The sequence below is a fragment of the Amblyraja radiata genome, chromosome 5 (assembly GCF_010909765.2).
Source record: "Amblyraja radiata isolate CabotCenter1 chromosome 5, sAmbRad1.1.pri, whole genome shotgun sequence".
In the NCBI taxonomy this organism is placed as follows: domain Eukaryota; kingdom Metazoa; phylum Chordata; class Chondrichthyes; order Rajiformes; family Rajidae; genus Amblyraja; species Amblyraja radiata.
In genome coordinates, this window is record NC_045960.1 from 85,541,079 (window position 1) to 85,599,568 (window position 58,490).

A 58,490-nucleotide genomic window follows, 5' to 3' on the forward strand; every position below is an offset into this window, starting at 1 on the left:
AGTTCTTGATCCAGCAAATGTTGGTATATTGTACCAGGCAGATGCAACTCAATAAAAAAAGTACACACTGACCCAGTTGGCTTAAATAGTAAATGGGACATATTGAAAGCTAAAATATTTAAAGATTTTCCCTGAGTTCATCCAAGAGAATTTGTATACCACATATAGTAATTGAGTTGAACATAAAAAAAGTGAGTTGGGGCAGGTTCAACAGAACTATCCCCAGTTTTTTAAGAACTGCCATCTCAGTGGAAAAAAGATAAATAAACAAAAGTCAATATCATAAAGATTTATGACCAAACTCTTGTTTTATTTAAATCATTCTGCAGAATTTACAGCTGGAACTCTGGGAATTCATATACAACATCTTTGCCTGTTAGCTTCTTGTATACAGCAGAAAATGTATCCACCTGTGGGAAGAGTAAAAGAGGGGTGGCAATAAAATCAAATAGGACATTAATTCAAAATCGGTAGAAAATTATTTCAGAACAATACAACACTTGAATACAGCAACAGTAATGCTGTACAAAGTTGCAAATTTTAGTGTCAGATTGCAGATATAAAAAAGATTAAAACTCACAATTATCACCACAGGGTTTAAATATCTTGGCTTGGGTGGAAGGAGTTTAAGAGGTTGGGCAAATAACTTTAGAATATGTTTTAGGACTAAGTAATCCAGAACTATGCCAACGCTTTATAATGGACAGAGACAAATTCCAAGATATTTCATAATGTTTTGCAAATAAGTTTGAACTAAACGACCCTGACAAACCCACATAAAGATTTTTTTTGCAATTGGCAGACCCTAATAGGTTTCAGTTGGAGTGTTGGAGGATTATTTGCTGTTTAAGAGATGTTAGACAGGTGGCAGGGGATAAAGGACGACAGACCATTTGCAAACATGGTGGGGCGATTGGGGCATTTTGGTGAAGAACTCTTCAATGCAACATTAAAAGTAAATCAGTGATTCAGTGTCAGAAAGCTGTATGTCCATTTAGAAACATAGAAAATAGGTGGAGTAGGCCATTCGGCCCTTCACCGCCATTCAATATGATCATGGCTGATCATCCAACTCAGTATCCTGTACGTGCCTTCTCTCCATACCCCTTGAACCCTTTAGCCAAAAGGGCCACATCTAACTCCCTCTTAAATATAGCCAATGAACTGGCCTCAACTACCTTCTGTGGCAGAGAATTCCACAGATTCACCACTCTCTGTGTGACAAATGTTTTTCTCATCTCGGTCCTAAAAGACTTCCCCCTTATCCTTAAACTGTGACCCCTTGTTCTGGACTTCCCCAACATCGGGAACAATCTTCCTGCATCTAGCCTGTCCAACTCCCTAAGAATTTTGTAAGTTTCTATAAGTCCCCCCCCTCAATCGCCTAAATTCTAGCGAGTACAAGCCGAGTCTATCCAGTCTTTCTTCATATGAAAGTCCTGCCATTCCAGGAATCGGTCTGGTGAACCTTCTCTGTACTCTCTCTGAGAATGGCAAGAATGCCTTTCCTCAGATTAGGAGACCAAAACCGTACGCAATACTCCAGGTGTGGTCTCACCAAGACCCTGTACAACTGCAGTAGAACCTCCCTGCTCCTATACTAAAATCCTTTTGCTATGAATGCTAACATACCATTCGCTTTCTTCACTGCCTGCTGCACCTGCATGCCTACTTTCAATGACTGGTGTACCACGACACCCAGGTCTCATTGCAACTCCCCTTTTCCTAATTGGCCACCATTCAGATAATAGTCTACTTTCCTGTTTTTGCCACCAAAGTGGATCTCACATTTATCCACATTATACTGCATCTGCCATGCATTTGTCCACTCATCCAGCCTATCCAAGTCACCTTGCAGCCTCCTCACAGCTAACACTGCCCCCCAGCTTCGTGTCATCCGCAAACTTGGAGATGTTGCATTCAATTCCCTCGTCCAAATCATTAATATATATTGTAAATAACTGGGGTCCCAGCACTGAGCCTTGCGGTACCCCACTAGTCACTGCCTGCCATTGTGAAAAGGACCCGTTTACTCCTACTCTTTACTTCCAGTCTGCCATCCAGTTCTCTATCCACATAAATACTGAACCCCCAATACCGTGTGCTTTAAGTTTGTATACTAATCTCTTATGTGGGACCTTGTCGAAAGCCTTCTGATATAACACATTATATGGGACCTTGTCGAAAGTCCAGATATAACACATCCACTGGTTTTCCCTTATTCACTCTACTAGTTACATCCTCAAAAGATTCTATAAGTTTCGTCAGACATGATTTACCTTTCATAAATCCATGCTGACTTTGTTCAATGATTTCACCACTTTCCAAATGTGCTGCTATCTCATCTTTAATAACTGACTCTAACAGTTTCCCCGCTACCGTTGTTTGACTAACTGGTCTGTAATTCCCCTTCTCTCTCCCTCCCTTTTTAAAAAGTGGGGTTACATTAGCTACCCTCCAATCCTCAGGAACTACTCCAGAATATAAAGAGTTTTGAAAAATGATCACTAATGCATCCACTATTTCTGGGGCTACTTCCTTAAGTACTCTGGGATGCAGCCTATCTGGCCCTGGGGATTTATCGGCCTTTAATCCATTCAATTTACCTAACACCACTTCCCGACTAACCTGAATTTCACTCAGTTCCTCCATCTCATTTGACCCTCGGTCCCCTGCTATTTCCGGCAGATTATTTATGTCTTCCTTAGTGAAGACAGAACCAAAGTAGTTATTCAATTGGTCTGCCATGTCCTTGTTCCCCATGATCAATTCACCTGTTTCTGACTGCAAGGGACCTACATTTGTTTTAACTAATCTTTTTCTCTTCACATATCTATAAAAACCTTTGCAGTCAGTTTTTATGTTCCCTGCCAGTTTTCTTTCATAATCTATTTTCCCTTTCCTAATTAAGCCCTTTGTCCTCCTCTGCTGGACTCTGAATTTCTCCCAGTCCCCTGGTAGGCTGCTTTTTCTGGCTAATTTGTATGCTTTTGTTTTGATACTATCCTTGATTTCCCTTGTTATCCACGGATGCATTACCTTCCCTGATTTATTCTTTTGCCAAACTGGGATGAACAATTGTTGTAGTTCATCCATGCGGTCTATAAATGCATTCCATTGCATATCCACCGTCAACCCTTTAAGAATCAATTGCCAGTCTATCTTGGCCAACTCATACCGTCAAAGTTACCTTTGTTTAAGTTCAGAACCCTTGTTTCTGAATTAACTATATCACTCTCCATCCTAATGAAGAATTATGGTCACTCTTGCCCAAGGGGCCACGCACAAGACTGCTAACTAACCCTTCCTCATTACTCAATACCCAGTCTAGAATAGCCTGCTCTCTCGTTGGTTCCTCTACATGTTGGTTTAGAAAACTATCCCGCATACATTCCAAGAAATCCTCTTCCGCATCACCCTTGCCAATTTGATTCACCCAATCTATATGTAGATTGAAGTCACCCATTATAACTGTTTTACCTTTGTTGCACGCATTTCTAATTACCTATTTGATGCCATCCCCAACTCCACTAATTGTTAGGTGGCCTGTACACAACTCCCACTAGCGTTTTCTGCCCCTTAGTGTTTCGCAGCTCTACCCATACCGATTCCACATCCTCCAAGCTAATGTCCTTCCTTTCTATTGTGTTAATCTCCTCTCTAACCAGCAACGCTACCCCACCTCCTTTTCCTTTCTGTCTATCCCTTCTGAAAATTGAATATCCCTGGATGTTCAGCTCCCAGCCATGGTCACCCTGGAGCCATTTCTCCGTGATCCCAACTATATCATAGTCATTAATAGCTATCTGCACATTCAACTCATCCACCTTATTACGAATGCTCCTTGCATTGAGACACAAAGCCTTCAGGCTTGTTTTTACAACACTCTTACCCCTTATACAATTATGTTGAAAAGTGGCCCTTTTTGATTTTTGCACTGGCTGCCACTTTTAATTTTCACCTTGCTACCTATTGCTTCTACCCTCATTTTACACCCCTCTGTCTCTCCGCTCACATTTAAGAAACCCTTTCCCTTTAACTCCATCCTCGAATATTCCATTTGACACCCCACCCCCCTTATTCAGTTTAAAACCACCCGTGTAGCAGTGGCAAACCTGCCTGCCAGAATGCTGGTCCCCCACCTGTTAAGATGCAATCCGCCCCTTTTATACAGTCCCCCCTTACTCCAAAACAAATCCCAGTGATCTAAGAATCTAAATCCCTGCCCCGTGCACCAGTTCCTCAGCCACACATTCAGGTCCCGTATTGCCCTGTTCCTGCTCTCACCAGCACGAGGAACTGGGAGCAAACCAGAGATAACAACCCTGAAGGTCCTGCTTTTCAGCATTTTTCCAAGCTGTCTAAAGTCACTCTGCAGAATACTCATCCCCTTCTTTTCGACATCGCTTGTGCCGACATGCACTACCACTTCCGGCTGTTCACCTTCGCCCTTGAGGATTTTCTGCACTCTGTCCATGACATCCTGGATCCAGGAAGGCAGCACACCATCCTCGAATCCCGTCTGTTGCCGCAGAAACTCCTGTCCGTGCCTCTCACAATGGAGTCTCCCACTACAATAGCGTTGGCCTATTTGGTTTTGGCTCAACAGCCCTATTTGCTTCGCAAGCCAGTCCGCTGCTCAGTGTAATAACGTCTTCTGTCCCGACAGCTTCTAAGTGGGTGAACCTGTTCACAAGAGGTACAACACCCGGGGACGTTTGCATTCCATGCTTCACTCCCTTTCTCATTGTCATCCACCTTCTCTCTTCCAGTACCTTAGGTGTAGCAATCTTACTATAGGACTTGTCGAGGAACGACTCAGTTTCTCGGACGAACCTGAGTTCATCCACTTGCTTCTCCAGTTTCCCAACACGGTCCTTCATGAGCTGTACCTGGATGTACTTCTCACATTTGTAGCAGCCAGAGGCACCAGCAGTGTCCTTGACCTCCCACATACTGCAAGCATCACACTGAATCAGCTTGCCTGACATCTCCTTCTTTCGTCTCTCCCTCTCCAGCGTTTTGTGTAGCCTCCTCTCCTCAGCGTCTAGAGCCAACCAAAGACTCACAATTTTCTCACAGGGCACTTCCCTCACAAGGCCGCTCCCTCACTGCTGCTCCCTAAGAGCCGTCTTGCTTATATTGACTGATAAATTGCCTAATTTACCAATTTACAAACCAAATTCCTCAGTTTTCAACTGTTTCCCCCTCTCTGACTCACTTCTAACTAATTTGCTTACGACTTTCAAAATACACAAAAAATACTTCTTAGAAAAAAATTTTAAGCAAAAATGTATCTAGTTTATGTCGCCTTCTTGGTAATCGTTCAAAGATTCAATTCCAAAAACAAGCAATAAAGTGAATTCCCATTATTGTGGAAAAGAACTCCGAACCATTACATCTAAGTTACAACACAAATACTACACTGATACCTCAGAAGAAATCCATTCCAGTTTCCAAATTAACGTTCAAGCATCAAGTACAATGAGATCGGGGGTCCTTGTTCATATCACTGAAAGTAAGCATGCAGGTACAGCAGGCAGTGAAGAAAATTAATGGCATGTTGGCCTTCATAACAAGAGGAGTTGAGTATAAGAGCAGAGAAGTCCTTCTCCAGTTGTAAAGGGCCCTAGAGAGACCAGACCTGGTGTATTGTGTGCAGTTTTGGTCTCCAAATTTGAGGAAGGACATTCTTGCTATTAAGGGAGTGCAGCGTAGGTGCACAAGCTTAATTGCCGGGATGGCAGGACTGTCATGTTGATGGAGCGACTGGGCTTGTATACACGGGAATTTAGAAGGAAAGGGGATCTTATTGAAACATAAGATTATTAAGGGATTGGACACGCTAGGGGCAGGAAATATGTTCCCAATTTTGGGGGAGTCCAGAACCAGGGTCCACAGTTTAAGAATAAGGGGTAGGTCATTTAGAACAGAGATGAGGAAAAACATTTTCGCCCAGAGTTGTGAATCTGTGGAATTCTCTGCCTCAGAGTTAGATAGAGCTCTTAAAGATAGCTGAGTCAAGGGATATGGGGAGAAGGCAGGAACAGGGTACTGATTGTGGATGTTCAGCCATGATCACAGTGAATGGCGATGCTGGCTCATAGGGCCGAATGGCCTACTCCTGCACCTATTGTCTATTAGTATGGGTTTTATATATACAGGAACAGAAATAATGAATCTTAAATAGATCAAGGGATACTTGGTACTTCTGAGACGTAAACCAATTTCCTCTAGTTATGCATATTAAACTCACTTTATGTTCTACATTGTTCTGTTGCGCCTTGTCCAAATGGACTTTGATGAGCCTTGTTCCATCCAGTTTCACACGAATTCTCTTGCCCACAATTTCACTAGGGAATACCAGGTCTTCAAGAATTGCATCATGCACTGCAGTCAATGTACGACTGAAAAATAAAATTTAAAAATGTGTTTCAAAACAAAAATCAAAACCCATACCTGTGAAAAACCTTAAAATGATACTGATTACACCAATTATATCTTCAGTACATTTTTCTTGTTAATGCTCATAACATTGAATGTCCGTCAGTTGGCCTTGAGTGCAGGCAATGCCAAAGTGCAATGAAGAAGCTGGAGCTTTAAAAAGTGCAGTGTACAACTTCAAATTCCTGGATCCAAATTGTACACAAATTCAGATTGTAGTCTCATATTTGTGAATTCTACTTCACTTATGCAGTGTGGAATCAAGCCTTCAATCCAACGGCCACCCTAACCAAAAAAGTTGCTCCTCAGGTTCCTATTAATTCCCTTCCTCACCCCGCCCACATTCTTATAGCTATGCTGTCTGGTTCTTCATTCTCTTGCTCTGGGTAAAAGACTCATTTACGCATTTACCTTATCTGTTCCCCTCATAATCTTATCTATAAAATCACCCCTCATCCTCCTGCGCTCCAAAGAATAACATCATTGCTTACTCAACCTCTCCCTGTAGCTCAGGCCAAGTCCTAGCGACATCCTCATAAATCTTTTCTGCACCTTTTCCAACTTAACAACATATTTTCTATACCTTAATATAATAGTCTGAATGTGGCCTCACCAATATCTTGTACAACTATAACATGACCTCCCAACTTCTATATTCAATAATCTGACTGATGAAGGGCAATGTGCCCAAAGCATTCTTGACCATCCTATCTACCCGTGACAGGATTTTCAAGGAACTATGTATCTGCATTCCTAGATCTCTCTGCTCCGCAACAATCCAGAGCCCTTCCATTCACTGTATAAGCCCTGCCCTGGTTAGACCTACCAAAATGCAACACCTTGTACTTCTCAGCTTTAAACCCTCTATGCCCAGTACTGCAACAAGAGAAACAGATTTCAAACATTTTCACTTTTTGCTATTTGACAGAATTTATAATTTCCAAATTCATCAATTGTGTCTATTAACTGCACCCAAAACTTGAAAAATAATTTCTTCAGCTACAATATTTATGATTCTAAAGCCAAAGGATAAATACATCACTTCTAGCTGAAAATGCCATCACATCTAATTCTCAATTCAGCTGTGTAAACAAACCATTTTAAATACATTTTGCACGACTTTCAAAGTTAATTTGGTCAATCATTCCTGTTCACACTATCCAAATCAAAGATCCTATAGCGGAGCAAGATAGGCTACTCCTGCGAAATGCAATGGACTGACGTGTAGTACGCTATGGAGGGGATCATGGGCATTTTTCCACGCCTATTTTAGTAACCTGAGCCTACCTGACCCGACCCGACTCGCAGTGTAATCAATGTTGCGGGGCAACAGTTTGTGTGGGTTAGATTCATAATTCTGTCAGTTCATACTTCTTGTCAACAATAAAATTTGATTCTGGTAATTGTCTTTTTTAATGTTTTTTAAATCATTTCTTTTTAAATGGTTCACAAGCAGTGTTTGAGTTGATTTTGTAGTAACCGGAACCGACCCGACTCGCAGGGTGATTGACATTGCGGGGGAAGTTTTTGTGCGTGATATAGGGTTAGATTCATAATTCTGTTAATTCTTGTTAAGGAATAAAATGTTTATAAACACACATACATGAAAATTATATAAATGTATATAATCATATAACACACACAATTATATTTCTTCTGATCCAATAATGAACTTTATTTCAGACTAGACAAGGGACATTAAATAAGAAACATTGTAAATAAGAAACATTGTAAACCTCCCCGCAACTTCACACACACTAGGCCTTATCCCCCCCGGCACTCCCTCGCCTGCCCCCTCACTACAATGTCTCCCCCCCCTCCTATGCCCCTCTCCCCGCTGCCCCGGGCCGCGCACTCCTTCTCCCCGCTGCCCCGGGCCCCGCACTCTCTCTCCCCGCTGCCCCGGGCCGCGCACTCCTTCTCCCCGCTGCCCCACACTCTCTCTCCCCGCTGCCCCGGGCCGCGCACTCCTTCTCCCCGCTGCCCCGGGCCCCGCACTCTCTCTCCCCGCTGCCCCGGACCCCGCACTCTCTCTCCCCGCTGCGGATCCAATCTTTGGCTGGAAGCAAGAGGGCGGAGCAAAATGGCGGAACAAGATGGCGGGGGCAGGTTGCTAAAATGGGTCATAAAATCACCCATGAATCCGCCCATGAGCATACTACACGTTTGCGTGAGAGTAATCCATCTTGCTCGGCTATAGGATCTTTGATCCAAATGATGCCACTCTTCTTGTCTTTCCTTCATCCTCCAAATTAGCAAAGCTGTTATTACCAATAAACTAAAATTTCTACAAAAATGTTACTAGAAATTTCCAAAACAACTTACTAGAAAATAATTTAGTGACCTAAACCAAAATTAATGCCAACCGAATCCGTGCCTGTACCTGTTCTGAAGCCCACATCTAATTATAACACCCCTCCCCCCCAATACCATAGATTTTCTAACATTCCCAATTTAACCATAAGTATTTAACAACTACACAAAAAAAGAATTTCACTGTATGTACGAAAAGGCCATTTACCTTCTGGGACGCTTCTGCTTATTCTTGTTTCTGCTTTTTCTGGTTGGCTTTGGTAGGATTCTCCTCTGAACAAAAATGTTCAAATTTGAGTTTTTAAATTGATCGGTTAATACATGAAATAGAAAGAATCATAATCAAACAATTTCAGATTTTACCTGTGCAATGAAGACAACGTGTTTACCACTGAATTTCTTTTCAAGTTCACGCACAAGTCGCACTTGAATTTTCTGGAAGGACTTCAGTTGGGGTACTGGCACAAAAATGATGATTGCTTTTCTGCCACTGCCAACTTCAATTTCCTAAATTGAAAGCCAGTTAATACTTAAATGTTTGATTCTGCTTTCTTTAAAAAAAAAGTTTTACAGAGATTTTAAATCAAAATGCATCTCATAGAACTTAATTGGTTACAAACACTTCGTCCAAACACAGTAAAAGATATTGCCAGAATATCCAATGTCTTTCAAGTAAATGTATCCAGAGCCATTTCATATCGGCAACAACATATCTATTCTGCAATTTTCAAAGACTCGGTAGATGTATCTCAGCCTGTTCCATTGATATCAGGGGTGCATGATAGGCAAATAAGAATTTAATCCATCACACCTTGCAATTCAAACAAGGGGACATGACTTGAGAATTAAGGGACTGAAGTTTAGGGGTAACATGAGGGGGAACTTCTTTACTCAGAGAGTGGTAGCTGTGTGGAATGAGCTTCCAGTGAAGGTGGTGGAGGCAGGTTCGTTTTTATCATTTAAAAATAAATTGGATAGTTATATGGATGGGAAAGGAATGGAGGGTTATGGTCTGAGCACAGGTATATGGGACCAGGGGAGATTATGTGTTCGGCACGGACTAGAAGGGTCGAGATGGCCTGTTTCCGTGCTGTAATTGTTATATGGTTATATGGTTAATAAGCGAGTTCGGTATTCCGAAAAACACAAAGAATCATGGGATTTTTCAAAGGTCACTCGCTATAAAGAAAAAGCGAATGAAGCACTAGCTGCATGAACTCAGAGCTGCCAAGTTTTGTCAGAGCATTTCAGTATTCTAGTACCTGAAAATCAGTATCTTGCTGAGGAAATAAGTATTTTTACGCGGTGCCATTTTGCTGAATTGTACAGCCATACCCATGTAAAGGGCCTGTCCGACTGTAAGAGGCAATTCAAGAATTCTCCCGAGTTTCCCCTGATTCGAACTCGGAGAATTACGGTATTAGCCACTCGTGGGTACTTGGGGCTCTCGTGGACATTTTCCAAGTTTGAAAAATCTTCACGAGCTTACCGTGTACCTGTCGTTAGCTTTACGAGCCGCTAAGAGACGTCCCGAGCTCCGATGTACCTGCTACGTACATTCTACATACTTACCACGATTTTGATTTCTTTTTTTTTTATAAACTCGGGAGAGCTCTTGAATCACCTCGTACAGTGGGACAGGCCCTTTAGAGTACAAGAATACATAACTTTGCTACCAATTGACATGTCTTCCACGCACCTTACTTGACAGTGCATTCATTGCCATCTCTTTGTATACTGCTGTTTGAACGGCTGCTTCATGCTTTTAGCACCAGAAGATGATGTAGAAGCCATTATGGAAGCCTCCCTCTCTCTCTTCCTCCCTCTCTCCCCCTTTCCCTCCCACCCTCTTTCTCCCTCCCTCCTTCCTTCCTTTTTTTCTCCCTCCGTCCCTCTCTCCTTCTCCCTCCCCACCCCTCCCTCTCTCCCCATGGAGCCCACCCACTGTTCTGTAAAATCAAGGCCAATCCAAATGTAACTGCAATCCCATTGGTAACCTTTCATCACCAGGCTTATCCAGAATTCTACCACTACCTGAAACATAATCAAAGGCTCAACTACCACTGAGAAAGAGAATTCCAAAGACACATTGCTATACGAGAATTTTCCTGAACAGTCTGTGACCCATAGCGCTGTGGCCATAGTGCTATGTGTAAAGCCCATAGCACTCCAGATGATAGCACTATTTTTAGAACCCATAGCGCTGTAGCCGACAGCTCTTTGTTTAAATTCCCACGCAGAACTGACAGCGCTCTGTTTAAACCTGGAGCAGGACAGGCAGCGACACTGGAGAGAAGGAATGGGTGACGTTTCTGGTCGAGACCCTTCTTCAGACTGTACTGAGCTCCATATTTAAAATCTGTATTTAACAACACAAAATCGCACATCCTAATTCTAATCACATTTCCATACAAAATACGGAAAATCCTGTGAACAGTTCTGTAAACTGTATGTAAATTTGTATCTTTATTCATGATCTAGGGGTAAAAATATATTTAATCTGAGGAACAGGGGTGCCAGGTAGCAGGAGAGCGGGTGTAACAGTGAGAGAGAGAGGGCAGATGCGAGTGGGAGACGGAAGAGCGCGCACAGACCCGCACCTCATGCGCAGCCGGGGCCGAGCCCGTGTCCCCGGCGCCACAAGCACTGCCGAGCCGCCACTGGCCCCCCCCCCCCCCCCCCCGCGGCCACTCAGCTGGATGGGTAGCAGCGCCAGGGAAAAGGAATGGGTGACGTTTCGGGTCGATAACCTTCTCCGGAGACGTTGCATGGCCTGCCGCTCAGCCCCCGCCACCACCAAACCTACCCGTCTGAGTCGCAACACCCTCCACCAGCAGGGCCTTTGATGCCGGATCCTGAATAGGCAATCAGCTCCAGTGGAACTGATTGCCTATTCCAGGTCCGACTGACTCACTGTTTGTAATGACATGCCCTCCACCGTAGGGGGCAAACCGGCGGCCACTGGACAGGGAGAGAGGCGTGGCTGGCCGTCCCCGCCCCCAGGCCGGAGCCCCCCCACCGCGAGCCTGGCACCTCCGGATGGGGACGGGTAACACAAGGGGGAGGGAGGCCCAGCGGCATCCCCACGGAGCTGCACGAAGCATAAAATACTCACTGAAAAGAAGGTCTGATAACCAAAGATAACACACAGCACATCCAGCAATGTTTATAGCGAGTGACCTATGACTTGGGCATGCGCTGTCGGAATACCAAACTCGTTTATTACCATCCTATCTACTGGGAAGTACACTATATTATAGAGACCTATATTATAAAGACCTAAGCAGACTGCAAAGAGAAAACAATGTAACGGAAATGCCAGTCAAGCATTTGAGGGTCACCAACACACTTAAGGGAAGGTGGTCTTTGACATAATACAGCAATTGGAACTCAAAACAGATGACTTTGAGAAACCAGCAGCTGAATTCCAATCTAAACATGGAACTATTTGAATAAACTATTACCAGAAAACCTTGGTTATATTGTACACAGAAATCTAACAAGCTACAATTCAAATCCAACCATAGAACACTAGAACAAAGTATTGACCCACCATGCGATATGGTAAAGTCAGAATGCACATTTATCAGAAAGAAAAAGAAAGGATGCACAAACATTTTACGCAAATGCTCAACTGTTTTATAAAAGCCTTTGAGAGACCAAGTCAAGTCACAGTGAATCATCGACATAACTGGATGGGACACATTTTAAACAGATGCACAAGAGTTTGGTTGGAGAGTCCTAGCTGGCAAGGATACTGCACTGAAAGATGCCAAATGATGAAAGACGAGTCGCCTCAATTCTTATATTAGGAATCACCAGAACTTGCACGATACTGAAGCATGCTATTTTCCCCCATCAAGAGTAAAATGACATTGATTGTAAAATTATCAAAACCCCACCTTTGCAGCAGTAATGTTCAATTCCCTTAACTGTGCCTTCAGGTCAGAGTTCATTTCGAGCTCCAAAAGAGCCTGTAAAATAGAAGATGAGGCAGTATTACGCAACGTTTAATGTTGTGGTAAAAGCTACAATCTACCCGATATAAAACCATGCCATGAATTATACAACTTTCATTCATTAATAATCCAGAATATAAACAAAAAATAATGAAAGGCACAATGTGCTCACCTCCAAAAGCTTGGTCAAGGAGGTAGGATTTGAGAATCAAGAGGAAAGTGAGATTTTGAAAGCCTAGATTAATTTATTGTCAGTTGCTTGTGTGGCCTTACTTTGGCAATGGAGGCAGCCCAGAACAGAAAGGTCAAATGGATATTGGAGTTATATGGGAGTTAAAATGGTTAACAACCGGGATATCCTGTATGCCTTGGTATATTAAGCATATGCGCTCAGTGATAACAGTGCAGACGTGCAAAAGAAGCCCTAGAAATAGAAGAATCCAGAAGCTGGAGTCTAGAGCTAGAGCACAAAAATGAACTACTGGAAGAAATCACCGGGTCAAGAAGCATCTATAACAGCAACAGGATGCACGTGCTGATACACCATTTTGATCCAAAGTGTCAACAATCCCTTTGCCTGCAGTTGTTGCTTGACCCGTTGCGTTCTTTAAGTTTATATTTTGCTACATAAGCCCTGGCAATTCTCTGCAACCGGGTTGCAGGACACATGCACTGCACCAAACAATGTAGTCAATCTTATCAAAGGCTCACACCCTGACCTCAGTCTGCAAAGACTAGGCCCTTCTACACCCACTCCTCCCCATTCACCATTTCACACATACTTAAAACAAGACTCTAGTCTGAAAAGACTGAACCCTTTCCCACTCACCCTTCCCCAATCACCACTTCACACCCAATTACCTACACCCTGTGCTGCACAACACCTTTCCATCATCAACAATAGAAATGGAGGTTGAGAGGCTTTTCAGAAGACAGAAAAGCCATAAATCTCCAATGTTTCCCCCTCTACTCTCAAGCTCTGTGCCAAACAGACATTTTCAACCAGTCCCTGCAAACCTGTACTGTCCCTCCCTGCTTCAAAGTCTCCACTATTGTTCCTGTACCCCAAAAGGCAAACTGGTCTTGATGACTACAGGCCTGTCGCACTGACCTCTGTAGTCATGAAGACCCTTGAAAGGCTTGTACTGGCCAAGCTGAAAAATACTTTCAGAATTTCAGAAAGCTCCAAACTTTCCAAGTTGACTGTGCCTGAATCGCTCTGTCAGTGGATCACCAGCTTCCTGAGACAGGAAGCAGCATGCGAGGCTGGGAAAGCAAATCCCAGACCTGCAAACCCTTAGAATAGGAGCTCTACTCTCTCTACACCAATGACTGCACCTCCACTGACTCCTCTGTCAAGCTTCTCAAGTTTGTGAACGACACAACCCTGATTGGACTGATCCAGGATGGGGAGGAATCTGCCTAGACAGGAAGTGTCACAGCTGGCATCCTGGTGCCATTGCAACAACCTGGAGCTCAATGCTCTTAAGACAGTGGAATTGATTGTAGACTTTAGGAGAGCTTCTCCTCCCCTCCCCATCAACAACACCACAGTCACATCTGTGGAGTATTTAAAGTTCCTGGGAACAATCATCTCCAAGGACCTTAAATAGGGGGTGACCATCGACTCCACAGTCAAAAAGGTACAACAGAGGATGTACTTCCTGCGGCAGCTGAGGAAGCACAATCTGCCACAGGCAATGATGGTCCAATTCCATACGGCCATCGTAGTCTGTCCTCACCTTCTCCATCATGGCCTGGTTTGGCTCAGCCACCAAGCACGACACCTGGAGGCTGCAGCGAATCGTCCGATCAGCAGAGGTTACTGGCTGCAACCTTCCCTCTATTGACGGACTGTACACTGCAAGGGCCAGGAAGCGAGTGGGTAAGATCATCTCTGACCCCTCTCACCCTGGCCGCAAATTCTTTGAATCACTTCCCTCTGGAAGGTGACTCTGTACTGTAAAAGCTGCCACAGCCAGACAAAAAAACTTTTTTTCCGCGAGTAGTAGTTCTACTCAATAACCAAAAATCTGTAGCCTCCTTTTGCTCTGGTATTTTATTTAATTCACATGTTTAATCAATAATGCTTAATGTTTTATGTATCATTCTTAACTGTCACTGTATATCATTTGTCACTTGTGGGCGGAAAACCAAGGCAAATTCCTTGTATGTGAATACTTGGCCAATAAACTTATTAATTCGTTCATTCAACTGTGTCTGGAGGCACGCACATCTTTGTCACAATCACAGTAAGTATCAGCAGTAACCATCGGAGTCTCATTACAGTAGCAGGGAGGCAAAGGCCTAATGGAGGGCGTCTAGTAAGGTGGGCAAATATGTCAATGCGGAGGGTATAAAATATATTTTTACCCCTAGATCATGAGAAAGGAGGGGAATGGTAAATCATAAAGACTGTTCAACTTGGCATTTCAGCAGACAGCTAATGATGGTAACCAAAAGCAATCTGGGAAATGAATCAGAAACATAGAAAATAGAAACATAGAAAATAGGTGCAGGAGTAGGCCATTCAGCCCTTAGAGCTTGCACCGCCATTCAATATGATCATGGCTGATCATCCAACTCAGTATCCTGTACCTGCCTTCTCTCCATACCCCCTGATCCCTTTACCCACATGGACCACATCTAACTCCCTCTTAAATATAGCCAATGAACTGGCCTCAACTACCTTCTGCGGCAGAGAATTCCAGAGATTCACCCCTCTCTGTGTGAAAAATGTTTTCCTCATCTCGGTCCTAAAAGATTTCCCCCTTATCCTTAAACTGTGACCCCTTGTTCTGGACTTCCCCACTCACCCAGCCTATCCAAGTCACCTTGCAGCCTCCTAGCATCCTCCTCACAGCTAATACTGCCCCCCAGCTTCGTGTCATTCGCAAACTTGGAGATGTTGCATTCAATTCCCTCGTCCAAATCCATTAATATATATCGTAAATAGCTGGGGTCCCAGAACTGAGCCTTGCGGTACCCCACTAGTCACTGCCTGCCATTCTGAAAAGGACCTGTTTACTCCTACTCTTTGCTTCCTGTCTGCCAGCCAGTTCTCTATCCACATCAATACTGAACCCCCAATACCGTGTGCTTTAAGTTTGTATACTAATCTCTTATGTGGGACCTTGTCGAAAGCCTTCTGAAAGTCCAGATATACCACATCCACTGGTTCTCCCTTATCCACACTACTAGTTACATCCTCGAAAAATTCTATAAGATTTGTCAGACATGATTTACCCTTCATAAATCCATGCTGACTTTGTCCAATGATTTCACCACTTTCCAAATGTGCTGCTATCCCATCTTTAATAACTGATTCTAGCAGTTTCCCCACTACCGACGTTAGACTAACTGGTCTGTAATTACCCCTTTTCTCTCTCCCTCCCTTTGTAAAAAGTGGTGTTACATTAGCTACCCTCCAATCCTCAGGAACTACTCCCGAATCTAAAGAGTTTTGAAAAACTATCACTAATAGGTGTAGGAGTAGGCCATTCGAGCCAGCACCACCATTCAATATGATAATAGCTGATCATCCAAAATCAACCCCATTCCTGCTATCTCCCCATATCCCCAAGAGCTATATCTCTTGAATACATCCAGTGAATTGGCCTCCACTGCCTTCTGTGGCAGATAATTCTACAGATTCACAACTCTCTGGGTGAAAATGTTGTTCCTCATCTCAGTCATGAATAGCCTACCCCTTATTCTTAAACTATGACCCCTGGTTCTGGACTCCCCCAACATCGGGAACATTTTTCCGGCATCCCTTTAGAATTTTACATTTTTCTACAAGATACCCTCTCATCCTTTTAAATTCCAGTTAATAAGCCCAGTTAATCCATCCTTTCATCATGTTAGTCCCACCTTCCGGGAATTAACCCGGTGAACGCACGCTGCACTCCCTCATTGCCAAGAATGTCCTTCCTCAAATTAGACCAAAACTGCACACAATATTCCAGGTGTGGTCTCACCAGGATTTGCCCTGTACAACTGCAGAAGGACCTCCTTGCTCCTATACTCAAAACTTCTCGCTAGGAAGGCCAACATGCCATTTGCTTTCTTCACTGCCTGCAATTTGGAGATAAGTAGGTCAGGGGAGCAGAAAGCATGCATCATTTGAATTTCAACAAATTCAAAAATGAATTTGTAATAGGTGAGACGAGTTGGACTAAAGACTGCAATGGCATACAACTTTGGTATTCAGGGATCATGAGGTGTTGCTATTGGACGTTACATTTAGTTGGTTACAGGGGAAGATAAAGACCATGTGGTCTCAATTCTAGGGACAAGTATGACTTCCTTGTTAAGTCATACTTGTAGGGTTAAGATGTCTTATAGAAGATAAATGTTGTTGGCATCGCCCATGAGGATTCCCCATTAATGAGCAATAAGGCAATCCTTCATGACCATTGCAAATCCTAGACAGTTCTAACATCCTGGACCTCACAAGTCCTGATCCAATTTACTGAACACTCAACACCAAGGCAATTACACATCCGATTTTGCAGTATCAAAGGTCATCCATGCTGAAACGTCGCACATGATACCGACGTACCTGAGAAATGCCAGATTCGAATTCATCCGGCTTTTCGCCATTAGGCTTCACAATTTTGGCGCTGCTGCTAAACATGGCCTATCACTGGAAAGGAAGGAAAACGACTTCAGATCAGCCTGAAAATATGTTCCAACCCTTAACGCCGCCTGGCTATTCGAATTCATATGCTGCCCGACCCGCTGAGACAGTCAGGCAGAGATCCCAACTCCACATGCGCCGGACGCCGGCCGTGGTGGATAATTTGTACACGGTCGCCAAACATTAAAAAACATAAATCTTTCACTCGAACCTGCGAGTGGTGAAGTCTAAGAGAAGAAGGGCACCAGTTCGTGGTTGTACGTTGGCGCTGTTGAGCTTGGGGTTACCCCACACCACGTTGGCGGCCTACCCGGATGAGGAAAGAGTGCGCCCCGGGACGGGTTGTGCTGACAGGGGGTGCAAGCCTGGCGGCTGCAAACAGGGCAGGAGCCGCCGAGCGCGCGCGGTGGAACGCGGCCCGGATTCCCGGGCCCAGCCGGACGCGCAGCCGCACACAGCTCCCTCCTGGCGTCAAACGGCAAGACATCAAATAACCCTTCTCCCCCGCGGTCACATCCGCCATCCGGCCGCCCGGCCACGCGAATCTGAACCATCTCGCCCCCACCGACCGAGCGCCGCTGCCGCACCGCGGATATTGAGCGGATTTGCGCGGTAATTTGCGGGAACACGAAGCCACCGCCGAAGCGGCACCGACCTGGGTGAAGAGCGGCCGAGGAAGAGGGCCAGCTATCGCGAGACTTGCCTTTAATAGCCCGCCCCTGCTTTCGCGTAGCACGGCCGGGGTTGCCGTGGCAACGACGCACCGCCTGCTGCCGCCGTCGTCGTCCTCCCTCCCTCCCACCAGGTGGCCAGATGCAATCAGCCGGGCATCATCAGTGCACAGTATTCAATGTTGCAAAAAGGTAACGCGTTCATCGCAGCGTTCATCATTTAGGATTAACCTTGGTTAATCTTGTCGGATGTGGCTCCAGTGGCAGCCAGTCCAACTTGAATCTGCAGATCGTGGAACGAATTGCAAGCGTACAGATTGATAATGTCAAGCCTCTCTACTCGTTGAGGAGACACCTCATTGAAACTTACAGTAGCAATGTTACATAATTTTGAGATTTTAAAAATCAAGTCTGCAATTTATCCCACCAGATAAGGCATAAAAAGAAGTTTGATTTGACACCTAATTCACTTTCATAACTTCAGTATTAAAAAAAAAGTAATGGCAATTTTCATACTCGGAAATTAGCATCTTGGTTGCACGGCAGTCGGGTCACGACCCATGACCCGTACTGTTGCTACGCTGCAGCAATTGGAGTACATGCGATGAGCTGCAGGTAAGCGCTGACCATTGCTTCCAGCGTAGCGGGCCCGTTAAAATCCGCCGAAATGGTCGATTTTTGCGCTGTAAATAATTATGGAAATCGGGATAAGCATGAGAGACATTTAGCCTACTTCAGAATTCCAAAAGTGAGGAGACGGTAGAAAGAAGCGAGAGCTGAAGGGACAACAAAGTGCTTGGCGAACATTGGCCGTTTGCTCACTGCATAACAGTAAATCATTATTTGTGTTTTTTCTTGATTCCTTTGGCATCTAAAAAGTTTCAGAAGTGATAAATCTGTCTGTAAAATTTTTAAATCGCCCATGAAATTAGAGAAGTCAATGTTCATACCGCTGGGGTGTAAACTGCCCAAGCGAAATATGAGGTGCTGCTCCTCCAATTTACGGTGGGCATCACTCTGGCCATGGAGGAGACCCAGGACAGATTCGGAATGGGAGGGGGAGTTGAAGTGCTGAGCCACCAGGAGATCAGGTTGGTTATTGCGAACCAAGCGGAGATGTTGGGCGAAGCGATCGCCAAGCCTATGCTTGGTCTCATCAATGTAGAGCAGCTGACACCCAGAGCAGCAAATGCAATAGATGAGGTTGGAGGAGGTGCAGGTGAACCTCTGCCGCACCTGGAAAGACTGCTTCGGTCCTTAAATGGAGTCAAGGGGGAAGGTAAAGCGACAAGTGTAGCGTTTCCTGTGGTTGCAAAGGCTCCCACAGGCTCCATAGATGCTGCCTCACCCGCTGAGTTTCTCCGGCATTTTTGTCTACCTTCGATTTTCCAGCATCTGCAGTTCCCTCTTAAACATCTTGTGGATTAATATATTTATAAATATATTATCAAGACTGGTCACTTTGTTCCAATATAGTCTTAATTTCCTGGTAGTTTCCACCCCATCATGTGATCTGTGATTTAAGCAAAAGATGCATTAACCCCTGATATTGAAATCAAAATTATTTTTACTTTGGTCAAATGCACTGAAATGTAGCAGAAAGCTTTGTTTGTGTGTTATCCTGGCAAATCATACCATACATAAGTATATCAAGGTAATGATATGCATATCCCAAATTACCTTTGAGAAGGTTGTAGTGAGCTGCCTTCTTGAACTGTTGGTGTTGGTTTATTAGTGTCACGTGTACTGAAGTGCAGTGAAACACTTTGTCTGCATGCTATCCAGTCGAATCATATCACACGGGAGTACACAATAGTGCAAACAGAAAAAAACTCAAAATACCAAAATATAGTGTTACAGCAATGTAGCATAGATTTTAAAGATGGAACGATTGCAGAATATGATAGTATATTTCCTCTGGGACTAGCACCCAAAGATTTGCCATTTTAGGGTACATACTTAGAAGTGCGTGCATACCCACAGTGCTGTGAAGGCTGAGGTTTAAGAATTTTGACTCCATTAGTGAGGAAATGGCAATATATTTCCTAGTTAGAATGATTAGTGGCGTCCCTTGGTGAGTTGCGGCAGTGCTTTGTGCAGATGGTAAAAACTGCTACTACTCTCACTGAGAGTAGTGGTTGAGTGAGTGAATAGATATAGATGGCATGTCAATTTAGAGGTCTGCTATGTCATATAGGGTATTGAGCCTCTTGAGTGTGTTGCAGCTGTACTCATGCATGCAAGCGGAGTGTTTTGCATCACACTCCTAACTTGAGCCTTGTTGATGGTTGACATGAGTTTGGGGTGTTAGTCGATGCTGGATTCTTCGCCTCTGACATGCTCTTGTAACCACTTGAGCACATGGCTATTCCAGTTCAGCTTCTGGTCAATGATAACTCTCAGAATATTAATACTGTGGGAATTCAGAGATGCGGTGCTGGCTCGAAGGGCCGAATGGCCTCCTCCTGCACCTATTTTCTATGTTTCTATGTAATCCTATCACTAACTCTGATTCTGCCTCAGGTATAGTCATTGCAAGCATCCTTCTCCCATATATAAGCTCCACTCGGATTCACAACACCAATCTCATCCATCTAGAGGTAGAATGGACGCAATCTTCACTGCACAACAAATCCTGAAAACATGTCGTCAACCATTGTATATAGCATTTCTCAACATTAGAAGAAGTATTGACTTCATCAGCCAAGGTGAATTCTCTTTGACTGACTGAGAAAAAGAGCCTCTTGAAGAACAAGATTTGAAATCTGGCAGAGCTGTGCTTTATCTTCTGCAGCAATCTCCACCCATTCACATGTTTTGGAGACGTGTGCTATCTATAGTGGCCACTTCAAATCACCAAAACCATCTCTGCAAAATCCTCCACATCTATTGGCAGGACATGTGAAGCAACGCCTACAACCTTTCCTTGGCCAATGTTGAGGGCTTTGACTATGAGGATGGGCCATATCGTCTGCAAGCCTGACACCTAACTCTGGAAACAAGCCCTTTACTCTGTCGCAGCGTGAGATTTTTAGAACAGTTCCAAGGATATACTCAAAGGCTCCTTAAGAAATTACCACATCCTTACCAATCTGTGAGCATTCTTAGCCACTCAAGATGGGGAAGGAGCTTTCCAAAAGGAAGCGAGCATTGTTCATCTCCGCGATACTCCAGCATTTTGTGTCCATCTTTGGTATATTGATTTCTCTAACTTCAAGGTGTTCAGTCTTCTCTCCTGCCTGGCATATGTAGTCCATGTCTCACTGCCGTACAGCAGCGTGGTGTTGACACAGGCGTTGTAGACGGCTAACTTTGTCTACACTTTGTCTACACTGTCAGCTTTGGGTTGGTCCACACTCGAGTTGTGAGACGAGCGAGTGTTGTACCTTCCCGATCCTCTTATCAATCTCTGTGCCCAAGGAGAGGTTGTCGGTGATGGTGGAGCCGAGGTACATGGACTGATGGACGGCATCAAGTTCGTAGTCGTCGATGGTGATGACAGGCCTCACCTCTGTATCCTGCCCCAAGACATTTGTCTTTCTTCAGGCGGATGGTCAGCCCAAAGTCCTTGCATGCCCGATAAAAGCGGTCCATCAGTGACTGTAGTTCCTGCTGGGTGTGGGACACAACTGCAGCGTCGTCGACAAACAACATGTCTCTGATGAGAGCTGCATGTACTTTTGTCTTTGCTCTGAGGCGGGTGAGGTTGAAGAGCCTGCCATCTGATCTAGTACGCAGGTAGATCCCCTCTGTTGCAGTGCCAATGTTGACTGCTCGGACTATGAGGATGGGCCATATCGTCTGCAAGCCTGACACCTAACTCAGGAAACAAGCCCTTTACTCTGTCACAGCATGAGATTTTGAGACCTGTTCATAGATATACTCAAAGGCTCCTTAAGAAATCACCACATCCTTACCAATCTGTGAGCATTCTTGGCCACTCAAGAACGGTATGGAGTTTTCCAAATAACCCTTGCATTCCCTCCCCCACCCTAGTAGTCGTACTAGTGTCACAGTCATCCTGAGAGAGTTAGATTTAGCTCTTAGGGCTAATGGAATCAAGGGATACAGGGAAAAAGCCAGCACAGGGTACTGAATTTGGATGATCAGCCAAGATCATATTGAATGCCGGTCCTGGCTCGAAGTGCCCAATGGCCTACTCCTGCGCCTATTTTCTATGTTACTATGTTGAGTTCCTCTGTCCGCATACTCGTTATCACCTATCCCATAGCCAACAATGCACCATGGTGGACTCCACCTTTCCTTGGTCATCGTTACTTTTTGCATATCTTTCATTTATTTGTTCTATATCTCTCTCTACATCACTGTCTATATCTCTCGTTCCCCTCTCAGTCTGAAGGGTCTCGACCCGAAACGTCACCCATTCCTTCTCTCCAGAGCTGCTGCCTGTCCCGCTGAGTTACTCCAGCATTCTGTGTCTATCTTCAGTGTGAACCAGCATCTGCAGCTCCTCCTTGCACATGTTGTGTGCGCGCAGCAGCAGCAGCTGCAGGGTGGAGGATTGGGAAGGATAATGACTTGAATCTGTCGAACTCCGTCAACCCACCGCCGGCCGGGATTCCCTGTCACGCGGGATGGTGACGGAGGCGTGGGCGGGACCAACGGCGTGACGTCATATAAGGACGTGAACGCTGATCAGCAAAGATCTTAGAGCAGAGCCTGCTGATCAGTAGCCAACAATGGCTCCCTCTCCCATCGTAGGGCTTCATTGGACGAAGGAACGGGGGAGGGTGTTGTCCTCGCCTCCGTCCTCCCGACAGCCAATCAGGAAGAGGCCCTTGACAGGGGCGGGGCTTGCACGGCCCTGTGATGTGGCGTTGAGGGTGGGGGGGATGTGCGAGCGCGCGCGACAGATAGGGCGTTAGGGTGGGGGAGGCTGCGTGCGTACGTGCGCGCGACAGATGGGGCGTTAGGGTGGGGGAGGCTGCGTGCGCGCGCGACAGATGGGGCGTTAGAGTGGGGGAGGCTGCGTGCGTGCGTGCGCGCGCGCGGCCGATGTGGCGGTTGGGCGGCGTGGCTGCGGCGGCGCTGGTCCAGGTGCAGGCCCAAGCCGTGGGGCTGGCGTGTTGGATGAAAGGCCGCTTTTACTACGCTGTGCGGGCGGGGAGGAGCCCCGGGGTGTACCCCACCTGGTGAGTGGGAAGGGGGCGAGTCTGCACTTCCCCCTCCGCTGTGCGGCCTTAGCGCTGGGTCACAGAGTGGTCGGGTCGGGTCGGGTCAGGTCAGTGAGTGCTTGGATCCCCACTCTGCTGGTCTTTGCTCCCATCACCACACCTGACAGTACTTTCCAGGTACCCACCTCCCTTTGTGTAAAACAAACTTACCCCGCACATCTCCATTAAACTTTGCCCCTTTCACCTTAAACTATGCACTCTAGTCTTTGACATTTCCACCCTGGAAGAAGAAGAGTCTGAATGCCTACCCTATCTATGTCAGAGGATAAACATCTAATCCTATCTGTGTAAAACTGGTTCATATCAGTGTCAGGGAACTAAATATAAAATTCTTGAATGTGAATACCAGCCTCGTTGGAAAAATGTTATTATTTTCGAAACATGAAAATTTGTGTTAAAATTTCTGTCACTTTAATGATGGTGTGCCAAAAACATAGGCAGCTCTCTCTGTTCAAAGTTGTAAAGGAGTGATACCTGACACACTGTAACCTTTACTAGGAGTTTATTATAGCACATGGCACACACGTCCCAGCACTGACTGCATCCAGCCTTCAGATGTACTGGGACCTAGTGGGAGGAACAAAGGGAGGATACCACAGTTATACTAATATGATGGGGCGTGGTTAGTGGTGATGAGGTAGCTACATTATAGGTTGCATGCATAAACCATCTACAAAAGTTAAATGTCGACACAAAACGTAATATCTCCTAATCTGGCATTAGATGCAGCTGTTAGTTCTTCATTGATAGGAAACTTGTTTGTGACTTTTTAACATTTACTATTAATGTATCCTCTTTGATGTAGAATGCATAAGTACTTTCATTTCACAACAATACATGAGCTGCACACGATTTGGTATTGAAAAGATGACAACAAGTTTAGTTTATTGTGAACAGTAAAAACATTCAGTGCAAGGTTAGTCCGAGGGTCACCAAAGAGGTAGATAGGAGTTCAGTTGTTTAATAAGGAACTGCAGATGATGGAAAATCGAAGGTAGACAAAAATGCTGGAGAAACTCAGCGGGTGAGGCAGCATCTAGGAAGCGAAGGAAATAGGCAATGTTTCGGGCCAAAACCCTTCTTCCGACTGATATGAGGGGGGAGGGGGGGGGGGGGGAGCGGGAAGAAGAAAGGAAGAGGAGGCTTATAGGGAGAGCTGAGAAGTGGAGGAGACAGTAAGGACTACCTGAAATTAGAGAAGTCAATGTTCATACCAATGGGGTACAAACTGACCAAGCGAAATATGAGGTGCTGCTCCTCCAATTTCCAGTGGTCCTCACTCTGACCATGGGGGAAGGCCCAGGACAGAAAGGTTGGATTCGGAATGGGAGGGGGTGTTGAAGTGCTGAGCCACTGGGAGATCAGGTTGGTTATTGCAAACAAAAGTAGAGGTGTTTGGCGAAGCGATCGCCAAGCCTACGCTTGGTCTCACCGATGTAGATCAGCTGACATCTAGAGCAGCGGATGCAATAAATGAGATTGGAGGAGGCTTGGGTCCTTGAATGGAGTCAAGGGGGGAGGTAAAGCGACAAGTGTAGCATTTCTTGCGGTTGCAAGGGAAAGTGCCCGGAGAGGGGGTGGTTCGGGTGGGAAGGGACGAATGGTCCAGGGAGTTACAAAGGGAGCGGTCTCTGTGGAAAGCGGACAGGGGAGGAGATGGGAAGATGTGGCAAGTGGTGGGGTCACGTTGGATGTGGCGAAAATGATGGAGGATTATTTGTTGTACGTGATGGTTGGTAGGGTGGAAGGTGAGGACTAGGGGGACTTTGCCCTTGTTCCGAGTGGGGGGGATGGGGAGAGAGAGCAGTGTCACGGGGTATTGAAGAAACTCTGGTGAGAGCCTCGTCTATGGTAGAGAACATTTTTCCTGCATTTAGCCTGTCCAATTCCTTAAGAATTTTATGTTTCTATAAGATCCCCTCTTGTTGGAAGGAAACTGTTGTTCTGTACATGTTGAACCTGAGGCCCCAGCCTTTTGTACAATTCATTGAATGAATCAACAGTGAATCGGAGCTTGGCGTCCAACCACACACATGCACAAGTGTTATGTGTAAACTAGATTAGTTCCACTTGTTGGTGAGTTGCAGCAGAGTAGTGAGGGAAAAATTGAAGTTAAAATAGTGACTATCAAGGACTGAGGCAGTTGTATGGTTTTATCAAGTGGAAGAATTTCTCAGCCACAACTCCCTCCTTCATGTGACCACTCTTGTCTGTAGCCTGCAGCCTTGCTGCTACCCTTCATGAATCATAAGTTGAAAACGCTGCATGCCAGTTAAAAGCCACCATAGAACCACCCCTTCAGATGTATTTCTACTGAAATTCTAAAACTTATCAGTGGGGCTGCAGTCAGCTCACAACTTCCTTTTCATAGATATGGGAAATGAGGATATTCCAGAGGACCTCGAAGCACTCTACACCTGACCACATGCAGCAAATAAATTAGATCCAATCATTGCAAGTAGAGAGGATCGTTTGCTGTCTGCCACATGGAGCATCATCACAGTGATGCTATTCAAGCTGAGAGTGACCGAAGTGCTGCCGTGCAAATGCATTCCCATTTGTCTGCAGCAAATGGGCACGGTCTCCATACTGTGACAACTCTGAGAGAAATGCTGGGATTAACCGCAATACCTGGAATTTGTCTTATAAGGACAGGCTGGGTTTGTTTTCAGTTGAAAAGTGTGAGAGGGTACGAGAATCTTGTCAGGGAGGCTGTGTACGGGCTGCTTACATCTTGCGTGAGAATCCACGATTAGTGAAGAGAGAGTCAAGAGTGTTTTATTGTCGTATGTCCCAGATAGAACAATGAAATTCTTACTTGCTGCAGCACAACAGAATATGTAAACATATTATGATATGATAAACGAGAGAGAGAAAAGGTCGTGTCTTTGTAACTATATCTAAAGGCAGGCAAGTCTCTGAATATTCATAAAATGGTGATAGATGTATGTCAATCACACTACACCTCCATCCCTTACCAGGAAGGCCTTAAAGCCCTCCCTTTCTTCCTCGACCGCAGACCATCCAATTTCCCTCTACTAACACTCTGCTGGTCCTCACCCTCAACAACTTCTCCTTTGACTCCTCCCACTTCCTCCAAGTCCAAGGGATAGCTATGGCCCCAGCTGTGTTTGCCTCTTTCTAGGATACGTTGAACAATCTCTGTTCCAGGCGTACACTGGCCCTATTCCCAAACTATATCTTCATTACATTGATGACTGCATCGGTTCTACCTCCTGCATCCATGCAGAACTCATGGACTTCTTCAACTTCACCACCAATTTTCATCCTGCACTCAAATTTACTTGGACCATCTCCTACACCTCCCTCCCCTTTCTTGATCTCACAGTCTCCATCACAAGAAATAGACTATTGACTGACGCCTATTGCAAACCCACTGACTTCCACAACCATCGTGACCACACTTCTTCCCACCCTGCTTCTTGCAAAGACTCTATCCCGAACTCCCAATTCCTCCAAGATGAGGTGTTCCATACTAGAACATCTGAGATTTCCTTGTCCTTTTGAGATGGGGATTCCCCTCTCCCATCATAGATGAGGCCCTCACTCGTGTCTCCTCGGTACCCCACAGCTTCGCCCTTGCTCCCCCTCCCTAGTTGCAAGAAAGATCCCATAGTCCTTACCTTCCACCCCATCAGCCGTTGCATACAACACATAATCCTCTAAGACATCCGCCACCTCCAACGGGATCCCACCACTAGCCACATTTATTTTCCCATCTCCGCCCCTTTCCGCCTTCCGCAGAGACCGTTCCCTCCGCAGCTCCCTGATTAACTTGTCCCTTCCCACCCAAACCACCTCTTCCCCAGGTACCTTCCCCTGCAACAGATGATGCAATACCTGTCACTTTATCTCCTCCCTCTACTCTGTCCAGGGCCCCGACAATCCTTTCAGGTTAGGCAGAGGTTCACTTGCACCTCCTCCAGCCTCATATACTGTATCCGTTGTTCAAGATGTGGACTCTTATACATCGGCGAGATCAAACGCAGACTGGGCGATCGTTTCGCAGAACACCTTCGCTCAGCCCGCGTGAACCAACCTGATCTCCCGGTTGCTGAACATTACTCCTTCCCATTCCTACAAAGACCTTTGTGTTCTCGGTCTCCTCCATTGTCAGAGTGAGGCTAAACGCAAATTGGAGGGACAGCATCTCATATTTTGCTTGGGCAGCTTACAGCCCAGTGGGATGAATATTGATTTCTCTCACTTCAGGTAGCTCTGGCATTACCTCTCTCTCTATCCCTCCCCCACTCAAGTCGCACTAGCTTCTAATTTTCACCCGAGAAACAGCTTACAATGGCTAGTTTCCTGTATCATCATTACTTTTTTGCATATCTTTCATTCATTGTTCTTTATCTCTCCACATCACCGTCTATATCTCTTGTTTCCCTTATCCCTAACCAGAAGGGTCTCGACCCGAAACGTCACCCATTCCTTCTCTCCAGAGATCCTGCCTGTCCCGCTGAGTTACTCCAGCTTTTTGTGTATCACTTGGGTGATAGATGTATGCTTGATAAACAAGGGGTTATCCACCAGAATGTGGTCAAGGTGTTGCACAGTACGGAAACTGGCTCTCTGGCCAGGACCCATGTCAATCGTGTCCAAGCCAATCAAGATACCTGCTTAAGCTAATTCAGTTTGAAGAAGGGTCTCGATTCAAAACGTCACCTACCCATGTTCGCCAGAGATGCTGCCTGACCCACTGAGTTACTTCTGCACTTTGTGTCCTTTCGTATAAACTAATCCAATTTGTCTGTGTTTGACCACTATCCCTCTAAACATTTCCTGCTACCCGTCAAAATGTCCTTTAAATGTTATTTTACCTGTCTCAACCATGCTTTTGGGCAGTTCCAATGGGAAAAAGATTATTCACCTTATCCATGCCCCTCATGATTTTTTTGACACCTCTAGAAGATGTTCAATTTACAATTGGATCAGCCATGTTAGTAAATGGTGTGTAGACAAAAAAAGACACAGTGCTGGATTAACTGCATGGTTAGGCAGCATCTGTGGAAAACATGGATAGGTGCCGTTTTCGGTCGGGACTCTTCCTCAGCAGTTTTAGTTGCTCAGTGGCCTCTTTCTCGTTTATATGTTCACTGTATGTGGTCTTTTTCAAAATTAATAAAGCCAGTTACCCTATTATTTATGATGGACTGTGCAGCAATCTCTTCATCTTTGGCTTTCTCCCGAAAATTGTCTCCACTGAGATTGGACCCCCTGGTTAGGATCATGGCTTTACATGCCATTGTGAAACAAACATGACAGCAAATGGGGACTAGCCAAGGATGATTGGTTAATATATAGCAAACAATCCAGTTAGTTACTAATATTTTTACTTGAATGAAAAGTTGACTTGTCAATGGATATGCCTGCATTTGCGAACTGGTGAATATTTCTTTTCATTATTGACTTGTGAATGAATCTGTTCCTAATTGCCTTTTTATATGATTTAAGTTATTGAGTGGGTGATGATTGCATTATTATAACCAGTTGTAATTAAATCTTTGTTTTGTATAGTCACAGCTGTATAGTCACAGCTGAAGAGAAATGTGCAAACTCTAGTGATACTTTTATACTTCTTACAGTTCTATAGTAATTAATTATGGGAAAGATGTGATGTTTACATTGTCAATTTCCATTTTAGAGATGAACGAAAGAACCGAAAGTTAACGTGAATGTGGATACAAATATTTTTGGTACACAGTGGATGCATATGGGGGTGTAAATCGGGGAACTAAATGAGAGAGAAATCTTTGAGTGGATTGCTTTCTAATATATGTCTTTGATTATTTTGTTACATTTTGGTTTATCCCATTTTCGTGTGCAACAATTAATGTTGTAAAAAATTAAAGAATTAGTCACAATGTTTTACTGAAATTGAGTACATGTATAACATCTATTTTCCTTTTAGGGATGATTGTAAAAAGCAAGTCGACAAATTTCCTAATGCCATTTTCAAGAAATTTGCAACAGAAGAAGATGCATTGGCTTTTGTAGGTGCTGCAGGTTCAAGTTCACAATCTACATCTAGGGGTAAGATATAAATCTTTGAATCACATAACAAAATACATGATTCAGGCATGAGATTTCTCCGCGGATTTTGATATTCGATTAAAAAAAAAAATCAGTCTAAATCCGGCCCGGACTTACGATCTTTTGCTGAGGATCGCCAGTATTAGAGCTCCGACGCAGGGCCACTTCAACAGCGTGAAGCAGCGGTCTCCGGTAAGAAGCGGCTGACTCCGGAGCTCCGGTGTTCCGATCCATCCCGACGCCAGAGTTTCGATCATCCGGACGAGAGGGCTTGAACAGCGGACCGTTCAAAGGTCCCAACCACGGGTGAACAAAGGAGGGAGATGACTGAACTTTATTGCTTCCATCATAGTGAGGAATGTTGATTCCACTGGTGGATGTTTATGTTAAACTTTATTTTATGTGCTATGTGTATTTTTGCTTTTTAATCAGTATGGCTGTATGGTAACTCAAATTTCGCTGTACCTTAATTGATACATGTGACAATTAAATTAAATCTTGAATCTTCCCACGAGTCAGTGAGCCGCTGCGATGATGGTTGAGTGCATGGAAATCTGCGGAGTCGATTTTAGCGGAAAGCAAGTACGTGGGTGCGGGCCGACCATCTTTGCATGCGCATCTCTACGGCGAGCGCGCAGCTCCGCACATGTAGAGTAGCGGTTTTCACTGTCCCCTCGGCCTACCGTACTGAGGTTGGGGCGGGTAGCACAGTTACATACACGTACACAATGCTCACACTGCATTCAAGAATCTGTATATCATGATTCAATCAGGTAAAATGTGTTATTGTAAGGTATAATTTAAAAAAATTACAGTATAAATTAAGGGTAAACAAGCAAGGAAATTGTGTCATTTCAAGGTATAATTATCAAAAAAGTATCAAAATTTTCCAGTGTAAAAGATATTTCTCTCTAATTAGAGTAAACAAGCAAGGAACAGGTATCATGTTACAAGTAGGTGTAGGTGTAATATAAAATATTTTCAATATGACTTCAGTGTAAACAAGCAAGGAGTTGATCATTTTAAGGTATGACTAGACTAAGTGGGACCCGTTGGGTCCCTGTCACACGGGAGGCCTGGTCCCCAAATCAACCCGTTCCCCATTGCAATATTCCACCACTCACCCGTTCCCCCGATGCAACCCGTTCCCCCAACACAATATTCCACCATTCACGCCTATCCCTCTCCCATCAAATCCACCCCTCCCTGTCCCTGTCTCCCTCTACTTCCCCCCTCTATCCCACCATCACCCTTCTACTCCCCTCCCTACCCCCCTGCACTCCACCCCACTCCCTCCCCCTCTTTCCTCCCCTCCCTCCCTCTCCCTCCCTCCCTCATCCCTCTCTCCCCTCTCCCTCATCCCTCTCTCCTCCCTCATCCCTCATCCCTCTCCCCCCTCCCTCAACCCTCTCTTCCCCCTCCCTCCGTCTTCTCCTCCCCCCCGGGCTGCGGCACTCCCTCTCTCTGTGTAATGGTGCGTTAGGGCTGCTCCCGGTGTCCGCACCCGTGGGCAGGAGCCGCTGGAGTGCTGACCGTCCCGCAACCCGCGGTGTCCCTCGCCAGCGGGTAGACAGCGGGGCTCGGAACTGCTGCCTTCCCCCCCACCAGCTCCCTCCTCCCCATTTCCCTTATCCTCCTCCTCTCACTCCCATTGCCTGCCCCAGCACCTACCCAGATCGTAGAGCAGCGCCAGGGCCTGGAACTCGGCCTGGTTCTCGTACTCGGCCCGGCCCTGGCTGAAGGCAGCCGAAGCACTCGCGGACCTGGGCCTCGATGGAGCCGGGCTCGCTGTGCCGGGGGCGGGGTGAGGGTGGCAGGCGGCCGAGCCAGAGGCGCCTGCAGAGCAGGAAGCGGAGGTTGTGCTGCAGGATGGCGGCGGACGGACGGTCCCCGAGGCGCTGGTACACCTTGATCCGGGGCTTGGGCACAACTCCAGCCCTCAGCTTGGCCGTTGCCTGGGATCCAGTCCAGGCCCCGACTTCAACTCCAGGATCGTCCCTGACCCCGGACCCAGGCTCGTCCTTGGTTCCAGCCCAGGCCCAGTCCCCGGGCTCATTCTTGGCTCCAGTCTGGGCCCAGTCCCCAGGCTCAGCCTGCGGCACCACCCTGCCCACCAGATACAGCTTGGCCGCAGCTCCTCGGGCAGTGACGCCACTCCTTCACCATGGCTACCTCCAGCAGAGTGACAGCAGACGCGGTCAATCAAGGCCAGTCCCGGCAACGCCCCTTCCTGACTGACCGGAGAGGAGACCACTTTGCGTGGCGGCGACTGACAGCAATTGGCGCATGCGTGATTTTTACGATTATTAAACCTTAATAACTTTTACAATATACCATCGATTGGAACGAAACTTGTTGCACTCGCAGCACAGGAGAACGGTGAGTAAACTGGCGAAAAATCGTAGCGCTATCGCGTACCGTTTTTGTGCAAATAGAAAAACGACGCAAACCAGAAGGGCACAAGATCAGAGTTTTGGTTAAGTTTAGATCGATAAATAGATAGATTATCACAAAATTTCTGTGTAAATAAAAGTGACAAGCGACTGTTATTTTAAGGTACAATTAAAAAAATTACAGTATAAATTAAGGGTAAACTAAATAAAATTGCGACATTTCCAGGCACAATTATCAAAAAAATTCTGAATATACAGGGTGCTGCCCCCTTTTACCCCCGCCAGGGGCATTGCCCTTTGAAACACTACCAGGGGACAATGCCCACTGGACCCTCATCTCTCTTCCTCTTTTTACAGTTTTTTCCTGTTTCATGCCAGATAATTCTTTGGCTTAAAACACTGATACTGACGCAAGATACTGACATTACCCTTCGGCTATGCACAGGGATGTGCAGTTAGAATTCTTGAAGTTTGTTGACTTTGTCAGTGGAGAAATGTGGAAATGGTGAGGGATTGGAGTGGGTAATGAAATATTTTCCGTTTGAAATCTCTGTGTCAAGCGTGATAATATTTCAATTTCAGATGCGGGTGTGATTCCACTATAACTGAAAAGGGCTGTCAAAATGGGTTTATAAGAATTACAACTGACAACTTCTTGAAAATTTAGATTCTCTAACCTGTCTCATTGTTGACATGTTTATTTTACTTTTTGGCAACCTGAAAATGTGGCAAGTTCTGAAGAGTATTCCAAAGCTTCCTAACATGTAGTAGCATGCTAGAATCCCGCTGACATCAAAAGAGTAAAAGGAATAAGGACTATATTTCACATTACATACTATTATTGACTGGAAAATGTGATGACTTTGCTAAGTTTTTGGAAAGTGTATCTCATGTTGACAGAATAATGATCCAGCTGCAGGCGCTCTAAGGAGTTAATATGAAACATGATTTCAAGTAAAGCCTTCATGGAACTATTTTTTCCACTGCATGCAACATCAAATCTTTTTGGTTAAGCAAAAATCAGCCCACTTCAAAATGAACAATTAAATGAGCATTATTGTAGCTTTTAACTTCTGCCAGCTGCAGGGCTCTATGAAAGGCCTGACTCTAATGTCCAGGTTGAGATCATTATCCCTTGACTCCAAGAAATGGAAACAATTTCTCTCTACCGTATGTTTAAGAAGGAACTATATGGAGCATCTATGGAGCGAAGGAAATAGGGTTTCGGGCCGAAAACCTTCTTCAGACTGATTTGTTTTTTTTAATAAGTTGTACTGTATCATTTACATGCAGGCTGAAGTTAAATCCGCAGGAAGTTTGTATTGCAACGGTATAGAAAGGCAGCTCCATCAAAACCTATCCCATGTGAATCCAGTTCCCTTGTTCATAATCAGTTAATTGTCCAACAAAAATATACCATACACAGCAAAAGTTTCCGAAATAGGACACTTGTTACAGGAGATAATTGGGAGATAAAAACCTACACTGTCTAAAAGCAAAATACAGTTAAGGGCCTGTCCCACTTTCCTGAGTTACTCACGAATTCTCCCGAGTTTTCCCCTCGATTCAAACTTGGAGAATGTCCGTAACGAGTCCGTAGGAGGCCGTAGGAGTCTGTAGATATATCGTAGCGGCTCATTATGCCAGCCGTAGGTACTCGGGGCTATTTTTTTACTCGTGGACATTTTTCATCAGGCCGAAAAAACATCCTGACTTACCTGATGCCCCAAGTACCTACGGCTGGCATAACGAGTTGCCTGACTCACTGAATTCTTCCAGCAGTTCTTCTGATTGTTTATTGCTCAAGTTTCCAGCATCTGCAGTTTCTTGTCTTTCACGAAAATGATTGCCTAAGTTGCTCCAGTTTTTAACCAATTTTAGGCGAAATCTAATAATTTAAAATAAAAATCTTTATAAATATTTTTCTCCTCCCTTAACGTTGATTTACTGGCTGGGATATGTTTCCATTGATTGCCTCCAATGCCGTAAAATTAAAGGCAATGTTCTGCATTATTTAGTCAGGATTTGTGAAGGAATCAATGGTTGCTGAATCAATACCAGAAAATTGAGCCCAGGATTTTGTTCTTAAAATCTCATCCTGCCGTTTAAGGCAGGGCAGTTCCTGTGTGTGGTCCAGTTCTGCCTCGATCCAAAAAAAATTGTTATTGACTTCTATGTCCCTGTTTCCTGATATTAAAATAGTAGTTGAGATACGGTCAGAAACTTTAGCCAGGACCCGATTGATGTCTTTCTAGAGAACACCACTTGAATAATTTTATCACGTTCCATAATCATCATGATTCTCGCACAATTTGTTGTTTGTTTTTATGCCATTTCTTGTCACTATTCTGAATTTTATTTCTATTTTAAAACAATTATATTTCTGGAGAATTGTATCATTAATTCTAGCTTCTAAAAAAGATAACTATGTTTATTTCTGTAGAATGTGATGGCCAAAGTAAACCTGCTGATGAGTGTGAACGACAGAAATGTGGTGGGAAAAAACGTCCCCACAATTTGTCTGATGATGACATGGAGCCATGCAATAAAAGTTTCAGAAGCACAAAATCATTTGTTGACTTGGGAGAGAAGTTCACTTACATGGGTAGGCATATGTATTGTGTGGTTCATTATATCAGTGTTGTATGCAAACGTATATGAAAGCAGTATTTATTTGTTTTTATGATTTATAATATTAAAAATCCAAGAAAATAAATTTTAATAACAATTTACAAACATAAACAATGATATTGTATGTCATGAATTGTATATTGCCATATGCATGATTTTCTTTTTGGTTTCCACTATTTGGAGCTTGTTTCGGTATTTTCTGCTTGAGTGGCCAGATCTACTTCGCAAAGCATAGAGCATTGCGCAGTCTTAAATAAATAATTAAACAAATAATTTCAAATATTCATGTTTTTCTTCTTGTTGTGATGCAGATTAAAGGTGGCATTGATATCTATTTTGGGTTGTAGGCAGGTGAATAAGTTCAATGACTGCTTTTAGATGCATAATATAAAAGCAATTGGAAAATAGAAGCAAACGGCAACATAGAAATATTTTAATCATGGTAAGATTTGGATACACAATATATACAACCATCTATCTAGTTTGATTGGGTTCTTCAGTGACAGTTGCATTGTGTATGTGATCTAGAAATACAAAAATGTTCAGAGTTATGTGCTAAGTTTTACTCTTGAGCTTGAATGCTTTTTAGATTGATGCAAAACTTGTCCCCATATGCTGGCACTTGAGGATTGAAGCATCGATAACTGCTCCAGCTTGTCATTGATACAACTTCTGCAGTACCATTTTCTATCACATCAATTGTAGTTGATAGAACAATGTTTTTAAGTTTAATTAAGTCTTTATCATTTGTCAATCAAGAAAGTGAAATCCTGAAATAGTACCTGCATTAAATACACTAGCCAGCATAATCTTCCTCATGTATCAAGCTTTTTATTTGTTAATCACGAGAGCTTCTTGCGACACAAAGCTTCAACTTAATATGTCATCATTGTGTTGAAAGACATTCATTGTATCCTTACATTTGTATCACTTGTTAGCAGAGCTTGGTCCCTTTTCCTTTCCTAGCATTTCTTTGTTTTACCTACATGCAGACTTTGTTTAAGAAAGGTGACATTAAGGTTGATTATGCATTTACATTTTTTTTCAGCTCGCAAATATGTTAGATATCACATTCAGTATTTTTGAGATGTTTTCAACATCAGCAATTTAATTGGATAAGATCAATTTGCTGGACCTTAGCTCAAGAATTTGAACAGTAATACCAGGGTGCAATCAAATAATGCTGCTCTGTTGCTCGGCCATCAACCATTCTGTGACCAGAATAAATGAGCTTTTTTATTTTTGTGTCCAGGTGATGCAGTTGCAGTCTATACTGATGGTTGTTGTGCGGGCAATGGGCGCAAAGGCGCGCAAGCTGGAATTGGTGTGTACTGGGGACCTGGTCACTCTCTGTAAGTAATGAAATTGGTTTACATCTTTAACATGTAGCAAATTCATTAATCAATAAAATGCTAGAAGGGTGATTCTTCAGTGTCTACTTTGGTGTCCTGCTACTTTGATGCTGTATATAAGGAAAATCTGTAATTCTATCCCATTTCTTCTTTTTCTATATTGTTAATAAACACAATCCTCATAAATAAAGATTAAACCCTAAATGAATAAAGTGTTTTTTTTTCCCGATGTTCAATGCTCCGCCCCCCCCGAAAAACCGCATGAAGGTGCAAACTCCAGGCAGACAGCCATGATTGAACCTGAGGTTGTTGAAGCTGTGAGGCAGCAGCACTACTTACTGCACCTCTGTCCAACCGTTCATTGCAACGATTCCCCTTAAATTTCTATTGGAAAAGCTGCCCTCAAATCCTTTGCTGGGTAAATCTGTTACAGGATCTGTGAGTTCATTCACTTGAATCCATGGAAGAAGAAGAATAAGGTTATTACATTTTGAATTGTGTTTGCATTAATTTTTAATTGTTTGTCTTTTTGTGACTGTGACCTTTTAATTATTTATTTCATTATAAATGCTTTTTAAAGTGATTTTTCTACTGTTTGCTAGGGGTATTCTGAATAATGAAAAAATCCTTGGCTTTAACGGATGGCAGAGCCAGGGATGTCAAGAGGACTTTTGTGGTTGGGGCTAATCTTGGCTTGCCCACATGGCATCAGAATTGTTAATGCAGGACATAAGCTAGCGTGACAAGTAGTGGGAACCGGAGGAGTAGATTTGCAAGTGGAGGGATTGAAAGGAAGCTGAATGTTTAGATCAATTAAATCTAATAGTCAGAGCCAGATTAATGATTATATTGGGACTGTCATTCTGAATAATTTCAGTGCAAGGAACTTTCTGGTAAAACAGATTAACTGAAAGCTGGTTTAGTACAGTGCCCTCCATAATGTTTGGGACAAAGACCCATCATTTATTTATTTGCCTCTGTACTCCACAATTTGAGATTTGTAATGGAAAAAGTCACATGTGGTTAAAGTGCACATTGTCAGATTTTATTAAAGGGTATTTTTATACATTTTTGTTTCACCATGTAGAAATTACAGCTGTGTTTATACATAGTCTCCCCATTTCACGGCATCATAATGTTTAGGACGCATGGTTTCACAGATGTTTGTAATTGTTCAGGTGTGTTTAAATGCCTCCTTAATGCAGGTATAAGAGAGCTCTCAGCACCTAGTCTTTCCTCCAGTCTTTACATCACCTTTGGAAACTTTTATTGCTGTTTATCAACATGAAGACCAAAGTTGTGCCAATGAAAGTCGAATTATGAGTGAGTGAATAAAACTGTTAGAGACATCAGCCAAACCTATCAAAATCAACTGTTTGGAACATCATTAAGAAGAAAGAGAGCACTGGTGAGCTTACTAATCGCAAAGGGACTGGCAGGCCAAGGATTACCTCCACAGCTGATGATAGAAGAATTCTCTCTATAGTAAAGAAATATCCACAAACACCTGTCCAACAGATCAGAAACACTCTTCAGGAGTCAGGTGTTGATTTGTCAATGACCACTGTCCGCAGACGACTTCATGAACAGAAATACAGAGGCTACATTGCATGATGCAAACCACTGGTTAGCCGCAAAAATAGGGTGGTCAGGTTACAGTTTGCCAAGAAGTACTTAAAAGAGCAACCACAGTTCTGGAAAAAGGTCTTGTGGACAAATGAGACGAAGATTAACATGTCAGAGTGATGGCAAGAGCAAAGTGTGGAGGAGAGAAGGAACTGCCCAAGATCCAAAGCATACCACCTCATCTGTGAAACACGGTGGTGGGGGTGTTATAGCCTGGGCATGTATGGCTGCTGAAGGTACTGGCTCACGTATCTTCATTGATGATACAACTGTTGATGGTAGTAGCATAATGAATTCTGAAGTGTATAGACACATCATATCTGCTCAAATTCAAACAACTGCCTCAAAACTCATTGGCCGGCTGTTCATTCTACAGCGAGACAATGATCCCAAACATACTGCTAAAGCACCAAAGGAGTTTTGCAAAGCTAAAAAATGATCAATTCTTGAGTGGCCGTCAATCACCCGATTTGAACCCAATTGAGCATGCCTTTTATATGCTGAAGAGAAAACCTGTGGAATGCTCTGCCTCATAGGCATTGGAGGCCAATTCTCTGGATGCTTTCAAGAGAGAGTTAGATACAGCTCTTAAAGATAGCGGAGTCAGGGGATATGGCGAGTAGGCAGGAACGGGGTACTGATTGTGGATGATCAACCATGATCATATTAAATGGCCTTGCTGGCTCGAAGGGCCGAATGGCCTACTCCTGCACCTATTAGGTATGTTGCAAAGCCTACCTGAAGCGTCGTTGAAGATCTGCTGCTGAGGGTGTGCGCGATTTTGGCGCCGTTTAGAGGGGGCGGGTTTAAAACGCGATTTTCTCTAAGCTGTTCCAATCGAAAATGTTCAGCCTAGTTAATTATTAACGAAAAATCGCTGGAAGACCCCGTCGCAAAAGCTATTATTAGGTTTAAAGGCCTTGAATAATAGTTATAGTAGTTTAAAAATCAATCTCTAAACCCGCGACCGTCAGCAACCGCAGGGTCTCATAAAGCAAATAGCAGAAGTTAGGTTGTATATTTTTACATTAAAAAGGGCTTCTAAAGATCCCTTTATACTAAGTTTAATATTGCGAGTAGCTCAATTTGGGCCCATTATATCGCGCAGTATTTTTCTCGGCATTTGGGGCACAAATCTACCGCAATGTGAACGTTCTAAACCAGCGCGTTCCACAGGGACCCACTGGAAAGCTGATTTAAATGGGCATTTATTTACAGCAATTAAACACTAAATTCCTTCCATTTGGCCTATAAATTAATGTAAATGAGATTTAAAAATGTTTTATTGTGAATTATTTGTGAATATTATTTGGACATTTAGGCTATTTAAAAATGTTAATCATTTATTAAGAAATGGATAGATATTTAGATCTAGTAATTGAAGTCTGAAATTAGCTACAATTAGGTAACTAACTAATTATATGCTTTAATTTCAGGTCATCCAAGTAAGATTATTTTATATTTGTTTCAGAATGCTTCAATCTATGATAACTGAAAATTTCATTCAGTTCTCTTAATTTTTAAGAAAGTTATGGGCTTTTGACTGTTCACGATCACAGCTTTTTTGTTATGTCCATAGAAAATCAATAGGGAACAAGATGCTCATTTCCCAGTATGAAAATGGCCATAACTTTTTAAATACTTGAGATATGAAAGTGAATTAGGTGTCAAATTAAACTTATTTTTATGCTTTATCTGATGGGATAAATTACAGACTTGATTTTTAAAATCTCAAAATTTTGTAACATTGCTACACCTATTGTCTATTCGTCCATACTACATAGTTCACAACGAACTGGTACTGCAAGACGGGATTATAATCAAGGGTCACAAAGCAGTTATCCCAGCTGTCCTTCGGAGCAAGTAATTCAATGCCATCCACAGGGGTCACCCCGGTGTGGAAGCAACCTTACAACAAGCGCAGAGCATGTTTTACTTGCCTGGTATAACCAAGTACATTTGTGGAAAAAGTCGAAGTTTGCGCTATCTGCAACAGCCTAGCACCACACCAACAGAAACAACCATGATCACAATGAATGGCGGTGCTGGCTCGCAGGGATAAATGGCCTCCTCCTACACCTATTTTCTAGGTTTCTATGTAACCTTTGTCTTGCTCCGGTTTCCTCCCACACTCCAAAGACATCTACGTTTGTAGGTTCAAAAGGGAACTGCAGATGCTGGAATATCGAAGGTACACAAAATTGCTGGGGAAACTCAGCGGGTGCAGCAGCATCTATGGAGCGAAGGAAATAGGCGACGTTTCGGCCCGAAACGTCGCCTATTTCCTTCGCTCCATAGATGCTGCTGCACCCGCTGAGTTTCCCCAGCAATTTTGTGTACCTACGTTTGTAGGTTGATTGGCTTCTGTAAAATTGTGAACTGTCCCTATTGTGTAGGGTAGTGTGGGTGATCGCTGGTCGGCGCAGACTCGGTGGGCCAAAGGGCCTGTTTCCTGAAGTCTAAGAAAGTGGTTAGGGAAAGAGTAGGACAAAGGAGAGAATCAATGTTTGGAGCCAGAGGAAGTGGGAAAGTTACAAAATAAATAAATACCTTACATTGGTTTTCACCATAGAGAGGGACATGGATAATAGTGAATTCATGGAGAGTTATGCAGACATTCTAGGGCATGTTGATACCAAGAATAAAGTGTGGTGAGTGAGTAGATAGGGACTAAATATTTTGAAGTGCTATATAATAAAAGTGTAATTGAACTTTGTTTCTAATTTGCTGACTGAGTTGTGTTTGCTTTGTATAAAGGAAGCATTTTTGGAGTATGTATGATTTCATTGTGTCCTTAAAAAGTATTTAAAGCACCATTTTTTGGATTTATGAGTCTCAACTAGTATTGACAATTTCTATCCTTGGCAACTCTTTTCCGTAGTGCAACACCAAATAAAAACTAAGGAGTTCTTTTAGGTTTTGGATGTATTGTAGAAGTTTTGCAAAGAGTAACAACTCGCAAGAAAAGCGATTCGTAGTTACATCATCAAAACTCTTCCTCGTAAAGATGTGCTGTGCCAAAAAGTTGATAAGTATTTTTCAAGCAAAGCCAAGTATTTCAGGTTCATTTCACTCAATCAAAATTCAATAACCATTAAGTCTTCTTCTGCACCAATACCATGGATGCCACCACAAAAATACTCAATTTTGTCATGCAGGTGAAATAACAATAAGACGGTTAGTATTCTGGAATATTAGATATGCTGGAGAATGCTTTACATTGCTGTTACCTGCAAATTATTGTTCTTTTCATCAGAAACCTGAGTGAACGACTTTCAGGAAGACAGACCAACCAAAGAGCGGAAATAGTTGTGAGTATTTTGCATGATTAAATATATGTAGTACGTTATATTTGTGCCTTAGATATTGTTTTGTTTACTCGAATGCTTTCGTGGCTACTTTGTGTGCATCACGCTCATTCATCCCAGACAATGAGTTTACAATCTTTTAGAATATTTTTCTATGTACATCCTGAGCATATTTTGCATGTTGGAGTCCCAACATTTATTAAAATTAAAGGTTTAAAAGCTGCACGTGCAGTTACCCCACCCAACATTAAAAGTGTGTCTGATGATGCCCTGGACAGGATCAATGCATTTTCTATTGTTAACTTTAGCCATTTCATCAGAGGAACCAAAAATAATGATACTTTGGCCCTGGTCATTGTGAAACGTCACCTCTGTTATCCAGAGATGCTGCCTGACCTGCTGAGTTACTTCAACATTGTGTATAATTTTGTTCTATATATATTTTGATTGTAATTATTTCCTTAATTTGGTAACATTTTGATGAAGCAATACTTCTCTTCACCAACAAATGTCAACTAGAATTCATTTTTTTAAATCTGCAGTGCTGTTCAATATTTCTTCAAAATTATTTGAACTGAAAGATACCACAATTTATTGTTATGTTGTATTCTTTTATTGTCTTGTTAGGCAGCGTGTCGAGCTATTGAACAGGCAAAGGAAGTCGATATGGAAAAACTGGTTATTTTCACTGATAGCATGTTTACAATTAATGGTGAGTAGAAGATCCAAAGACTGAAATATATTAATTGGCATACTTTTAAAAAGCTTTCTTCTTATACCTATAATTCGCTAATTTCTTGTGGGAAGTTTTGAATATGCTTATCTTGATTTGTTGTTGAATGGCCTGCTGGTGCTTATTGCATTAGTCTCATTTTTAACCACCAAGTGATGAGTCAAGAGTAATGCAAGATTATGCACTTGGATTGATTTGATATTGGTTGATTCACATTACAAATTGGCTGCTGTTGTTCTTGTTTACATATGTTATTTACTTTATAAAAGTAATTTTCTGGCTGTAAAGGTTCTAGTGCCTTAAAACCATGAAAGGTGGTTACAATTGAAGTTTTGTTCATTATCCTTAGGTATTACCAAGTGGATTAAATCGTGGAAGATTAAAGGTTGGAGGATTAGTACGGGAGGACCTGTAATCAACAAAGAGGACTTTGAAAGACTAGACAAATTGACTTCTGGTTTCAATGTTGAATGGGTACACAACTTTTTTAATTTCCATGAACCGTTTCTCAGAAGAATAACTTGGAATCAATGCCTTGTTTCTATTATATTATCTGATCGGCTCAATGTAAGGGGAGGAGGGACTATTGTTAAAGGTTGACCAAACTGGACATTCCTCCACACTGCCCTTAAATTCCCCAGGACTATAACTGACCCCATCCTCCCCTTTCATGATTTCTGTCTCCATCACAGGGGACAGACTATTGATTGATTTTTACAACAAACTCACCAACTCCCATAGTTATTTGCACTACACCTCCTCTCATCCTGCCTCTTGCAAAGACGCTATTCCCTACTGTCACTCTTTCTAGGCTGCATCTGCTCTGAGGATGAGGCTTTCCATTTTAGGACATCCAAGATGTCCTCTTTCGTTTGTAAACGTGGTCCCCACCCCCCCCCCTCCCTCCCCCGCTGTCGTAGATGGATACCTCACCTGTGTCTTCTCTGTGTCCCGTGTTAGAAAGCATAGAAAAACAGATGCAGGAGTAGGCCATTCGGCCCTTCGATGTGATCATGGCTGATATCTAAAATCAGTACCCCGTTCCTGCTTTTTCCCCACATCCCTTGATCCATTTAGCCCTAAGAGCTGAATCTTGAAAACATCCAGTGAATTGGCCTCCACTTCCTTCTGTGGCAGAGAATTTTACAGATTCACATCTCTCTGGGTGAACATTTTTTCCTCATCTCAATCCAAAATGGCCTATCCCTTATTCTTAAACTGTTCTGCTATTAACCCCCCCCCCCCCCCCCCCCCCCCCCCCCCCCCCCCCAGCAGAACAAGGATAGTTCCCCTGGTCCTCACCTTTCACCCTGCCGGCCTCCACATCCAATATATAATTTTCAGATGTGATCCCACAACCAGTCACACTCCCTCTGCAACTCGTGGGTTCCCTCATCCCTTCCCACTCAAACCATCCCCTCCACAAGTGCTACTGCAGGAGATATAATACCTTTGCCTCTTCCCTCATCTCCATCCAGGGACCCCAGCAGTCCTTCCAAGTGAAATTGAGGTTCATATGCTCCTCCACTAACCTCATCTACTGCATCTGGTGTTCCCGATGTGGCTTCTTGTACATTGGCAAGACCAAGCGTAGACTCGGCAACCATTTACAATACAATACAATACGGGTTTATTCGTCACATTGCACATAAAGTGCAAGTGAAATGAATATGCAGGGCTCTCGCTTAACTTTTTTCCCCTGTTGCCAGCCGGGCAACCTTGGCCGCTTTTTAGGTTGCCAAATGACAGTTTAGGTGGTCATTTAAGATGGCTTGCATGACGCGTGCGATAATGTGCTCGGACGAAGTGGATAGTTACCAGTCGGAATTATACTCAATGAAGCATTCACATATTATTTCTGCTTCAAATAAAGTCACAAACTAAACATTCACCAATCAAGACATGATATATACCACAATGACATGCAGCAAAATTATAAGACAGTATCTCAACTCTTTTTACACGTTGCAATGAATGCAATTTCTATTAGTTCTTTCCACTTCCAAACAAAAATGTGGTTGGATTATTCAGCGTATGATCAACCTGTGTCATATAGTTGTGAATGTTGCTCATTAAATAACAGTACTGATACTCCATATTAAGAGCATTGATTTGCTGTTAAAATGAATTCTGTAATAACGTGTCAACGGTAGCAGTGACAATCGAACACTGCGGTTTTAATGTTTCACGTGTTCACAATATAATGAATCCATCTTTATGGATTAAAACAAATAATAACATTGGGAAAACACATTTGATTGCATTCCGTTATCAAACATAGTCAATGTTCGCTCAGAAGAGATTTCCAGGACAATAGGGTCATGGAGGGGTGGGTGTGTTAATCAGTGTGGGGTGGGTAGATGGCAGGGGGGGGGGGGGGGGGATTAGAAGGCAGTCGGTGCAGAATGGATGGATTGAGGCAGGTGAATTAGTACGTGTTGGTTGGAGTAGGTAAAATTGTGAGGGGAGAGCACGGGGGATGTCAGTGGTGTTGAACCGGGGGGTTCAGTACGGGATGGATGGGGGTAGACAAAAATGCTGGAGAAACTCAGCGGGTGAGGCAGCATCTATGGAGTGAAGGAAATAGGCAACGTTTCGGGTCGAGACCCTTCTTCAGACTGTTCGCCCCATTCTTCTTGAATGGGAGGATCAATACAGGATGGGGGGGGGGGGGGGAGAGATCAGCGCAGGATGAATGGGGGGGGGGGGGTCAGTACAGTGTGGATCGGAGGGTCTGTGCAGGATGAATGAGGGGTCACTTCAGGATGAATGAGGGGAAGGTGCAGGGTCAATGGAGGGTGGGTCAGTACGGGATGAATGCATGGATTAGTACAGGATGGATGGGGTATCAGTACAGGATGAATGGAGGAGAAGTGCAGGATGGATGGGAAAGGGGTAAGTACAGGGTGAATTGGAGAACCAGTGTAGGGTGGGGGGGGGGGTGTGGCAGGAGAATTAATGCGAGGTGGATAGGGTGATAGCGCAGGATGAATAGATTGGGGGGGCGGGGGAGATGGGGGGGGAGCACAGGGGATGTCAGTGAGGACTAAATAGAGGCGGGAATGGGGATCAGTGCGGGATGGAGAGGAGAGGTCCCAGGATAAGGGGGTGGAGGGGGCGTACAAGAGAGAGAGAGAGAGAGAGAGAAGGGGGGCGAGGTGGGGAGGAAGGAGGGTCAGCGCCCCTCGGACAACATCTTGGCCGTTGGGATTTCCTCGCCACCTCCTCCCTCCTCCGCCAGCCAACAGCAAGGTGCGGGGCCGAGCGGTGCAGCTCAAAGATCCTATAGCTATAGTATCTTTGGTGCTGCTGCTTCAGAAGTGGCCGAGCGAATGACGGCACCCGAACAGCAGCAGCAGCGGCCGCGACAGCAATCCCGCTAACGGCGAAACCCGCTTTCAAAACAAACCCTCCCGCAAGCCGAGGCCTCCCCCTCCCTCCCACCTCCCGGTCTCGGTGTGCGGGGGGGGGGGGGTTTAAGCGCGTTAGCGGGTTTGCAAGCAGCAGCCCTTATCAGGGCGGGCGGGGTGCGGGAGGAGGAGGAGATGGAGCTGCTGTCGCTCGCAGTTCAGCGCCCGTCATTCGCTGCGACCCTTCCTCACCCCGTAACTGGTATCTTTCCCCACGCAATACAGCCGTCACCGCCGACACAAAAAGTCGCGTTCCTTTTGTCCAGAGATGCTGCCTGACTCGCGGAGTTTTTTGTGTCTATCTTCGGTACAAACCAGTATCTAGTTGCCAAGCCGGGCAAAATGGCTCGGTGTTTAGGTTGCCTGGCGGCACTTTGAGTGGTCAATGGCACCCGGGCAACCGTGAATTTCGAGCCCTGATATGTTGAACACTTGTTCAACATATTCGCTGAACACTTGTGCTTGGTCCATCAAGCACATTTCGCTGAATACTTGTGCTTGGTCCATCAAGGCCTATTGGATTGCCACAGCTAACCATTTTATCTCCCATTCCCATACTGTCCTTACTTGACTGGACCTCCTCCATTGCAAGAGTGAGACCACATGCAAACTGGAGGACCAGCATCTCATATTCCGTTTGGATAGCAACAGTATGAACATTGAATTCTACAACTTTAGGTAACTAAAGTTCTTCCCCACTTCTTCCCACCCCTTCACCCCTTTCTCCCTCCTCATCACCCCCTCCCCCTCACCGAGTCTGACCGAGTCTTACTCTATTGTTCACTCCTCCTCCTTTCTGTAAGTCAATAGCGTCTGATGTTTTATCTCAATTTGGAGCAATGTCCAAACCATTGCTCCAGTTCAGGCAAACCAACATTGTTTTAAACATCCACTTCTACCTCTTAATCTTTCTGGACTCATTCCAGTCTCCGAATAACCAAGCAGGAAAGATTAGACAAAAAGACAGTGAAGGGGAAGGAGGGTTGGCTGCCATAGAGTTTGTGGTATCAATACAAACTAAATATTAACATTTTGGATGATTACTGTTGTTAAGATTAGTTAGTACATGAGCTTTAACTTCCTGTATTAGAAGAGAGATGAAAGAGCACTTTCCCACCTTCATATCCCCAGCCTCCTGCTTCATATGTTTTGCACAGGAGGTGACAGGGATGCTAAAGTCAGGTTTGCCTTTTGAGGCAACTAGTTACCATACATGGAGCAGTGCATTGTTTCGTTCCCGGGAACGTGTGACAACTTTTGTCACACGATTAAAACAATAGTGAAACACCATATTGGGTAAATTATAGTTTTTAATATGTTTAAAATATGTGGTCTTGAAATGCATCTTCCAATCTACTTTCCAGATACATGTACCAGGTCATGCTGGTTTCCCAGGAAATGAAGCGGCAGACAGTCTTGCAAAGGACGGAGCGTCCAAGCCACTATGCTGATGAGCCCTGACAAGATTGCACTAACCAATTCTGCAAGGATGCAAGTGTAAACTGTGTGCATTAGCTATTACAAAGCAAACTTATATATGTGGCAAAACTTCTTATCACTAAGCTGTTCTTTGCTGACATTGCTGGAGAGTTTGACCAACTTAGCATTTCATGTTTGTGTGTGTCGTCCATACTTTTCTAGCTATTTGTTCAAATTGGTGATGGAATATCTTTTTTATTGGATCATGTTGACACAATAAACAATATTAATCTGGAGTCCTCAGTTGGATATCTCAACAATACAACTTAAATATTCCGTTTTCTTCTATAATATCAGTGACATTTGAACCAACAACCTGTGGATTATGGGCAAGTGTTCAAATAGGTGGCAACTAGTTATGTGCATTTATTGCATTGAGGCTGAATTTAAATGCAGCTGGTCTTGCTTCCACACTAGACTCCACTACTGATTCTAAAAGATGTTTTGACTCTAGATGACCCTAAAAGATAAAGTTTGTTTAGTGATATTTTCTGGGATGGTTCTGCTCTGGGTCTGGAAATTTTGCAGTGATATGCTCTGGATGCAGGTAATAGATTTCTCCCAGTTGTCTTTCAGTTCACCAGATGCATGGCTTGGCATAAAAATCTGTAATGGATGAGTCTCATCCCAAACACTCAATCTTCTCCCCTCTCCCATCAGGCAAGAGGTACAGAGGTGTGAAAACTCATCCCTTCAGATTTAAGAACAGTTTCTTCCCAGCTGTTATCAGGCAACTGAACATTCTACCAACAACTAGAGAGCGGTCCTGATCTACCATCTGCTTCATTGGAGACCTTCAGGCTATCTTTAATCGGACTTTACTGAACTATATCTTGCACTAAACGTTAGTCTCTTTATCCTGTATCTGTATGCAGTGGACGTCTTAATTATAATCATGTACGGTCTTTTTGCTGACTGGATAGCATGCAACAAAAAAGCTTTTCACTGTACCTCAGTACACGTGACAATAATAAATTAAACTACAGGTGCACAACCTTTTATCCGAAATTCCAAATAACGAAAAGCTCCGAATAGCGGACATTTTTTCGGTCCTTGAAGAAAGGTCCTTGAAGACGTTCACCGAGGGCGGCCCGCAGAGGTGACAGCGAAACCTCCGGTCGGTCCTCGAAGAAAGGGGAACTAAATTACCCATTCATAAAAGAGACGGTGAGGGTATATTGCGCGGGAGGGTTAATAATTGACAATCTGCTGCTGCCTGCCCGCTGAATTAAAAAGTTCCCACGGTAGACTCACGATACACAGTGTATCGTGAGTCTTGCGTGGGAACGTTTTAACTCAGCGGGCAAGCAGCAGCAGATTGTCGCTCCCTTCAGTTTCACCCCACCTACACCCCTCTGCTTCCCGGCCATGTGTGTGACCCCTTCCCTCCCCTCTCCAGCTCCCCGCCCATTGCACCGGCGCGGGGGCTTTGCACTGTCTTCACGTCGGCGATGCCAGCAGGTCAGTGCCAGTCACCGGAGACGTCAGGACCAACGGGACACCGACCCCCAGGCCCACTGCAAGCACGGAAATCCCAGAGACCCACAGCCAGCAGCAGCCCAGCCCCGTTCCAACTCCAGAGGAAAACTGCAAACTGGCCAGAGACGTCAGGACCACCAGAAGCCGCTCCCCGATGGGCCGCTACGGCGACAAGTGGCAGTTCACCCACAGCCCGAGCTGCGCCCTCTCATCGGGACACCGACCCCCAGGCCCACTGCAAGCACGGAGATCCCAGATCAGCTACTCCAGCCCAGCCCCGCTCCAACTCCAGAGGAACACGCTCCCTGTAGGGGCAGAAGCTGATGGTGTGCAAGGTACGTCTTGTTCTTGGGGTGGCGCAGCTCGGGCTGTGGGCGAACTGCCACTTGTCACCGTAGCGGCCCATCGGGGAGCGGATTCCTCTGGAGTTGGAGGGGGAGGGGGGTATTGTGCTGTTTAATCGCCCCCTGCTATCCCAGGGACAAGGAGACACAGCGGCTTTTGAGAATGGTGGGCAATCACTTCCAAAGTTCTGCCCACACAGTCAGTACACCTCTCCTACACTTGTCTCCCGCACTAAGATCATCTCGCAGAGAATGATCCCATCCTAACCCTTCCTATTCTGCAAGAAAAAACTACATTGAAGACTCAAACTCGCGATCGAGTAACTGCTGGGATCGAGGCGCAAACTCGCGACCTTGCGGATATGAGCCGAGCACTCTACCACTGAGCCAGCCGTTAAAATCTACGCTAAAAATCTTCCATTCCGAAAGCCGAAAAATTCCGAATTACGATAAGTGTCTGGTCCCAAGGCTTTCGGATAAAAGGTTGTGCACCTGTACTGAGACATTTAATGGCAAATAAGGAAAACCTGATACAGACTTGACATGGTTCTTGTAGATGATTCCACTGACAAGGCCTGTTATTTCATCATTCTCTTGAAAGGTGTGGCCCTCTTCCACCCCAAGTTCTCATCTGGGGCAGTGCCCATCAAAATCACTTCTAATTCACTGGCTATATATTGTCATTTAGCTGTCGCTTGCTGGTGCTTGTCCAAGTAAGGAAGAGGGATCCAATCAGGTTGCAGACTGAAATGAAAATAGGACGATAGAAAGAATAAGAGAGGGCCAAGACACGGGTTAAATCGGCAATGTTAGCAACTTGACTGCAAGGTTACTTTCACCCTTGCATATGGAAATATAGAAAGTGTTTCAATGGAAGTTTCTTGATTGTTGTCGGAAACATAGAAAAATAGGTGCAGGGGTAGGCCATTCGCATCAGTACCCCGTTCCTGCTTTTTCTCCATATCCCTTAATTCCTTTAACCCCAACAGCTAAATCTAACTCTTGAATGCTAGCTTGGCTGATTTTTAACCATAAGCTTCAAATACATTTTTTTGTCACCATCAATTATCACAGTTTCATGGCACCACTGTCTGCAGCCGGCTTTTCCTTCTGAGAGAAAAATGTTGAATGCAAGAGTGGAATAAACATCACTTTGAGCACATGCTCAAATGGTGATAAGATGGTGATAAGATCTGGATGTCCATTGTCCCTTAATGAAGAGTCCTTGAAATTTTGCAGTATAAATCCCATAGAGGGCAAAAATGACTTGCCTGCGGTTTAAATAGAGGCGCTTTATTGTTGCTGGAGATTGCCAGGCATGCAGATAATGAGGGAAATAGTTTGAGATAAGGAACTATGGGCTCTAGGATGTTCATTGGCACTGAAAGTTATAGTAGGCATAAGTTCAGAAGCTGATTGCAGGTGACTTGTGGCCATTTGGGTCACGGTGTCAGATAAATACTGTGGCAATAAATTAACACAAATGTGAAAGAAACTAATTGGTTTAAACCGAAGATAGACACAAAATGCTGGAGTAACTCAGCAAGTCAGACAGCATCTCTGGAGAAAGTGGGTGACGTTTTGGGTCGAGACCCTTCTTCAGACTGAGATTCAGCCCCCTGACTCTCAGTCTGAAGAACGGTCTCGACCCGAAACGTTTCCTTTTCTCCTGACCCGCTGAGTTATTCCAGCTTTTTGTGTCTATCAGATGATTATAGGTCTCTCCAAGTGACGGGGAACTGCCACAACCTCTGTTCCCTCGATAGATTGCAACAGGAGCGCAATATCAGAACAAACCGCTGACTGCATTTTCCAGGCTCTTATCTTTCCCACAGAGCTGCGCCTGAACTTTCCCAGCACTGCGGTGTGCCGGGTGAATGGAAAGGTGCAAGTTTGAAGTCTGCTCTTGGCCACTGTCATTCTGCAGCGGCACGTGGCCCTCCAAATCTTTGCTCTGCAACACCACCACTCAATACTACAGCTCAGTGCGAGGTGGAAGCGGAGGTTTTATGAAGCCATGCACTTAGGGGAGTCGGCAGCCCAGGGTAACAGTGACTCCGCGGAAACTGCCTTGACCCAGCCGGCTTGAAAGTGAGGGCTGGCGACTGCTGCTGTTCACTGCCCATCTCCACACTCAGTTTCCTTTACTCACCTCTCACTCGGCCATACTTAGTGTGCCCCGTACAAACTTGTTGCATTCAATTGTTCATCTTGGAGGAGAGTTAGTTTGAAGCCTTATAAGTGGCACTTCAGCAATGAAAAAATAATCTTCACCAATTGCATTCCATCAATAACCCCGCCTACCTAGATCATTTGCTCTGTCCGCCAAGGCTTGCTGGGTCTCCTGGCTGCTAACTGGCCTTCCCATTCCAATACTGACTTTTCTTTCCTGGGCCTCCCCCATTGCCAGAGTGGATGGCTCGATTGTAATCATGCATTGTCTTTCTGCTGACTGGTTAGCATGCAACAAAAGCTTTTCACTGTACCTCGGTCCACATGACAATAAACTAAACTCAAACACGCAAACTGGAGGATCAGTGCCTCATATTCTGCATGGGCAATGGGCAGTTAGCAACACAACAGTGTGAACACAGAAGGTACACAAAAATGCTGGAGAAACTCAGCGGGTGCAGCAGCATCTATGGAGTGAAGGAAATAGGCGACGTTTCGGGCCGAAACCCTTCTTCAGACTGATGGGGGGTGGGGGGGAGAAGGAAGGAAAAAGGGAGGAGGAGGAGCCCGAGGGCGGGGGGATGGGAGGAGACAGCTCGAGGTTTAAGGAAGGGGAGGAGACAGCAAGGGCTAGCAAAATTGGGAGAATTCAACGTTCATGCCATCCGAACGCAAGCAACCCAGGCGGAATATGAGGTGCTGTTCCTCCAATTTCCGGTGTTGCTCACTCTGGCAATGGAGGAGACCCAGGACAGAGAGGTCGGATTGGGAATGGGAGGAGGAGTTGAAGTGCTGAGCCACCGGGAGTTCAGGTAGGTTATTGCGGACTGAGCGGAGGTGTTCGGCGAAACGATCGCCCAACCTCCGCTTAGTCTCCCCGATGTAAATCAGCTGACATCAAGAGCAGCGGATGCAGTAGATGAGGTTGGAGGAGATACAGGTGAACCTTTGTCGCACCTGGAACGACTGCTTGGGTCCTTGAATGGAGTCGAGGGGGGAGGTGAAGGGACAGGTGTTGCATTTCTTGCGGTTGCAACGGAAAGTGCCCGGGGAGGGGGTGGTACGGGAGGGAAGGGAAGAATTGACAAGGGAGTTGCGGAGGGAGCGGTCTTTGCGGAAGGCAGACATAGGGGGAGATGGGAAGATGTGGCGGGTGGTGGGGTCACGTTGGAGGTGGTGGAGAATTATGTGTTGTATTTGCCGGCTGGTGGGGTGTAAGGTGAGGACTAGGGGGACTCTGCCCTTGTTGCGAGTGCGGGGATGGGGGGAGAGAGCAGTGTTGCGGGGTATGGATGAGACCCTGGTGCGAGCCTCATCTATGGTGGCGGAGGGGAATCCCCGTTCCCTGAAGAACGAGGACATTTCCGATGCCCTGGTGTGGAACGTCTCATCCTGGGAACAGATGCGGCGTAGGCGGAGGAATTGGGATTAGGGGATGGAGTCTTTACAGGGGGCAGGGTGGGAAGACGTGTAGTCCAGATAGCCATGTGAGTCAGTTGGTTTGTAGTGTATGTCGGTCAGAAGTCTGTCCCCTGCGATGGAGATGGTGAGGTCAAGGAATGGTAGGGAAGTGTCGGAAATGGTCCAGGTGTATTGGAGTGCCGGATGGAAGTTGGTGGTGAAATGGATGAAGTCAGTCAGTTGTGTGTGGGTGCAGGAGGTGGCCCCAAAGCAGTCGCCAATGTAACGGATGTAGAGGTCGGGGATGGGGCCCTGGTACTTATTGAACATGGATTGTTCAACGTACCCGACAAAGAGGCAGGCGTAGCTGGGGCCCATGCGTGTGCCCATAGCTACGCCTTGAGTTTGGAGGAAATGGGAGGAGTCAAACGTAAAGTTGTTGAGGGTGAGGACCAACTCCGCTAGGCGGAGGAGAGTGTCAGTGGCTGGGTATAGGTTGCTCCTCTGGTCGAGGAAGAACCGGAGGGCTTTGAGGCCATCCTGGTGGGGTATGGAGGTGTAGAGTGACTGGACATCCATGGTGAAGATGAGGGGGTGAGGGCCTAGAGAGTGGAATGCGCGGAGGCGGCGGAGAGTGTTTGAGGTGTCTAGAACATAGGTGGGAAGGGATTTGACCAAGGGGGATAGTATGGAGTCAAGGTATGTGGAGATGAGTTCGGTGGGGCACGAACAAGCAGAGACAATGGGTCTGCCGGGAGAGCCGGGTTTGTGGATTTTGGGGAGAAGGTAAAAACGGGCCGTGCGGGGCTGGGGAACGATGAGGTTGGAAGCTTGGTCGGGCAGGGCGTGGGAATTGATGAAGTCGGTGATGGTTGGAGGTTGGGCGATCGTTTCGCCGAACACCTCCGCTCAGTCCGCAATAACCTACCTGAACTCCCGGTGGCTCAGCACTTCAACTCCCCCTCCCATTCCCAATCCGACCTCTCTGTCCTGGGTCTCCTCCATTGCCAGAGTGAGCAACACCGGAAATTGGAGGAATAGCACCTCATATTCCGCCTGGGTTGCTTGCGTCCGGATGGCATGAACGTTGAATTCTCCCAATTTTGCTAGCCCTTGCTGTCTCCTCCCCTTCCTTAACCCTCGAGCTGTCTCCTCCCATCCCCCCGCCCTCGGGCTCATCCTCCTCCCTTTTTCCTTCCTTCTCCCCCCCACCCCCATCAGTCTGAAGAAGGGTTTCGGCCCGAAACGTCGCCTATTTCCTTCGCTCCATAGATGCTGCTGCACCCGCTGAGTTTCTCCAGCATTTTTGTGTACCTTCGATCTTCCAGCATCTGCAGTTCCTTCTTGAACAAAACAGTGTGAACACAGAGTTCTTCAATTTTAATGGGAATGGGAGGAGAAAAGGATAAAGAGAAAATTAATGGAGGCATGGGTTACAAGATGACCTGGCATAAACCAGTGTGTGAATGTGTGTGCTGGGGAGGTTATTGCAACCATGCAAAGATTCCTGGAAGACAGTTTAGGTTGTTGATGAGAAGTTTCCTCAGAACCTCATTTTATCTCAGTTGCCTTCCGAAAACAGCCACCCTGAGATCATTCCACTTCTCTTCTTCTGTAACTCAGCGGGTCAGGCAACATCTCTGGAGAAAAGGAGTAGGTGAAGTTTCAGGTCCGAACCCCTTCTTCAGACTTGAGTCCGACCCGAGACATAATCTGCCCGCTGACCTGCTGAGTTACTCCAGCATTTGTGTCTATATCTTCAGTGTAAACCAGCACCTGCAGATCCTTTCTACAACCTTCTTCCATCGGTTTGCTCTCTCCTCTCCTCATTTCCCTTCAATTCACAAAGCCTCCTGTTTGCTTCCCCCTCCCTTCTTCCCTGTTTATTCCTTCTATCTCCCTCTCGCCTTTCTCCATTCTGCAGCTATTTCCTTGTCTCTCTCTCAATTCTTCCCCCTTCTTCATCTCCTGATTCCCCCCATTCTTCCTGCTCCCACTCTTACTCCCACACTTCCTTTTGCCTCCCATCTGTCCGCCCAAACCTCACTTCATGACATTACCTCTCAACCAGTTCCCCCCCCCCCCGCAGTCTCCCTCTCCTTCCCAATCACGGATCTTCCCCATTCTCCAGCACAAGACTGCCTGGCAGAGGAGCGAGTGAATCATAACTTTGTTACAGCTTGAAAGCTTCTGATTGAATAATCATTTTATGCCAGTGTGTGAAAATAAGAATTTATTAAGCACCTTTCACACTTTTAACAAATCGCAAAGTACTTTACAATCATGAAACTATGAGGTGATATATCCCATTTCCTGAAAAGGATTATTTTAACAAAAGCTGTCTGATGGGCTTCACACTGTTTTTTCATATATAAGGCACTAAAGCCTTCCATTGCAATGTAACATTTCATGGAAGATGTAGCTCGTGTATAGCTACCATTTTGTTTGGTATTTTTCTAAAGTTAGGATAAAATGCATCAAGAAATATCTCAGGTTTTTAATGTGTATGTTCAACAACCTTTTTTCCAAGGTGGAAATGTCAAGAACTAGAGGCCATATCTTTAAGGAGAGAGGGGGAAAGCTTAAAGGAGAGGCACAGGGCAAGTTTTTGACAGAAGGTGGTGGGAGTCTGAAAAGCGCTGGTGTGGGTGGCGATGGACGCAGATATGATAGTGGCGTTTAAGAGGTTTTTAGATGCTGGGAGTGGAGGGAATACAGATCCTGTGCAGGAGAGGAGATTAACTTGGAATCATATTCTGCACGGACATTGTGGGTCAAAGGGCCTGTTCCTGTGCTGTACTATTCACATCAAACTGAATCTGAACCACATGGGAAAATGTTAAGGGCAAGTGATAGAGTGTTTCTTAAATATGTACGGGTATTAGGGGAATTATAAGAGAAAGAGACATTGGAAAGGTTGTTGAATCAATTCCAATTCTATCAATAATGAGAGCAAGGGTGAGAATTCCAGCTGTAGATAGACCTGAAGTATAACAAAATATGATACTAGCCTACAAAGTGTTGATATGTGGGAGAAATCCAGAGCACTCGGTGGAAACTCCTGCAGTCACAGGGAGAATGTGCAAGCTCCACACAGACAGCACCCGAGATCAGGGTTAAACCTGGTCACTCAGGATGTTATTACCTTACTGTTTATCTCCAAAACGCTTCTCTGGATATGTGTCTTTATCACAGGATGTGCAATACTGTCCCAGTGATGTAGCAAGCCTTTCTTAAGTTTATATTGATTCAGTTTGTGCCTAATAGCATCGGATAGCATGAATTCCCACCTCCACTCCAACAGGAACCCACTCTGTCCTTTCTTAAAATATTATAACTTAACCTTGTCTTTCTATTCTTTGTATTTTCAGTGCAATTGCATGTACATTTTTCTGTGGCATACCAAAGAGGATTTTTCCAGTTTTTTAGTCTGTATTGTAGTACATGAAGATTAGTATCTTTTATTTTAACTTTTTTCCCAAGTAAATGTTAATGTGTTTCGACCTACATAACTGCTCAATTTGATTATCTCCCTCTTATTATTTTTGTATGATATCACTTTGCTAATGTTTCCTCCTTGTATTTTTTAATCTGTTCCTGTCTCCTGTTTGATGGATGGCATTTTCCCTGCATCCCCACCAACATCCTTCTTCCCATCCCCCCTCTTTCATCCCTCCCAGCTTGTCTCTTGGCGACTGACAATAAATTTGCTGATTCTACAGAACGTGCTTCTTGTTTCAACATCCTTTATTTCTTTCCCATTTGCAGGAACAATTTTTTTTTGTTACATACATTTCAGATTTTTTATTTTTATGTTGTTCCTCGCACTTAGTTGCCCTTTGTGGAAAACAGGGATCCAGTCTCTTGAAACATATAGTTGAGTCCTCTATCATGTTTCTTTCTATAATGTTATTGATCAACACATCTGCCCAGTTTATGGGGCCAGTCTTTGTTAAAAATACCTAAATTAAAAATGCTAATAATTGTTTTACATACCTTTCCTTTAAAGACAATATCAGTTGTATTATGATCACTCTTAGATAAATATCCACGTATCGATAAAGTGTGAACTATAACTAATTTATTGTTCATTACTTTGCCACTCTGGCTTGGTGATTGCAGTTCTATGAGGTTTTGTTGTGGAAAACTATACAAATACATCCAAGTGAAGTTTCTTTCTGATGTGAGATTGTTTTAGCTCAATCCAAAATAAAATTTTAAACTTTGAATAAAACCCACCACATATTTGCTGCAAGCGTGTCTGATGACTGAATTTATGCACTCTGTAATTTCACAACTAATTCTGTGGTGTGGGGAGGGGGCGAGGTAGATTGTACAGCTGCCACTGTTGGCTTAAATCCTACCTCTTTATACCACCCATTAAATCTTCAGTGTCTACTTTATTATTATTATCTCTTGTGACACAATTAAATTTTCCCTCAATCATTAATTCTACTCCTCCCACTCGACCAGGTTTTCCTGCCTTCTTGTAATTCCTTGTAGACGTTATTTCCTATTCGTTACCAGCTTCTACAGCCTGTAGCCATCTTCATGTATTGGACAAGTTGAGTTTGAGCCAGCAACTACCAACAGCTTCTATTTATGTTGTACCTTAAACGTTGTAAGATGATATACAGTAACTGGCAAGCAGTGCGCAGGAGGGAAATAAGAAGAATTGGCTGCCAGAGATAATATTAGGATTGCCTTGATTCCCTTGCTGCGGCTGAATCAGAATGGAAACAGGTCAGTGTGGTCCCACCCAGCTGAGTAGATGGAGCAGGAGGCTCTGATCACCTCTGTTTAGAGGACGCGTAAAGTTTACGGAGGTTGGGAGGAGGGCCAGTTTACCTTTACTAAAATTAAAACATGTTTGTTTGTGATTTTGAAAAGAACTGCTTCCTCATTTTGATCTAACTGATAATTAATTATACTGTTGTTTATTGCATATTTATTTGTTGTTGATTTAATGTGCCTGTACAGCAGCAGCAAGTAAGGTCAATAAGTAAAGTTGATAAAAAAGAACGGTCTTAAGAAAGGTCTTGACCTGAAATGTCACCTATTCCTTTTATCCAGAGATACTGCCTGGCCTGCTGAGTTCCTCCAGCATTTTGTGTCTACCTTTGGTGTAAACCAACATCTGCAGTTTATTCCTACACAGGGAAAGGGAAGTCTGTTGGGGAGCCACTTAATTCAAGTTGGGTCCAGAGAGCAGCAGCTGTTATCTGTGAACCAGATGAGAAAGAGGAGCGTGAGGGAAGTGGGGAGAGAAACCAGGGAAATAGTTATGGTCGGGGATCGGGTGCAGAACAACCTCACGAAGTTTGGAATTACGCTAAAAAAGGGATAGTGTGGCAAAGGATTTTATAAGGTGGCCTAATTCATAATTTTACTTCGGAGTCACGTGAGTGACTACGTGAAGAAGCCCGCCACGACGCATGCGTGTCATATCGCTTTCACGCTTGCGAAACGACAGGCGGGGTGGAGCGTTCCCCCGCAGCGGTAAGTTTGAAACCGCGACCTGCAGGTAAGTGATTTACTCTGCGGTAGTTTTTGTCCCCGCGCTGTTTTTACACGGGGGGAAGCTGGACAAAATAGTGTCCACAAGTGCTGCGAGTGAAGCTGGCTGGGGAGGACCGCGAAGTTGCGGGAGCCAGCAGCAGCTGAAGGCACAAGCCCCGTAAGGGATCAGCTGTGCCGATTTCTGATCCCGCGCTGGCCAGAACACCACGGCCGGGCGGGAGACTATTCAGAATGGGGCCGTCGACTTTTGACAAGTCGATAACGGCAGAAGGCGGGGTGGAACGACGTTCCCCCGTAGCGACAATTTAAACCAGGACCTGCAGGTAAGAACTGCGGTCTTTTTGTGTTTTCCCATGCTGATTACAGGTGGAGAAACCAACGGGAAACAAAGAAGACAAGGTCTGCGACAAAGCTGGTGAGGGAGGACCGTGGAGCAGCGGGCAGCCAGCAGCAGCCAGCGGCACTCGGATCACCGATAGTGGGATCAGCTGTGCCCGATGTCGCCTCCGCACCGGCCAGATCCACGCGGCCGGGCGGTAAGGCTAGACACAAAAACAAACAAGGTCGTGGACTCAGAGGATTCCGACTTTGAACAACCGCGGGCGGCCAGCGACCGAGAGCGCTGGAGCCGGATGGAGCGGTGTGTGGAGCATTTGCTCCAACGTGACAGACTCCGGGAGATGGAGTCGGGTCACTGTGGGCCCTATGATAAACCCACAGCAGTACCTCTTGAAGGGCTGAACAGTGCTTCTACCTCATCAGAGGGGAGCACTGCGGGTCAGTTCTGGGCTGACCTGGAAGAGGGGTCCGCAGAAGGAAAGACAAGTGTGCAAGGGTGCAGGAACGAGAGAACCTACTGGACTAATAAAAGGGACTCCAACAAAAACCCACTACAGCCAAAGACAGCACCCCTACGCACCCACCAGCAGAACTGGTGAAAGCTCGAAGGCCGGTACTCAAAACATGAGTCTTTTTTAGGCCATGGCCCAGGCCGGCCTTCTTGGAAGATGCAGGGACCTCCAACGCCAACCAAACCGAAAATCCAGACACCAGCGCAACAACAGCAGCGAAGAACCTACAAAAAGAAGTAAACCTGCCACTGGTAACTATGGAGGTAGGTGGGTCTGGTTCCCTACAAAATACAGGGAGCATGGAGGTTGGGGGGAGATTACACTCTTTTCTGAATGCATGGAGCATGTTAACAACCGATACTTAGATCTTAAGCAGTATCCAGGGATATACAATAGAGTTTATACACAAGTACAGCCCTCCAGTTCAACATATACCGAACCGAATGTTCGTGCTTTCTGATAAAGAAAAATCAAAAGCGCAAGTTGAACTGGAGCGGCTTTACGTAAAAG

General features: G+C 44.8%; 2 protein-coding genes across 2 annotated transcripts; one reads left to right on the plus strand and one right to left on the minus strand.

The window, feature by feature from the left end:
* Positions 1 to 289: 289 nt before the first annotated feature.
* Positions 290 to 18,110, minus strand: rps7 (ribosomal protein S7). The gene is made up of 7 exons (XM_033021662.1): positions 18,014 to 18,110; positions 17,281 to 17,364; positions 12,660 to 12,731; positions 9,121 to 9,264; positions 8,966 to 9,030; positions 6,257 to 6,407; positions 290 to 410 (listed from the first exon to the last, which is right to left on the minus strand). The coding sequence occupies exons 2-7, from the start codon at positions 17,353 to 17,355 to the stop codon at positions 333 to 335; spliced, it is 585 nt and encodes a 194-aa protein (XP_032877553.1). The 5' UTR covers positions 17,356 to 17,364; positions 18,014 to 18,110; the 3' UTR covers positions 290 to 332.
* A 4,899-nt stretch (positions 18,111 to 23,009) lies between these two features.
* On the plus strand, positions 23,010 to 46,478 carry rnaseh1 (ribonuclease H1). The gene is made up of 8 exons (XM_033021663.1): positions 23,010 to 23,182; positions 29,160 to 29,281; positions 34,118 to 34,279; positions 35,558 to 35,657; positions 40,540 to 40,594; positions 41,219 to 41,303; positions 41,674 to 41,798; positions 46,099 to 46,478. The coding sequence occupies exons 1-8, from the start codon at positions 23,046 to 23,048 to the stop codon at positions 46,183 to 46,185; spliced, it is 873 nt and encodes a 290-aa protein (XP_032877554.1). The 5' UTR covers positions 23,010 to 23,045; the 3' UTR covers positions 46,186 to 46,478.
* Positions 46,479 to 58,490: the final 12,012 nt, after the last annotated feature.

Excerpts from the sequence above, each read along its gene's own strand:
- rps7 (XM_033021662.1), bottom strand. The coding sequence starts at position 17,355 with ATGTTTAGCAGCAGCGCCAAAATTGTGAAGCCTAATGGCGAAAAGCCG. Across the intron at positions 9,031-9,120 it reads ACGTTGTCTTCATTGCACAG|AGGAGAATCCTACCAAAGCC; the intron begins GTAAAATCTGAA and ends ATTTTTGTTCAG. Across the intron at positions 6,408-8,965 it reads AAGCAGAAGCGTCCCAGAAG|TCGTACATTGACTGCAGTGC; the intron begins GTAAATGGCCTT and ends TTTATTTTTCAG.
- rnaseh1 (XM_033021663.1), top strand. The coding sequence starts at position 23,046 with ATGTGGCGGTTGGGCGGCGTGGCTGCGGCGGCGCTGGTCCAGGTGCAG. Across the intron at positions 40,595-41,218 it reads ACCAAAGAGCGGAAATAGTT|GCAGCGTGTCGAGCTATTGA; the intron begins GTGAGTATTTTG and ends TTGTCTTGTTAG. Across the intron at positions 41,799-46,098 it reads CTGGTTTCAATGTTGAATGG|ATACATGTACCAGGTCATGC; the intron begins GTACACAACTTT and ends TCTACTTTCCAG.